We start from the raw sequence: 62,516 nt of genomic DNA on the forward strand, positions 1-62,516 counted from the left end.
TATGTATATATATATATTGCTGTTCTAAGAATGATCATGATGCCCTCATGTTCGTATTTTATTTTATCGACACCTCTATCTCTAAACATGTGGACATATTTTTTCGATTTCGGCTTTCGCTTGAGGACAAGCGGGGTCTAAGCTCGGGGGAGTTGATACGTCCATTTTGCATCATGCTTTTATATCGATATTTATTGTATTATGGGTTGTTATTACACATTATGTCACAATACTTATGCCTATTCTCTCTTATTTTACAAGGTTTACATGAAGAGGGGGAATGCCAGCAGCTGGAATTCTGGGCTAGAAAAGAAGCAAATATTAGAGATTTATTCTGCACAGCTCCGACAGTCCTGAAACTTCACGGAAGTCATTTTTGGAATTAATAAAAAGTACTGGAGAAAGAATCCACCAGAGGGGGCCCACACCCTGGCCACGAGGGTGGGGGGCCTGCCCTACCCCCTGGGCCCTCCCCCTGCCTCGTGGGCCCCTAGGTGGCCCTCTGGTGCCCATCTTCTGCTATATGAGGTCTTTCGTCCGAGAAAAGAATCATAAGCAAGCTTACGAGATGAAACTTCGCCGCCACGAGGCGGAACCAATCTAGGGCTCCGGCAGAGCTGTTTTGCCGGGGAAACTTCCCTCCGGGAGGGGAAAATCATCACCATCGTCATCACCAACGATCCTCTCAGTAGGAGGGGGTCAATCTCCATCAACATCTTCACCAGCACCATCTCATCGCAAACCCTAGTTCATCTCTTGTATCCAATCTTTGTATCCAAACCTCAGATTGGTACCTGTGGGTTGCTAGTAGTGTTGATTACTCTTTATAGTTGATGCTAGTTGGTTTACTTGGTGGAAGATCATATGTTCAGATCCATTATGCATATTAATTCCCCTCTAATTATGAACATGAATATGATTTGTGAGTAGTTACGTTTGTTCCCGAGGACATGGGAGAAGTCTTGCTATAAGTAGTCATGTGAATTTGGTATTCGTTCGATAATTTAATGAGATGTATGTTGTCATCCCTCTAGTGGTGTCATGTGAACGTCGACTACATGACACCTCACCATTGTTTGGGCCTAGAGGGAGGCATTGGGAAGTAATAAGTAGATGATGGGTTGCTAGAGTGACAGAAGCTTAAACCCTAGTTTATGCGTTGCTTCATAAGAGGCTGATTTGGATCCATATGTTTCATGTTATGGTTAGTTTTACCTTAATACTTCTGTTGTAGTTGCGGATGCTTGCAATAGGGGTTAATTATAAGTGGGATGCTTGTCCAAGTAAGGGCAGTACCCAAGCATCGGTCCACCCACATATCAAATTATCAAAATATCGAACGCGAATCATATGAGCGTGATGAATACTAGCTTGACGATAATTCCCATGTGTCCTCGGGAGCACTTTCCTTCATATAAGAGTTTGTCCAGGCTTGTCCTTTTCTACAAAAAGGATTGGGCCATCTTGCTGCACCTTATTTACTTTTATTACTTGCTACTCGTTACAAATTACCTTATCACGAAATAATCTGTTACCGACAATTTCAGTGCTTGTAGAGAATACCTTACTAAAAACTGCTTATCATTTCCTTCTGCTCCTCGTTGGGTTCGACACTCTTACTTATCGAAAATGCTACGATGGATCCCCTACACTTGTGGGTCATCAATCATCATACCTAGTTCAATCTCGTTACCGACAAGTCTCTTTAATCGTTCCATAATGCATCATCCCGCAACTAACTCATTAGTCATATTGCTTGCAAGGCTCATAGTGATGTACATTACCAAGAGGGCCTAGAGATACCTCTCTGATAGACAAAGTGAAAAATCCTAATCTTGATCTATGCCAACTCAACAAACACCATCGGAGACACCTGTACAGCATCTTTATAATCACCCAGTTACGTCGTGACGTTTGATAGCACACAAGGTGTTCCTCTGGTATTCGGGAGTTGCATAATATCATAGTCAGAGGAACATGTAGAAGTAATGAAGAAAACAGTAGCAATAAAACTGAACAATTATTATGCTAAGCTAACGGATGGGTCTTGTCCATCACATAGTCAGATGCTCTACAGATTCTCTAATGATGTGATCATGTTCATCAAATGACAACGCATGTCCATGTCTAAGAAACTTAACAATCTTTGATTAACGAGCTAGTCAAGTGGAGGCATACTAGGGACACTCTGTTTGTCTATGTATTCACACATGTACTAAGTTTCCGGTTAATACAATTCTAGCATGAATAATAAAAATTTATCATGATATAATGAAATATAAATAATAATTTTATTATTGCCTCTAGGGCATATTTCCTTCAGTATCATGCCTACTTCAGCACTCCCATCCGCCATCAGGAAGGACGTAAGACACTGTCGCCTACACTGCTTTCGGCAGGCGAAGAAAGGATGTAAAACACTGATGCCTACACTGCAGATGAAGATTTAGACTAGATAAAAAATGTGATATGTTTTTCGTTTAGTTGAAATATGTTAAAAATGTAATGAATCTCGTCTTGTTTAGATAAAAATCATTAGATTTGCATAAAAGTTGTTCTGTTTGTAATTATTGACGTATAATGTGTTGTCTAGTCTCTTACATCAGATCGGTCTTTTGGTTGCATTGGCTAGAGCATGCACTTCTACATGGTATCAGAGCCAAGAGGTCTTGTGTTCAAGACCCGGCTGGCGCAATTATATTGCAGCCCAGTTTTGGTCCACGTTTAGGCCTGAGGAAGCCACACGTGAAGGAAAGTGTTGACGTATAATGTGTTGCCTAGTCTTTTCCATGATTAGTCTTTTGGTTGCATTGGCTAGAGCTTGCACTGGCTAGAGCATGCACTTCTACAGTAATTTCATTTGAAATATATGAGGACGTTCACGCTCGTTCTCTTTGTAATTTTATTTGAGAGATTTGAAGTAATTTCATTTGAAATGTATGCGCACGTTTGAGGCACACTCGTTTTGTTTGTAATTTTATTCGAGAGATTTGAGGTAATTAGAGATGAGGTAATTTCATTTGAAATGTATGCGCACGTCTGAGGTATGCAGTTGCATGATCAGTATCAATGTGCACAACTGCACATATACGACGCCTACATGACCGGCGAAGATTTAGACTAGATATAAATGTGTCATCTGCTTTTTTCAAATTTGAAATATGTCAAATATAATAAATTTGATCCGATTTAAATAAAAATCATCTGGTTGGCAAGAGTTGTCCTGTTTATTCAAATTTCATATAAAATGTACAGAATTGCGCGATCAGCTATTGGATGACTCATGTGAAACACAGACAGCCTGCAAAGATTCAGATTTCGACCAGGTTAAAAATGTCATATGCTTTTTAGTTGAAATATGTTAAAAATATAATGAATTTTTCTGGTTTAGATAAAAATCATCTGGTTTGCGTGAAATTCATCTTGTTTGTTCAATCAGATGACGATGTATGCTTTAGAGGGTCGCGGTGGAGATGCCATAATAAACACGACGCATGCTAGAATGGCATCTTAGGGCGTGTTTGATTGCCCGCATGCAGCCCAACCAGGCCCGCGCAGGATGTGCGCGGCCTGTTTGGTTGTCTGGGCTGCATGCGGTTTGTGGCCCACACGGACCTTAAAGCAGCCCGCAGCCTGGCCCAGCGAAAACTGCCGAATCGGCAGTTTCTCGCGAGCCTGGCTAGGCGCGCCCACGCCTGCGAGGCAGTTGCACGCCTCGAGCAGCACGGGAGACGGAGGGGATGTCTCATAACTCGCCCCCACTCTTCTGTCACCGCCCAGTCGCACTGTTCCCACTGCTCCCTCTCTCCCTCACCGCCTCTTCCTCTCCTCTCTTCCGATGGCTCCTCCTCGCCCATCGTCGCTCCACCCTCTGCCCCCCGTGACCAGCGCATCGCCAGCATCCAGGAGCGCTGCCTGGCCAGGCTCCAGAACTCGGGGTGGGACCTGGTGTCGGCGCTGCGAGCGCCGTCCCCCATCTGCTGCAGCCGCCACCACCGCCGGCCAATGCGGTGCCGGCCGTTCCTGCTCCGCCGCTGATTCCTGACCTCGTGGTCCTCGGCTCGGCGTCGGCGCCGTTGAGGGAGCTGCTGCTTGTTGGGACCCCATTAGGCAAGGGGTTTTTTTTGACCCCCATCCAAGGGTTTTCTTTTGTCGGCGGCCCGTTCTCCTCGACCTCCGGCGTGGCGATGAGCACGGGGCCGATGCCGCAAGCCGTCGCCAGGGCCGGCTCCTCCTCTGCTCCACCACCTCTCTCCTTCCCGCAGGTGTTTTCACCCCGGCCGCGGTTCGCTGCGACTGCGCGTGCTCCGGTGAGTCAAACCCCCTCAATGCTTGCTCGTAGATTACGTGTTTCATTCTTAGGCATGTGATAGTAGTTAGTGGATTCGATACGATTAGATGGGATTGGAGTAGATCCAATTGGATCCAATCGGACTGATCTATTCTTATTTCGTACAGTGTGTGTCCTAGGATCTGCTACTGCTACTGCTAGTGTGTCCTAGAATCTGTGTTCATGCTAGTAGCTGTGTTCATGCTAGAATCCCAATGATAGTGTACTTTGCTAGGATATGTGTTCATGGTAGGGTCTTGCTAGGATGTATATTCATGAAAATGGCATGTTCATGTTCAAGCTATGATCATGTTCATGTTGTTGTTCATGTTGCTAACATACATGTTCAAGCTAGGGTTTGTGTTGATTGTTATACGTGCATGTAATAGTACCATTTTAGGATGCTGCAAAACGTGCATGGCTGCACATGGGTGCTATTGGCACTTGTTGTTGTTATTTTTAGATGTCGCCATGCTTAGGATAGTACACTGATGAGTGGCAGTTGCGGAAAAGCAAATGGCACTGATCATTGGCACTTGCTGTTGGGCAAGTCCGCTGATCAGTGCCACTAATCAGTGACATTGCCACTTGCTGTTGGGCAAAATGTCATTTATAAATGGCACTTGTTGTTGGACAAGTCCACTGATCAGTGCCATTTGCCTAACAACAAGTGGCATTTGCTCTTGGGTAAATGTCTCTGATCAGTGCTATTTTGCAAAGAGTTTGTGCACTAATACTTGTTATCTTACCTAACAAGATATTGAAGACTTGTCTGAAATGTGGCGGGTGGAGGAGCTCAGACGGTGGCCGGAGCTGAGGGCATCGAGGATTTCATCCCCACGAACATGTGGCTCAGGATGGTGGACCCGCCTGACAGGATCGCCTTCATGAGCCTGCCTTGTTCAAGGGGACGATCTTCGAGGCAGGGCCACAAGGAGGGGGCCTGGGAGCCACTGCGCTTCTACCAGCAGATCAAGGACAATGAGGACCTCACCATGCTCATCATCCCTCGCAAGTTCGTGGAGGTGATGAACACCTGGCTGGTCATTAAGCAGCTCCCGCGCGTGGTTAGGCTATCGGCGAACAAGCGGTGCGTATTTTGGGTGTAGGTTCAGAACTTCGAGGGGCACATGATGCTTGGCCGGGGCTGGAACTACTTCTGCCGCCGTCACCGGATCGTCCCCGACGACCTTATCATTGTGCGCATCTCAAAACTCGGACTGAAGGTTCAGATCTACTTGAATTCAAGGGTCATCTACAGGAGGTATGTCTCCATGTGTGCCGAAAAAGCATCTATCATTATACGTTGTTTATCCAATCAAAAACTTCTTCGTTTAATGTTTATTCAATCAAAAACTTCTTCGTTTAGTTGGTAGAACCCACGCCAATATCATATTGACTCTCTCCAATAAGAATATTGACTCTCTCCAATAAGACAACCACGACTTCTTGGTCATGTGCTGATTTCGTTGTAGCAGGCATAACTGCGTTGGTGACATCGAGCATGCTATATAGTTAAGTTAAGTAAAATGTTAATGTTGAACTTTTATGATGTGTGACGAGACTTATGGGTACTTGTGCTAGGAACTTGTTCATATTTTGATCAGGAGCATCACCCTGGCGTGGTGCAGGGAAGGAGGATGCTCCTGCTGTTAATCTAGTTAAAGTAGTTTGCTGTCATTTGCTCAGCTCAAGCTTAACTCAAGAGGGCTAGTCGGCAGCGGACAGCCAGTCGGGGCCGGCAGCTCAGTGCTGTCCGGGCAGCTTCTCCTTGATCTTGTCCATGAGTCCCTTCTTCTCGCCGGCGCCAGCACCGGCCATTCCTGGGTGCCCTTGCTGCCCGTAATCTCCGCCGGTCCCAGTTCCCGCGGCCGTGTGCTGCCCGTAGGCCCCGCCAGCTCCGGTTCCCGCAGCCATGTGCTGCTGACTGTCTTTGTGGCCACCGGGGAGCTTCTCCTTGATCTTCTCCTTCACGCCCTTCTTCCTCCTCCCGCCCATGCCGTCATCCTCAGAAGACTGCAAACACGTACACACAACAGCGACGGAAATCAGCAGATGCACATGTGTCTGAAAGACTGAAACATACTACCAAAGAAAACGTTTTCTGAAATGGAAGTATGGAACACGCAGAGGTAGAAACCACACCGAGCTGGAGCTGGAGCTGCCGGAGCGGTGCAGTATCCCGCCGGTCTTGTGCTCCTCCCTGCCGTGCTGGAGCTGCCCGCCGGCGCCCGTGAACGCGCCGGCGGCGGAGCGTGCCACAGGGTTGCCGTGCCCGGCCACGGGGTCGCCGTGCTCGTCGACGGCGTGACCGTGCTGTCCCTGGTACTCCTCCATCTTTGTTACTACTACCGTTGTTGGACTTGCTGCTGTATCTATCCCCTGAACCGGTCCCAAAATGGACTCCAAAGCCTAGTTTTGTAGAGCTACACGGTGGGTGTTTATACTGCGGCGCGAGCCAGACCCACGGCAGCGAGGTGCGTGCGCAACCCATACGTGGTGGGTTGGGACTTGGGAGGTTGACGTGGCTAGCTGTCCTCGGCGACAGACCGGCAAGTGCGTGTATGCGCCGTGGCGCCCGGAGCGCGGCAGGTGCGCCTTGGGTTGTTCTGGAGGCCGGTGACTCGACAGATCGGCTCGTTCTGGTGTTCTTCTCTTCATCTGATGACAAACGACGGTGCGTTTCGTTTTTTTTTTTTTGGAACGGAGGCTCCAGAGGAGCCCGACTTTAAATTAACAAAGCCATCAACCGGCCAGGAGTACAAGAGCAGACCATGAACAAAGCAACGGCTAAAGGATACAAGGGAGAAAGCAGAACAGCTTACAACGCTACACCGACAACCAGCGAACGGAAAATTACATTGAAGTGCAGCTAATTGAGGGTAAGCCCACTACACAAAGGCCCTGAAACGACTACGGAAGAAGCCACGAGGATCTGCAGCCGCTAGAATAGGTCGGGTACATGACTGAAACCAGGAACTGGAGAAGGCATAACACATGCTTTCTCTAACACCGAAGAGGAACCCTTCCCCTCGCCTAGGCTCGAAGGCGCCGAACAGTCAAAGTGTAGAGACGCTCACCCGAGAGCTAAAGCAAGGGTGGCCTCAAGTCCGGGCCAGCCATGGATCACAACCATCATCACGCCGGAGCACACACACGGAGGCTGCGACGCAGACGCCGTAGGGAACCGATGGAAGAGGGTAAGCCGCCGGGAGAGACGCCGAAAGGAAGAAGCTGCCAAGCCCCATGGCGAAGATTAGGTTCGAGAAATTCAAGAACAGGCTAAATCAGCACCAACGGCGCTGCTGTTGCCAGGAAGGGGAACCCGATCCCCTTCCGCCCTGTCTCGAGGGCGCAGACCCGCCGGGGCATTGCAAAACACCGCCGCTGAGCAACTTGTGGCCGGATCTGAAACCTGCACCGAATATATACGCCATCGACTCTACAGACGCCAGGCGCCCAACTGCAGCTGCTACACGCCCCCAAAGCACCAACCTTCCCCAGACGGCGCCTCCAAGGAGGACACGACGCACCAGGCGCCGCCGCCGCCCATCCCACGCCGGGATTTGAGCTTTCGCCCGGGAGGCATGGCCGGGGTGTGGATGGGAGCCCACGGCTGCGACTCCAACAAGCAGACCGACGCAAAAGGGGCGCCGTCGCCGCCGTGTTGGGAATACCAACAGGAGTTTTCCCCGGGCTCGTCCAGCACCACCAGCTCAGGGAGCACCCCGACGTCACCGGATCCGGGGATCAGAGGCCCGGAATCAGGCGAATCCAGCAAGGAAGAGCAGAGAGAGGGAGAACCTGTCCTTCAGATCTGGAGCAGAGGAGGTAGAACCTCGCCACGCCGCGACCACTGCCCGCCAGGACCTCGCTGCCCGAGCAGCCGAGGGATCCGGCCCGCGCCTCCCGCGCGTGCCGCCCGCCGAAGGACGACGCCGCTTCACCAACCGGGCCGCCGCCCGGCTTCCGGGGCCCAACGCAAGCGAGCGAAGCGACGAAGCCCCGCCACCACCGTCATCAGCAGTCGCCCAGGCGAAGCCCGACGACTCCCTCGGGTGACGGCAGGGGAGGAGGGGTGGAGGGAGCGGCGCCTAGGGAAACCCTAGGGGCCCTCGGGTCGCCCCGGGGAGGACGACGCGAGGGGAGGGGAGTCACCTGCGTTTCGTTGTTGCTCTGCCCGCTAGACGAAGCCCTGGTGTCGCCGCGTGATCGATTGCAATTGTAAGCAGAACGGAAAAGGGTCTAACTATATCACATCTAGATGTGAGATAATATCTCACATCTACCTACATGGCAGCCTCTTTTGTTGACAACTACGATTAGTTCCTCCTTCCCTCCCGTTTCCAACTTCATTCCCCAGGCCTGTTTGTTTGTCCTGGATTGTTTGTGTGTCGCTGCCCAACCCACCCCCATCACCCGCTGAAGCATTGGACACACATTTGTTATTGACATGTGCACGTACAGCTGAACGCTTGTCTCAAAAAAACACACACACACACACAGCTGAACGCACACTTAACACCACCATACATGTGGGAAACAATACGTAGAACCATGCACTTTTGTTTTCACTCTACATGCCACGTGCGTACATGCAAGAGTGAGATTATTTTATTTATTTAGTATCGAGAAATGTTCCCTGCTCACTGAAAAAATGTTCATGAAAAGTAGCATTGTTCGCATGTATTTTTAAAATTCATGCAGTGTAAAAAAATCGTGCAGCTTTACAAAAATGTTCATGAAATTTAGAGAATATTCACATAGTTTAAAAAAGTTTCATATAATGCAAGACAAATGTTCCAATGTGCATTTTTTAACATATACTCCTATAATAGAAAGTTAAAAACATGTGCTTGAAAAAATGTTAATCATGCATTTGAAAAAAATATTAAACATATATAAAATTTGGTTGGGCTTGTAAGTGAGACAAAAAAAGGTTGGGCCCTAGTTGCGAGTCGTGAGTGGACTTGCAACTGGGACAAAAATGTTTGGGCCTAGTTGCGAGTCGAGGGTGAATTTGCAATTGAGACAAAAAAAGGTCGGGCCCCGGTTGCGAGTCAACAGTGGACTTGCAATTAGGACAAAAAAATATCGAGGCCAAGTTGCGAGTCAAGAGTGGGATTGCAACTGGGAAAAAAAGGTCAGACTCCAGTTGCGAGTCGAGGGTGGACTTGCAACTGGGACAAAAATAGGTCGGGCGCGCAGTTGCGAGTTAAGGGTGGGCTTGCAACTGGGACAAGAAAGGTCTGGCCCCAGTTGCGAGTCGAGAGTGGACTTGCAATTAGGACAAAAAAATGTCAGGGCCCAGTTGCGAGTCAAGAGTGGGATTGCAACTGGGGAAAAAGGTTGGGCCCCAACTGCGAGTCAAAGGTGGACTTGTAACTCTGACAAAAAAATGTTAGACCCCCAGTTGTGAGTTAAGGGTGGAATTGCAATTGGGAAAAAAGGTCGAGCCCTAGTTGCGAGTCGAGAGTGGACTTGCATCTCGGACAAAAAAAGGTCAGACCCCCAGTCCATGGTGGACTTGCAACTGGGATAACTACGAGCCTAGTTGCAAGTCGAGGGTAGACTTGCATCTGGGACGAAAACCAAACTACAGTCCCAGCTGCGAGTCGAGGGTAGACTTACAAAAACACATGCTCCATTTGCAAGTCGAGGGTAGACTTACAACTGAGACAACTACAAAACTGCGAGCCCAGTTGCGAGTCAAGGGGTGACTTGCAACTAGGATTAAACAAATTACGGGCTCAGTTGCAAGTCAAGGGTGGACCTACAAAAAAGCGATGAAAAGTAAAACATAGGTCGAGTTTCAAGTCAAGGGTGGGCTTGCAACTAGGATAAAACAAACTACAGACCTAGTTGCGATTCGAGGGTGGACTTGCAATTGGAACAACTAAAAAAAATTATGATGCGAGTTGCGAGCCGAGGGTGGACTTGCAGCTCGGACAACTAAACAAAACTACAATACGAGTTGCAAGTGCAAGATGGACTTGTAGCCGTGACAACCACAAGCTATGGGTCTAGTTGCGAGTCAAGGGTGAACTTGCAACTGGGACAACTACGAAACTAGGAGCCAAGTTGTGAGTTAAGGGTGAACTTGCAACTAGGATGAAAACAAACTACATGCCTAATTGCGAGCAAAGGGTTGACTTGCAACTTGGACGCTAACAAACTACGAACCCAGATGCGAATCGGGAGTGAACTTGCAACTAGGATGACAAAGAAAACACATGCATAGTTGTGAGTCGGGGGTGAACTTGCATCAGTGACAACTACGAATCTATTTGTGAGTCGAGGATGGGCTCTACAAATTCTCCACCATGCCACAAAAAACGCACAACGAAAACAAATAGAAAATAAACAGGCCGTGCCTCCCAAACGACAACATATATGGTTCATATCTAACGGTATATAAGTTAGGTGAGACATTGTTCACTCTCATGTACATGATAATTAGCAAAACTAATGAGAAACAGAACCCCTAGATCACGCCGTAAAAATGGTTGAACAAAAAACGGACGCACAAGACGATCGACAAATAGACACCAGACATACGACACGATATGAGATGCGCGACAAAATAATCCGCAATCAAGATTTACATGACATTTAAAGCAAATAGATGGCAGTGTGATTTTATTACGGATTTAAAAAAATAAACAAAGAATAAAAAAAGAAAAAGAAAAAGAAAAAGAAAAAAGAAATGGAAAAGAGGAAAATATAAAATACAAAAACATGAAACTACAATAGTTCATAATTTAAAACAAATAATGAAAACAGAAAAGAAAGAAATGACAGAAAAAGAAATAAAACGCCACAGCTCATATATAGACTAGAACCCATAAGGTACGAGCCAAGCACAGCTAGCTAACGTAGCAGCCGAGCGCAGCTACCTGACGTAAGCTTCTGAAACGGAACAACCGGACAAAGAAACGTAACGCTACACGAGTGCATGTTTTAAAAGAACACGGATCTTAAAGTTTTCAATCAAACGGCTTAAGAGTTAGACGTGAGATAAGTATTTTCACATCTAGATGTGAAATAGCAAACCTGAACGGAAAAAGGCTCGATCGGCCGTATGACTAGGACCGTGGCAGACGTACAACTTACAAGCAGCTATGCATATAAGCTTGGGTGTGGCTAGATCCAACTCAAGACTTAATTAAATCTCAGTCAAATGACACAACATATGAAAAAAGAAAAAAAGTAAACATAATTTTTTTTGCATGAATCTCTATATAAGATTTCATGACTGTAGCATCGACGAAGTCTTCGTCCCAGTTGACTGAGATTTAACAATTTCATATAAGCTTTGTACGCCCACCCTTACACGATTTGATCCCAGAGCATATCTCGTTTTGATTTCCGGTTGGTTCATTCGTTTCGTCGATTTTAAGCCACTGGTCCAATCGTATAAATGGTAGGTTTAACGGGGGCAACAAACGTCATATATCTCTGATGTATTTGGGAGAAACCATATTGGAAAAAAAGACTACCGTGAGCAATATCTACATTTTTAATAAAGAGTGGATTTTGTTGACTCAAAATGAAACATCAACGTGATACAAACACAAGGAGCACATATCCGATCTTTATGGTGAGACCTAAAGGAAAAGGTGGAATGGGGTTTAAAGACCTTCGGACGTTCGACACACGTACACAAAAACGCGCCGGCAAGAAGTCATACAAGACCAAAACTATGCTCGGCAAACTATAACAATGACCATATCCACACCAACCATCTCATGACACCACGCATACGACGATGTCCTTCAATAGCAACGTCTTCAGAAAGAAAACGCCGCTCAAACGCTACCGTCACCGAATCAAACCACTCAAGGTTAGAATCTAGGTTTTCACCCTGAAGAATCAGTCTGAGCAATGCCTTCAACAAAGTAACAACGTAAAAACATGCAGTAGCCAGGTATAACCAACTCGAATCAGATTTAAGCTTTCACTCCGGAGCTCAGTGTATCTACATAGAGATCTTAGACGATGGCTAGGACCACACTGTATTCCACAAGGAGCAGATACTTGGCAGTGGAAACAAGTTCAGGCACCTGGTGGTCAAGAGGTTTTCCTTTTTGAGACACTAGTCAAGAGGGGTAAGCTCGAGGGGGCGTCTTGCATCCACAATGATAACATCCCTATGAGGTGTGTATTCTGACATTTCTCGATGTGAAGAAGCAAAAGAGACCGCAACAGGCATCACATAGGGCCAAGTGGGCAAGTGGCGGTGCCAACTCAGAAAGCCTCAGAAAGTACTCCCTTCGTCTCATAATCTAAGAGCGTTTTAACTCTTGGAAGTAGCAACCAGCGCAAGTAGATTCAGACGATGGCACCAACTTAGCAAAAAGGTTGTCTGCAAATTTTGCAATAATAAAGAGTAACCCCAACCTCAAAAAGAGCTTCGAGATCAAGCCTAACTAGGTCGCAGTTGCCATGGTGAAGATGCTAGCGAGCCTTGAGGGCAAATCCATGTATCCAACGAGGCCCAGCTGCCACATGGTGGAATATAGGCTAATGAACTTCAAGACCAAGCCTGACGAGGTCCCAGCTGCCATGTTAGAGCATATGTGCATACGCCCCAAGCTTTGCAAATTTTCATGTATTTTTATTCAAGTTCTTGTGCGGTCCATCAAATGGAAGCAAATTTGTACGGTGATACAATCAACTACTCCCTCCGTCCCAATGCTCTTATATTATGTTATGGGACAGAGGGAGTAGCTCGCACTCTTAGAACTTGCGCTCCTAGACAGTAGATTTAATTGGTCAAACAATCAAGCATAACCAACTTTGTAGTCTTGACGGGGCCTTCTTCAACCTAGCTTGGAATGACTCTTTTTCAAACACAACCCAAAAGGCTAGCTAGTCATTATTATTGGAAGTCTCTGCCGAGTGAAATATAACATAAATTACACCATTGAAATAAGAGAGAGAGAGAGAAAGCTGGTCTCATGCGCTATAGCTGCACCCATGCTTATCAGTTCTGGTACTTGTTCTTGTGCACATTAAATTTTGAAATACTAGTTTTTTTTTTCTAGTGATCAACGAAATTGAACAACAAGGATGATAAAAACAAGAAGAAAAAAAAATACTTATTTCAGAACTGTAATCCATAGGCCATAACATATGAGTCGAGTCAAGTAGAAAAACATACTCATTTTATAACTGTAATCCATAGGCCATAACATATGAGTTGAGTCAAGAAGAAAACAATACTTATTTTACAACTATAATCCATGGGCCATAACATATGTGTTGAGTCATGGATCGTCGGTGCTATCTATATCAGGAGGTGTCATAAAAGAATTGAATGGCCGCACTAGCATATCTCTCTTGTGAAAGAATTCTTTTTCGTGATCTTGTTTTCCACAGAAAAAATCTGCACTGCTTGGGTGCAAGATATTGGATTCATCTGGACAAAATGCACACGAGGCTCTAAAGCGGCACAACGGCTTTTCTGTTGACATTACAGAGAAAGATAAAGACAGAATTAGCTGCAAGTTACATTAATGATATGGATATACTCAAGTGGCTAGCAAACACAGTATGGCCGAATGTAAAGATAAATTTAGGTAGTACCTAAGATAGTGCATGTTTCAACGGCTATTTGGCACCAGCGTCTATCAAAATATAGCTCGGCAAAGAAGTGTTGCGTCTCGGCGGTGGCATCCACTGGGCGAGCCGAAAAGCCGAGGTGGTACCAGAAAGTTCCCCTAAAACCGACGCAGACGGCGTTCATCTCCGTGGTGGGAGGATACTCAGGATACTCGAACTCGGCACCCTGCATCTCAGCGATCGATCTCAAACTCTCAATCATAAGTATTAAGTACTCGCCTAGATGTATGAGAGGGAGAGACGGATAGAGTATCATACCGGGTTGTTGGAGTTGTAATGTTCAAGGGCGACGTCGACAAGCTGAGAAATTCGGAAGGCGACGATATCTCTGTCTCCAAATAAACAAGGGTACACCAAATAAATAAACATAATGGATGGATCTTTCGTTCGATGGTTGGTTATTCAGGGCAATCAGACGTTCATCGAGTGAAACTCATAATAAGTACTCCTATAAGAATAGATACATGCAAGCGATTGAGGAAATTTACAGAAATAATATATCCAGTAGCTGCGAATTACATACTCTTTTGACATACGGCTGCCTGGGGGAGGGTTGGCGTAATCAAAGGCAGCGGCGCCGCCGTCGCCGCCGGCAGTGGAAGAGAATAAGGAACCCATCGATGGATCAATGTCCCGGTGCCTCTTGGCGGCTGGCCAAAGTAAATAGAAGGATTTCCCCGTATACGTCAGTATGTGGTTAAGCCGATCGGGATCGGAGACTATGAGTCCCTTTGCGTTACGGAAGATAAATAGCCTACGTTTGTTTATGCTCCACAACAAATAGCGTGTAGGCAGGCCGGCTGGTTGGATCTGGGCCGCAGGAGGGCCGTGTGTCCACTGTCCAGCGGGGGTTACGCCCCAATAGCCTACGTTTTTTGTGTGCCTCTTGTCTTTGTTTCTCAAATCTCTGGTGATTACAATCCGTAGACTGCCGCTGCTTGCACGCAGGTACGAGTTACAAAACCGACTCGTGCTAGACCAAGCAAGCTAGCACAAGGAAACTCCAAACCGACTTAAGCTAAGCTTTCCTATTGTACTTGCACACGTAGCCTACTAAGCACAAAGACATCTTCCTAACCCTAATGATAAATGCCACACGTGGGATGTAACACACTCCAGCCCTGGCGTTTTTCGATGACAAGACACGCAAGGATGGCAAATTCTAGTGACACGCGGCAAGTTTCTTTCAAAAACAAACAAAAGCACTAAAGTTGCCAGGCTTGCCTGAAATCATTTTGACCGGCATAACCCTACTTCCCATTCATCTCGCGACGAACCACATTCCACGGTTGTTGGTGAGAGCGGCAGTGGCGGCGGGGTACATAGGGGGCTGAGAGCCGTAGTCGTGGCAAGGACGATGGCGATGTTGGGATGGACACGTGTTGCGCAGTGGATGTCTCTTTTTCAGCCGTTGATGCTGAGCGATTCCCTTTTTCTTTTTTCTCTTTCTTTTCTTCTTCTTTACTTTTTTTTTCAGTTTTTTGAATTTTCTTTTTCCAAGTGCCAAACATTTTTTCATTCATCAAATTCAATTTTTTGTTCATTGGATTTTAAAAAATCCATCAAATTAAAAATGTTCATCAATTTCGAAACTTGTTCATAGTTTTCAAAAAGATATCATCAAATTCAAAATTTGTTCATTGAATTCAATATTTGTTCATCCATTTTTCAAAAAATGGTTCTTGAATAAAACTTTTGTTCATCAAGTTCAATTTTATTTATCAAAAAAATTATTCTAAAATAAAAAAATGCTCAATTTTTTTCATCAAAATAAAAAATTCATTCTTTTGATATTGCGAACATTTTTTAATTCAAGAACTATTTTGAACAATTCATAATTTTATGAAATTTAAGAACCTATCCAGAATAAAACAAAAAGAGAAAATAGGAGGAAAAGTAAAAAAACGGAAAACAAAATGAGGGCATCCGCCCTGCGCGGAGGTGTGTGTTCCCGCATCCTGGGGTGCACAGGCCGCTAAATAGGACCTCCCTTCGTGAAGGGAAGTCCCTTCGTGGACATATTCCACGTCTCACGCCCGCTCTAATTCTTGCAAACGCTTGTGAAAATGTGAAGCATGGTATAGTACATTGTTACAGGGCCTCGGCAAGGTGTGCATGCATGGTTTCAAGTTCTGAATATGGTTTTTGATGGTGAAAGAAGCCTGTGAAAGTACAAAGGTGCACAAGAAATGTTGCAGCCTTAAGGTTGGATTCAGCCAGCGATCAGCGCGTACGTACGTGACTCTTGCGCTTTGTACTGCAGGGTACGGAGCAGAAGGAGATCATAGGCATTCGAGAAGGTTTCTGACTAGCATTACAATGGAGCAATTTACCTGTTGATGTTGAGTCAGACAGCCTTGAAGCAGTGAAGATGATTCATACTGAAGAGATGGATAGATCAAAATATGCTTTTCTGATAGAGGAGATCAAAACTAGTTTGATTGAGCATAATTCTTGTACTTCCTCCGTTTCGAATTACTCGTCGTAGAAATGGATGTATCTAGATGTATTTTAGTTCTAGATACATCCATTTCTGCGACGAATAATTTGAAACGGAGAGAGTATTACTCAAAATTATCCAGGGTTACAATCATGACTGGCAATGTTAAGGAGTTCATCAGGACCGATCCAAGCCACACAACAGTTCGGCATTGTGATCGTCCAAAATTTGTTATCCCGCAAAAAAAAAAGGTACGGGGCAGAAGAAGAAGGCGAATGTACGCGGGGCACTTCTTGATTCTTGTGCTATGCGCAGCGATATAAATACGGGAGGGCAGCACCCCGAACCAACGGCCCAACCGCCTCCCCAACCAATTCTTCTTCAAACTCCCGCCACTCCCAACGGCCGCCTCCATGCCCTCCACCGCCGCCTCCTCCTCGCGGCCCCCCGCCGACGCAGCGCTCGCGCCGAGCCTCGACTACGACACGGCCTTTCCGGTTCTGGGGAGTTTGCCACCGCGTCCTCCCAGGGGCGGGAGAGCAGCGCCGCCGCCGCGTCCTCCGAGGAGGAGCGAGGACCGTCGGAGAGGAGGGAAGACGCCCAGCTACACGTTCGACGGGGACACCGTCGGCATGTCGCTTGGTTCGCTCTACGGGCGCGCGGACAATGCCGCAGCGGAGACGACTGCGGCCACGGCCGAGGCGGACGCCGCAGCGGGGACGACCTCGGCGACTCCTCCGACCTCTGTAGATCCCGCCACGACGACCAAGGCGGGGACGATCTCCGCGCGTCCACCGACCTGCGCCGCCCCGGCCGAGTTCTCTCAGGTGCGATCAGTCCCCTCCCGGCCGAGTTCTCCTGTTGCTTTCTTGTTCTTGCTTTCTTGCAAACTAATCGGAGGAATTCGTTCAGGGCTTCCCGCCCTGTTGCCTGCTGTGCAGGTGTTCGGCGACTACCGCTTCGGGCACACGATGGGCGACCTCTTCCAGGACCTCGAGAAGCTCCAGCTCGGGTCGCCGAACGTCAACGAGCCGATGCATCCGCCGCCGCTCCAGTTTCAGGTCCAGCCGCCGCTCCGATCCCAGCGGCTTCAGGCCCCCCGCTACTTCAACGCGCCGATGGCTCAGGTTCAGCTCCAGGGGCCTCCGCCCCAGTTCGCGCCGCCACGCTTCGGCGGGCAGCAGCCCCAGGTCCCAGCTCGCCCGCTACACGCCATGGAAGTTCCACGGCTACCCGTTGGCGTCGAGCCCTCCGGTGTTCATACGGGTTCAGTTCGAGCATCAGCAGGGATCTTTCACGGGTTTCGTCAGGGTACAGGGCAGGTACACTACGATTTTGCACAGGAATTTGTCATGAACTGCAACTGGTGGTGTTCACATTTTGGTGTAGATGCTATTAGCTGCATTGCAATGATCTCTTGGGGTATATTTTTGTGCTAATCTGCTTGTGCTTGATACAGTTTACTGAAACTGTTTTAGTCCAAGAAACAGTTAACTGAAACTGTTGTAGTCTGAAAAAACAGTTAACTGAAACTCTTGTAGTCTGAAAAAACAGTTTTCTGACACTCTTGTGGTCTAAAACTCATAGGTGTTAGGAATTGTCTGCAACTGTTGCAAACTTGTTGATAAGTAGATTAAGATATGTTATTGGGGGAATAAATCATTATGGAACTTAAAACTCCAAATCATTTGAATTAGCCCATTTGTCAGGACAGGTACACCACGATTTTGCACAGGAATTTGTCATGAACTGCAACTGAAGGTCTTTGATTAAATTGTCATGCACAACGTTCAGATTCTGGTGTAGATGCTGTTTGCTGCAATACAATGATCTTTTGGGGTTTATTATTGCGCTAATCTGCTACTGCTTGATACGATTTACTGAAACTATTTTACTCCCAGAAACAGTTTACTGAAACTGTTGTATGAAAAAACAGTTAACTGAAACTCTTGTAGTCTAAAACTGATAGGTTTTGGGAATTGTCTGCATGCAACTTTTTTTTTGGGAATTGTCTGCATGCAACTGTTGTAATCTTGTAGATAAGTAAAATAAGATCTGTTATTGGGGGAATAAATCATTATGGAACTTAAAACACCCACTCAGTTGATTAATCTCCTTTTGTCCTTAGCGTAGAAGATGCTGTGGTATCCATTTGAATTAGCGTCGAATAACTATGTGAAAAAAGTTCAGGTTCTAACAATACTAAATTAAATGAATCTGATTTCTGCACATAAGCTATATTCAGGTTTTGTACATTAGCTGTAATCTTAGTTGTTTCTTTTTATTCTACAAAATTCTGAGATTTAGATTGTTCATCTGCCTCCTTCTGATCTTCTTTGGCGAGAATGTACTCTGATCTTGAATCTATTATGCAGAATCTACAGATGTTGGTGTAGATACTATTTTACTACATGAAAATGTTTAGAATCTTACTTTAGTTGAGTGCTAATCTGATCGTGCTTGGAAAAAGGTTACTATAGAAGAGTAAAAGTAGTTCATTTAGGATTTGGTAGTTGTCTGAAACTGTTGCAGTCTTATGGAAGAGTAAAAGTAGTTCATTTAGGATTTGGTAGTTGCCTGAAACTGTTGCAGTCTAATAGAAGAGTAAAGGTAGTTTGATTTTCCTTGTGAATTTTTTCACTCCTTGATTCATATAATTCAGTTCCATTCTGGAACATTTGCCTATAGATAAATAGGCAAATCAAGTTCAGTCATCTGATTTCACCTTTGCATAGTAATATACTAATTTTCTAACCTCTGAATTAATTCCTCAAAAAACAAACCTCTGGACATAATTCAATTAGTATTTTTGCAATATCACATTTATAATCATCACAAGGATGGCACATTACATTGTTTGAAGGTACAGGACAGGTACACTAACATTTTGCACGCGAATTTGTCATGCACAGTAACTGAAGGTCTTTGATTTAATTTGTCATCCACAACGTTCAGATTCTAGTGTAGATGCTTTTTGCTGCATTACAATGATCTTTTGGGGTTTATTATTGTGCTAATCTTCTTGTGCTTGATACGGTTTACTGAAACTTTTTTACTCCCAGAAACAGTTTACTGAAACTGTTGTAGGATAAAACAGTTAACTGAACTCTTGTAGTCTAAAAGACTAAAACTGGTAGGTTTTGGGAATTGTCTGCATGCAACTGTTGTAATCTTGTAGACAAGTAAAAGAAGATGCGTTATTGGGGGAATAAATTATTATGAAACTTAAAACTCCAAATCAGTTGATTCATCTCCTTTTGGCCTTAACATAGAAGATGGTGATATCCATTTGATTTAGCCCATTTTACTTGCGTCGAATCAGTCTGTGAACAAAATTCAGGTTCCAACAATTCTAATTAAATGAATCATATTTCTGCCCAGGAGCTGTAATCTTGGTCTTGTTTTTCTTTATCTGCAAAATTCTGAGATTTAGAGCAATTCTTGTCCCGTTCTTTCTGAATCTGCGGTTTCTAAACGATTCTTTGCGACCAAATGCAGGGGAGGCAGTACTTGGTGCAGCCCCGCCGCGGCGACTCCGGCAGCTGCGGGGTCATTCTCCTCCGCACGGGGGCGCTGGACTGGGAGGTTCGCTGTGTCCGGTCGGCAGGCGATGGCGGTGACGCCATGCCAAGCACGAGTGGTAACGCCATCACGTCGGGCACCGCTCGTGAGATGCTCCCTGCATGTCTCTAGCTAACTGCACCGTACCTTGGTTGTTATGCAAGAATTTTTAGTCTTGATCCATCACTGAGATTGTTCATCTGTGTTTTGTAGATAGGTTACAAGAAATTTATTTACCCTAAATAAAGGTTAAAAGAAACACCTTAGCATGTCTGTTTTGACACTACTTTGGCCACACCAAATTTTGACACTGCTTGGCCACTGTTCAACTGCTTTGCTCTTGATGACTTCAGCTAAAGTCGGGGGCCCGAAGGCGGCGAGGGACGTGTTGTTGGCGCGTGGGAGGTTCGGGGGCGGGGTGGCGATCCGACTCAGGGTGGCCACCAACATTGGGGCCACGTACTGGTTCCTGGGGCTCAAGGACTGGGTCGGTGAGCTCATGGGTGCACCGCCACGGTATCGCCCCACGGAGTCGTGGAGCTGGCTAGATATTATGGGATGTCCAATCCCCCAGGACATAAAGGGTGAGTCAGGCTTGCACTCAAGGAATTAAGAGGTTGCATCATCAACATCATGATTATTATTCCTTCTTGAGCTAGCTAGCTCGGCCGGCTGGGCCTGGGCTGACCTTGTTGTGTTGTGATTTCAGACACGTGCAGTCAGAGCTCCTGCCTGATGTGCTTGGAGGCCCAGCACCGGCTGGCGTTCGAGAGGAGGCACGGCAGCGATACGTTCCCGTATTACATCCCTGATTCCACGGCCACGGACTTGGTGAAGAGATGCAAAGCTGCCCGCGTCTGGAACCGCAAGGACGGCGCCACCATTGACAACGTGCTGAAGCAAATCCAGCGGGCCGGCGGGGCGGAGGCTTGGCCAGACCAGGACGGCTGGGGGCGGCGGTGCAACCTCCAGGTCAAGTCATGGGAAACCTGGTCGTTCAAGCGGCTGCCCTCGGCCTCCAGCCTCGCGCGTATGATCCGCACTGAGGGGCCACTCATCGGTGGTTTGGTCGTCGGAGAGGATTACTACGCGGATGGCTGGGAGAAGCGAGTATACAGGGGAGGCTCGGGAAAGAAGGCAGGGCCTCACGCCGTGGTTTGCACGGGATACCGTACGAGCAGGGCGAGGAGAAGATACAGGTGGTGGAGAACCACGATTGGGATGGGCCAGCCCGGTGGATTTACAGGACGGCCTTCACGGACTTTACCCAGATCAAGGTTGAGCCTCTGGACGCCTCCCCTCTCTTTATCGGGAAGGAGGTGAGCTGGTGGCGCCGCCTTGAGCGCAGGCTTTGGAGGGAAGAGACGTGCTGGTGGCTCCGCCGCCATGGTATTAGCGAGCAATGGAACAAGACCATGGCTCTTGACATGAAGCACTAGGTTTCACCTGTAGGACACTCGGAAAAAGGACACTGGTACATGAGTGACTATTATTGATTCCTTACATGCAATGCAAGACCCTTCGCTTTTTCTTTTCTTTTTGAAATGTGCAACACCCTTCGCTTGACAGGCACACTTAGGACTAGCTAGCTAGGCAGTTTAGATTCTAATCAAGCAATGGTATGATGTATTCATGTACAAGTGATCATTTACAATTTTAATAATAACTAGCACAAATGCCCGCGCGTTGCAATGCGAGAAAAAGAATAGGAAAACACTACGACATGACGGGCATATGTCCCGACAGGCATACACATTGGCGTCTCACCCATGATGTCATCATCACATAAGCAATGGGTTGTACATCTCCACTCCTTGACGAGATCAGACGGCACTAGTATGGTTGGCTGGTTGCACACCGCGATGAACGCTTGCACCGTATCTTTTTCAAAAAAAGAAGAAGTATAGAACATCCTTACCCTAATTAATAAGAAAGGCTCAAGGACCCTCTCCACCGGTCCACGCCCTCAATATCAAAACGGAATACCACATTGACACCGCTTATCCTCCATCCCACCCCTTGCCAACGATAGCTTACGGATGTTAAATAACAACTATGCTAAAATTATTTAGTGATTTGTATTTATAACCCATCTCACATCATATAATGATATAAGAAGATGTAAAGAAACATCATTTGGAAAATAATTTCTAGATTATTATGCTGTTTAGAATTATTACTATAGAGTTTAAAATAAGTAAATTTGAATTAGCAAGTTGGAAGGAAATTGCACACTGTAATTTCAAGTGCAACAGTCCAACTTAGAAGGCTCCATCAAATATATATGCTGTTTAGAATTAGTACTATAGAGTTTAAAATAAGTAAATTTGAATTAGCAAGTTGGAAGGAAATTGCACACTGTAATTTCAAGTCCAACAGTCCAACTTAGAAGGCTCCATCAAATATATATGTTGTTTAGAATTATTACTATAGAGTTTAAAATAAGTAAATTTGAATTAGCAAGTTGGAAGGAAATTGTACACTGTAATTTCAAGTCCAACAGTCCAACTTAGAAGGCTCCATCAAATATATATGTTTTTTAGAATTATTACTATAGAGTTTAAAATAAGAAAATTTGAATTAGCAAGTTGGAAGGAAATTGTACACTATAATTTCAAGTATAGGTTAGACGGATCCATCAAATATAATGTACATTTATGGTCTGAATTCTTCCCTTTTTAAGACATCCATGAACATTCAGTTACATTTTAGTTCCATAGTCCAAGATCAATTGTGAATCATGAACCCTAAGAAACGGGATCAAGGAGTCAATATTGAACTTCAAAATCGAAAGATGAAACATTATGGTGCATACATGTTCCTGTGGGGAACCTCTGTACCTCTCCGTAGCGCACTGTAGCATCACATGAAGCCACCTTGTCAAAAGTATATCCCAAAAAAAACCTAGCATCAACTGTAAATCAAACCAGGAGCTTCTTCCACAGAGTGTAGATGTCATAGCACCGCAACAGCACACACTCCACAATGTTAGTAGCAGAATCTTGTGCATACATATTTTGTGAAGGCGGCGAGGCGCTCGTCCAAGACTAGCCGTTGATGGCATCCACTGCGTGACCACGCCCACGACAAGTCATCCCGTTGATGGTATCCTAGGCTAGGGGGTACCAACCTAGCCGGTCCATGCACTTCGGGCTGGGCCAAAGGGCTCTCATTCTTCACAAGATGGACTCCGGGGATCGTACGCCGGGGAGAAGATCAAGACCGCATCTACCAAAGACTTGCCATATACTCCAAGACCTCTTTCGCCGCCTCCAAGCCATGATACCAACCTTGTAACCCTAGATGCCCTACTCGGCGTGTATATAAGCCGAGGGGTTTAGCCCATAGAGGGGACATAAACGCAATCTCATTCTCCTAGCCCTAGAGTTAGAACACATTTGAAGATCTCGAGGTAGATCAACTCTGTACTTGTAACATCTCCATCAATTTAAACAAGAGCAGTCCATAGGGTTTTACCTGCATTAAGAGGGCCCGAACCTAGGAAAACATCATCTCCCTGTTCCTGTTAGCATCTGCCCAAGATCTACAACTCGGGAACCCCTACCCCAAGATTTGCCGGTTTCTACACTGACACTGGTGCTTTCATTAAGATTTCCGCTGTGAGATCGATAGAAGGACCAATGGCTCATCTGCAAATAACTTGTGACAACGGTTGCGGGAACGTTTACGTCCCCGCCCAACTCTTTGTGTTCGACGTCATGACCTTCTGCGCTGACTCGGCTGGCCATCTGGCTTCCGAGCAGAACTATGCCCCAGGTCAGATCGTGACCTTTGAAGGCTTGGATTACACCACGGATTCCCGTGGAGAGCTCATCCTGACAAGCTGGACTCCCAGCTAGGGGTGGAGTCTCCTGACAATGGAATCCCAACTCCGGGACCGATCTTCGTTGAGAATGTCGGGCTGCGATCTTTGGCATTGCCGGAGAGTCCTGACGTAATGACCCCGGATGATCTCTCCTCGACCCCTGCTCCCGATTCAAATCCGGCCCCTATCTCTAAATCTACATCAAATTCAGAGCAGACCCCGACGCCGGACCTAGAACCTTCCACGGGTCCTCTCCGCGCTGAGACCACACCGAGCTTATGCCGGCCATACTTCAAGTCAGCCCTGCCTATAGGTAGGCCGTGACTATCGAAGAGCTGTCTCGCTTAAACGAGATGCTTGCCCGCATCCAGAGCATGTCAATCATGGACGGCAAGACTTCGGTTTGCGACAAAATCGGACTTAAAATCAATGATTGGGAAATTTACATCCCACCACCACCCACCTAGTCGCCACCGTCAATGATTTAACCGATATACTCGACTACGATGAAGCAACCGACATGGATGAAGATGTTGAGGGCCTCTCTGGAAACACCTCGCCGTTGAGAAAAACCGGTAAATGGATAGCAACATCAACCTGCGATGTCTACATGGTCGACACCCCAAAATCCCCTCTAAGATGTCGGTGCAGACACAGAAGGGGTACCAATGGGGAACCCAACGGGAACAACGCTACTGCCGACACAGTGGCCAAAGAGGCAGAGCGTTCAGGGGAGGACTTTCAAGCCTCCCCAGATCGCCATGTCGACCCTGAATGAATCCCAGGAACTCGGATCCCGACGACCTCTTTGAAGGGGCCGATGATATCTACATGCCGGAATCCGAGGAGGATGTGAGCCTCGGAACTGAAGACCTCATAGTTCCAGAAAACCCCGTTGAGCAGGAACGCTTCCGGCGTCGCCTAGTCGCTACTGCTCGAAGCATGAAGCGGAAACAACAACAACAACTGCAGGCCAATGAAGATGCATTAAACAACAAGTGGGTCAAAATACTTTCGGCCAAACGAGACCTTGAAGAGCGGCACCATACCGCGCCTAAATCTTACCCACGTAGACGCTTACTGCCTGAATTCGACGACGAACTAACCGTTGATGTACCTGACCGTCCCCCTTGAGGACGAGACAGACTAGCGTGGGAGGATTTCCACACTCAACCCACTCATTGTCGTTATGGCAAGGACCTAGTGGATTATTTAGAACCTCACGACATTCAACGACATATCGAGGCAAACCGAGCGCCTCCTCAGTCCATCTATGGATCACGAGGACGTGCGCCTATCGGGCCGGACGGTTACAATGCCTGGTTAGACAGGAACAGTCGGGCCCGAGACCAAGCCTACACACGGCTTTCTCCCGACCTCCGATGGGATACCACTCAGTACCGAGGTCTAGCACACCCGAGTTGTTTTACATACAGGGTAATGGAACATCAATTCCCAGAAGGGTTTAAGCCTATCAATATAGAATCATACGATGGCACTACAGACCCATCAGTACGGATTGAAGATTTTCTTCTCCATATTCATATAGCTAATGGATATGACCTCCACGCCATCAAATACTTGTCGCTCAAGTTAAAAGGGACGACAAGGCATTGGCTTAACAGCCTGCCTCCGCAATATGATCGGAAAGTTTGCCCACTGGTTGAAGTTCACGTCATAAGTGATGTCCACATCAATGGCTCAATCAGACCACGATCTTAAATCACTCACTTTCAATGTGGAGAGATATTGATTTGAGCGGGAGCGCACTTTATATTAAAATTTGTTTAAACATTAGTGCATCTTAATTATAAACAATGCCTAAGTTTAGGTTGCATTATAGTTGTAGAATTACGGATCACAGTTCCACCTTTTATGTTGAAATTGATTGAGATGTTTTATTTGGTTATATCTTTATGATTGCTAAACATAATTAGAGGATCGCCCTATAGAGTGCCGAGATTACACACTTACAATACTGATGACCCACAAGTATAGGGGATCTATCGTAGTCCTTTCGATAAGTAAGAGTGTTGAACCCAACAAGGAGCAGAAGGAAATGATAAGCGGTTTTCAGTAAGGTATTCTCTGCAAGCACTGAAATAATAGGTAATAGATAGTTTTGTGATAGGATAATTTGTAACGAGAAACAAATAACAAAAGTAAACAAAGTGCATCAAGGTGGCCCAATCCTTTTTGTAGCAAAGGGCAAGCCTGGACAAACTCTTATATAGAGAAAAGCGCTCCCGCGGACACATGGGAATTATCGTCAAGCTAGTTTTTATCACGTTCATATGATTCGCGTTTGGTACTTTGATAATTTGATATGTGGGTGGACCGGTGCTTGGGTGTTGTTCTTACTTGAACAAGCATCCCACTTATGATTAACCTCTATTGCAAGCATCCGCAACTACAACAAAAGTATTAAGGTAAACCTAACCATAGCATGAAACATATGGATCCAAATCAGCCCCTTACGAAGCAACGCATGAACCAGGGTTTAAGCTTCTGTCACTCTAGCAACCCATTATCTACTTATTACTTCCCAATTCCTTCCTCTAGGCCCAAATAATGGTGAAGTGTCATGTAGTCGACGTTCACATAATACCACCAGAGGAGAGACAACATACATCTCATCAAAATATCGAACGAATACCAAATTCACATGACTACTAATAGCAAGAATTCTCCCATGTCCTCAGGAACAAACGTAACTACTCACAAATCATATTCATGTTCATAATCAGAGGGGTATTAATATGCATAAAGGATTTGAACATATGATCTTCCACCAAATAAACCAACTAGCATCAACTACAAGGAGTAATCAACACTACTAGCAACCTACAGGCACCAATCCCGGACTTGGAGACAAGAATTGGATACAAGAGATGAACTAGGGTTTTGAGAGGAGATGGTGCTGGTGAAGATGTTGATGGAGATTGCCCTCTCCCGATGAGAGGAGCGTTGGTGATGACGATGGCGATGATTTCCCCTCCCGGAGGGAAGTGTCCCCGGCAGAACAGCTCTGCCAGAGCCCTAGATTGGTTCCGCCAAGGTTCCGCCTCGTGGCGGCGGAGTCTCGTCCCGAAAGGTTGCTTATGATTTTTCTTCGGACGAAAGACTTCATATAGCAGAAGATGGCCACCGGAGAGCCAACAGGGGGCCCACGAGGCAGGGGGCGCGCCCAGGGGGGTAGGGCGCGCCCCCACCCTCATGGACAGGTGGTGGCCCCCTGCCGTATTTCTTCCGCTCAATATTTTTATTATTTCCAAAAATAACTTTCATGGAGTTTCAGGACTTTTGGAGTTGTGCAGAATAGGTCTCCAATATTTGCTCCTTTTCCAGCCCAGAATTCCAGCTGCCGGCATTCTCCCTTCTTATGTAAACCTTGTAAAATGAGAGAGAATATGCATAAGTATTGTGACATAACATGTAATAACATCCCATAATGCAATAAATATCGATATAAAAGCATGATGCAAAATGGGCGTATCAACTCCCACAAGCTTAGACCTCGCTTGTCCTCAAACGGAAGCCGATAACGATAAATATGTCCACATGTTTAGAGGTAGAGGTGTCGATAAAATAAAATACGGACATGTGGGCATCATGATTATTCTCATAACAACAACATATGTGGATATTGTCATATGATTTCTTATGCTCAAGTAATAATCTATTCACAATGCAAAGTATGAATCAGAAACTTTACTGAGAACTAGCAAACTATAATCTCAGTCATTGAAGCAATTGCAATTTATCATAACATCAGAAAGAGTCTATGTCAGAGCTTTCTAGCAAGTCCACATACTCAACTATCATTTAGTCTTTCATAATTGCTAACACTCACACAATACTTGTGGTTACGGAGCTTTAATCAGACACAGAGAAAGATAGGGGCTTATAGTTTCGCCTCCCAACCTTTTACCTCAAGGGTAATGTCAACAATAATAACTCATGCTAACTTACATACAATTAGATATATCTATTAGGATCTTTCCAACACCCTGTGCTTGCCAAAGGATAAAATGTAAAAAGGAAAGGTGAAGATCACCATGACTCTTGCATAAGGTAGAAGATAATAATAAAAGATAGGCCCTTCGCAGAGGGAAGTAGAGGTTGCCATGCGCTTTCAGGGTTGGATGCACAAAATCTTAATGCAAAAGAACGTCACTTTATATTGCCACTTGTGATATGGACCTTTATTATGCAGTCCGTCGCTTTTATTTCTTCCACATCACAAGATCGTATAAAGCTTGTTTTCTCCACACCAATCAATCATACATATTTAGAGAGCAATTTTTATTGCTTGCACCGATGACAACTTACTTGAAGGATCTTACTCAATCCATAGGTAGATATGGTGGACTCTCATGGCAAAACTGGTTTAAGGATATTCGGAAGCACAAGTAGTATCTCTACTTAGTGTAAATAATTGGGCTAGCATGAGGGGGAAAGACAAGCTCAACATGTTGGATGATCCATGACAATATACTTTATCTCAGATATAAGAAAACATAACCCGTTACATTGTCTTCCTTGTCCAACATCAACTCTTTAGCATGTCATATTTTAATGAGTGCTCACAATCATAAAACATGTCCAAGATAGTATATTTATATGTGAAACCTTTCTTTCTTTATTACTTCCTATTAATTGCAACGATGACCAAAGCTATGTCTGTCAACTCTCAACAAATTTTAATCATCATACTCTTTCTATGTGAAGTCATTACTCTCAATAAGATCAATATGATCTCTTTATTTCTTTTTATTCTTTTCTCTATATTTTTTCTTTTATTCACTCAAGAGCATGGCAAAATAATCAAGCCCTTGACTCAACACTAATCTTTATTATATAGCTCACGGACTCGATTACATAGAGAGATCATAAAGCAAAACTCAAAACTAGATCATACCAAAACTTTATTCTACTAGATCAAGATACTACTAAAAGGATCGAACTTAGAAAAACGGTAAAGATAGGAGTGTGATGGTGATACGATACCGGGGCATCTCCCCCAAGCTTGGCAGTTGTCAAGGGGAGTGCCCATACCCATGTGATTATGTCTCCTTCGGGGATGGTGATGTGATTGTTGATGATGTAGGCTTGTCGTCCATCTTTCAAGGCATAGGCTCACCATCATAGAAGGATGATCGAGTCTCCGGGATCCTTAAATCTGCAGCCAAACTCATCCTCTTGAATCTATATTCATACTCACAGTTTTGGTTTTGCAAGTCATAGATTTGGGCTTGGAGGTGCTCGATTTTCTCGTGAAGCTTGAAGATGGCCTCCCCAGTGTCCTTGGCATCCAGCTTGTGGTTGTTGGTGAACTCTGTGATCATTATGTGATTGGAGTCAAGTCCACGCTCCACCATCTCCTGGCACTTGAAAACTTGTTGCTCCATTGCTTCAAGCCTTGTCTCCACGCTTCCGGTCCTCCGTGGTCCCTCAACATCGCGGATGTGCAGCACCCCCTCACGCATCTCAATGGTTTGAGGGTGTTGCAGCACCTCCGCGAGGTAGGGGTTCATGACCTTCTCGAAGAACTTGTCCTTGGGGGTACTTGGAGACGTCATGATGATCTAGATCTGTTAGAAAAACAGCTCGAAACAAGAACAAAGGATATTTGCATGATACAGGATTCAAAACCTTCAGGAGATTATATAATGAATTTTTACCGACCAAAATATGTAACGTGCAAGAAAACGGAGTCCGGAGAGCACACGAGGTGCCCACGAGGTAGGGGGCGCGCCCAGGGGGTAGAGCGCGCCCTCCACCCTCGTGGAGCCCTCATGTCCTTCCCGGACTGCATCTTATTTTTCTATTTTTCTAAATATTCCAAAACAGGGAAATATTACCATTAGAATTGTTTTGGAGTCGGTTTACTTACCGTACCACATACCTATTCCTTTTCGGAGTCTGAAATGTTCCGGAAAGTGTCCCTTATGTATTCCTCTGGGGTTACGGTTTCAATAACATTGGTTTCAACATTTATGGGATTACCTGAGATATAATGTTTGATTCTTTGACCGTTCACCACCTTCGGATTTCTGCCTTCGAAGTTGTTGATTTTTATGGCACCGGAACGATAGACCTCCTCGATAACGTAAGGGCCTTCCCATTTAGAGAGAAGTTTTCCTGCAAAAAATCTTAAACGAGAGTTGTATAGCAATACATAATCACCTACATTAAACTCACGCTTTTGTATCCTTTTGTCATGCCATCTTTTAACTTTTTCTTTAAACAACTTGGCATTCTCATAAGTTTGGGTTCTCCATTCATCAAGTGAGCTAATGTCAAACAACCTCTTCTCACCGGCAAGTTTGAAATCATAATTGAGCTCTTTAATAGCCCAATATGCCTTATGTTCTAGTTCGAGAGGTAAGTGACATGCTTTTCCATAAACCATTTTATACAGAGACATACCCATAGGATTTTTATATGCAGTTCTATAGGCACATAATGCATCATCAAGTTTCTTGGACCAATTCTTTCTAGATCTATTAACAGTCTTCTGCAAAATTAATTTGAGTTCTCTATTACTCAATTCTACTTGACCACTAGACTGCGGATGATAAGGAGATGCAATTCTATGATTAACATCATATTTAGCAAGCATTTTACAAAAAGCACCATGAATAAAATGTGAACCACCATCAGTCATTAAATATCTAGGGACTCCAAACCTCGGAAAAATAACTTCCTTAAGCATCTTAATAGAAGTGTTATGATTAGCACTACTAGTTGGAATAGCTTCTACCCACTTAGTAACGTAATCAACAGCAACTAAAATATGTGTATAGCCATTAGAGACAGGAAAGGGTCCCATATAATCAAAGCCCCAAACATCAAATGATTCAATAATGAGTGAATAATTCATAGACATTTCTTGACGTCTACTAATATTACCAATTCTTTGACATTCATCACAAGACAAGACAAACTTACGGGCATCCTTGAAGAGAGTAGGCCAATAAAAACCGGATTGCGATACCTTATGTGCAGTTCTGTCTCCAGCGTGGTGTCCTCCATAAGCCTTGGAGTGACACTTGCGTAGGATCTGTTCATGTTCATGCTCAGGTACACAACGTCTAATAACACCATCTACTCCTTCTTTATAAAGATGTGGGTCATCCCAGAAGTAATGTCTCAAATCATAGAAAAACTTTTTCTTTTGTTGGTATGTGAAACTAGGTGGTATAAATTTAGCAACGATGTAATTAGCATAATCAGCATACCATGGAGTAGTACGAGAAGCATTTATGACATTTAATTGCTCATCAGGAAAGCTATCATTAATAGGTAGTGGGTCATCAAGAACATTTTCTAACCTAGACAAGTTGTCTGCGACGGGGTTCTCAGCTCCTTTTCTATCAACAATATGCAAATCAAATTCTTGTAGCAAGAGAACCCATCTAATGAGCCTAGGTTTAGCATCTTTCTTTTCCATAAGATATTTAATAGCGGCATGATCCATGTGAATAGTTACTTTAGAATCAACAATATAAGGCCTGAACTTATCACAAGCAAATACAACTGCTAAGAATTCTTTTTCAGTAGTAGCATAATTTCTTTGAGCATTGTCTAGAGTTTTACTAGCATATTGAATAACATTTAATTTCTTATCAACTCTTTGCCCTAGAATAGCACCTACAACATAATCACTAGCATCACACATAATTTCAAAGGGTAAATTCCAATCAGGTGGCTGAACAATCGATGCAGAAATCAATGCTTTCTTAAGTATTTCAAATGCTTCGACACAATCATCATCAAAGACAAATGGTATATCTTTTTGTAATAAATTAGTCAGAGGCCGAGAAATTTTTGAAAAGTCCTTAATGAACCTCCTATAGAATCCGGTGTGACCAAGGAAACTTCTTATACCTTTGATGTCCTTGGGACATGGCATCTTTTCAATAGCATCAACCTTGGCTTTATCAACCTCAATACCTCTTTCAGAAACTTTATGCCCCAAAACAATACCTTCATTAACCATAAAGTGGCACTTTTCCCAATTCAAGGCAAGATTAGTTTCTTCACATCTCTGCAAAACTCGATCAAGGTTGCTCAAGCAATCATCAAAAGAGGACCCATAGACGGAGAAGTCGTCCATGAAAACCTCACAAATCTTTTCACGAAAGTCAGAGAATATAGCCATCATGCATCTTTGAAAGGTAGCAAGTGCATTACATAAACCAAAAGGCATACGTCTATAAGCAAAAGTACCAAAAGGGGCTGGAACCTGATTTCAGCCCACGCGGTCAACTAGAATCGCATAATCTGTAAGCGAAGCGAAGCGCACCCCCGCCTAGCGGTGCGCGTCCCCGCCGGCGGCCACTCCGGCCCCGGCATCCACCTTCCCCTCCCTCGCCGGTGGCCACCCAGGCCTCGGCGCCCACCTTCCTCGCCGGCGGCCACCCGGGCCCTGGCGCCTCCCTTCCGCCTGCTTCGTTTCCGTGCGGGATTCGCCATGGCCTCCGGCTCCGCTAGCCCGGCCTCGGTTTCTTCTAGACTCCAGCCCATCGTCTCCGGCCTGGGGTTGTCTGCGTCGTCCGACTCGGGGGAGCGCTCGACTGGGGCTGGAGGCGCGCCGGCTGGGGCCTACCCTGGGCCTGCCGCGGGCTCCGCCATGCCGTGGCGCAAGCCTGGGCCTTCGCGCAAGGCGCTGTGGCGCAAAAGAAAGGCCTTTCGTAAGCAGCAGGCGGCGGCAGGTGGAGTCCGGTCACGTTCGTCGCGTTCCCCGGCTCCGTCGCCGGAGCGGAGGGAGATCCCGTCGGACCTGTTCGGTCTCTGCTTCAGTTGCTTTCGCGAGGGCCATCGTCGGGAAGATTGTTGGTTCCCTCCGCTCTGCATCCGGTGCGGCCTGGAGGGTCACATATCCACGGATTGCAAGCGGCCTCGGAGCCCCAGGTCGGAGGAAGATCTCCGGCGAGATGCGATGGCTAAGGTAGCGCGTGCGTCGCAGCCGCTGATGCAGGCCGGACCTGCGAACAGGCTGTCGCCGGCGACTAGGCAGGCCACTCCCTTGGAGAGGCCCTCGTCAGTCCCGGCCAACACCGCACCTTTGGGGTCTGGGCAGGCTTCGGCTGCCGCTGCTGCTACCGGGAGTATCTGCGTGCTTCGCCGGACGCAGGAGACGGAGGATCTCGAGCAACGTTTGAGGTTGGCGGTGGTTGCCTATGTGGGAGGAACACGGCCTGTGGTGTCTTGCCAGGAGGCGGCGGAGGCCTTGTCGGAGGAGTTGCGCATACCTCGCCATCGTTTCTCCGTTCATAAATACCACCCAGAGGATTTCTTGGTTGTTTTTGCGGCGCCGGAGTTGCGCAACAGAGCTTTGGCGCCGGGCACCGTAGAGCACGGGTTCTTCAAACTGTTCGTCAAACCGTGGCTCAAGCAAGCTCAAGCTGTTACGAGAGTGATGCGCACTCAAGTGGACATTATGATTGAGGGGATTCCTTCTCATACGTGGACGACTGAGATGGCGGCGGAGATTCTTGGCACGTCATGTCTGGTGGAGAGCTTAGCGCCAGAGACAGAGAATAGAGAGGACTTGTCCCTCTTCAAGCTTCGGGCATGGTGCATCGACCCGGACGAGGTGCCGGTGGCCAAGCGTATCTGGGTGCCGGAGCCGGAGGTGTTTGGAGGACCGGCGGCGCGGCGGCCCACGTCGCGTGCCTTGCTGGAGTACAAGACGCTCATTCACATAGGGCGGATGCGAGATCATGAGGGGCCGGAGCGCGGGCTGCGGCCGCCGAGTTCTGATGGGAGTGGCCAAAGCGGGATGCCGGACGACTCTGAGGACTTCTCCGGCCAGGGTGAGTGGCGTGTTTTGCCGTGGACAAGGGGAGTTCGTGATCACCGCGGTGGGGCGCCGGCAAGCGGAGTGCATGGAGGTTCCTATCTCCATGCGCTGACGGGGCGCATCGGGCCGTCTGAATGGAGAATCCCGCCGATGGCGCGCGGCTCGGCGGTGACGGTGCGCGCACCGGCGATCGCCACCGGGACTACGGCGTCGGGAGCGAGACGGGAGGTTGAGGAAATTGCTGCGTGTGTGCCGCCAGCAGCGCAGCGGGAGATTGAAGATACAACCATTCGTATGCCTCCAGCGACGAGGCTGGCCACAGAAGATCCGGGTCGGAGCTGTGGGGCCATGCCTACGTCCGAGGCTGCGGTGGCTGATTTGGTGCAGCGGGTTCCGATTGGGTCGTTTGAAACGGCTTTTGACCAAGGAGAGTCTGGGGGTCGCGCAGCCACTAATGGAGGATTGCAGCTAATGATTGATTTTGGGCCCTCTGCGGATCCCGGAGGAATAGATAAGGCTCTGGAGGATACAACATTGGTGGATCCAAATCAGGCTTGCTCTGGCGCGGCGCGTGTGGACGCGGGTTTGCTGGACCGGCCGGTGGGGCCGCCTCAGACCAGCAGGCAACGGAACCCGAGGTGGAATCTGTGAACTGTTCCCATGTGGCGTTGCTGGCCGACAAAGCAGCAGACGGGTGGGCCCCGGTGATAGATTTGTTGCGGCCAACGACATAGGAAGGGGAGGTAGTTAGGAGGTGGTTCGTCGGACTGCGGACCCACACCACAGGAGATGGGGTGCGCTGATGTGATTACGCCTAGCGCGTGCATGCAGGAGCCGCTGCATGGCGCTAACGACGCGCTGGCTATGGCTTGTGTGGTGGCAACGCAACACCAAGAGGGACACCTCTCCGCCAAGGAAATTGTGGCGTTGGGTAACATCAAAGCCTTCTGTGCGGGCCTTCTCAAGAAACTTGCACCACCTCTTCTCAAGGAGTTCGAGGGACTAAGAGGAGTCAAAGCGGGCTAGGACCCATTCACACCGCGCCGCACTACCCGGTCCGTTTGCTCTGGTGGAGCCTGGAAGACGAAGGCATCGGCTGCGGAAACGGTGTTGCTGAAAACCCTGGGGTTTGACTGCGACGATCTGGCGGTATCCGAGGACGCGCTAGGTCAGCTACGTACGGTCTTTGACTCGCCGTTACAGGAGCCGCAGTTGAGGGCTATAGCGGCCATCTTCGGGAAGGCAATACCACTAAACCTAGCGGGGAAGACTGGGAGGGCTGAACCCCTTTTGGCGCAGTAAGGCGTCGGCAGCCGTGGTGTTGGAGTCATCATTGCCTGATGTCGTGCAACGCCTTGGAGTTAGTGTGCTGGAATGTTACAGGTCTTAACAATCCAGCCAAGAGGAAGGCTCTTAGAGGGTTCGTGGAGTCTGTCCATGCGGCGATCGTTTGTATTTTAGAAACTAAGTTAGAAGTGGTGGACAAGTATGTAATCTTGCAATGCATGGGACCTAATTATGATGGTTTCACTTACTTACCGGCGTCGGAGACTAGAGGAGGTATTTTCGTGGCTTGGGACACCACGAGGGTTCGGTTGACGAACTACGTCAATGACTCTCATTGCATTACTGTGTATGTCTCGCCTATTGAGGGGACACCATGGTGGTTAACAGTAGTATATGGGCCACAGGAGGACGATCAAAAGATTAGCTTCCTGAATGAGCTATCGGAGAGGAGATCGCTTAGTCCCGGGCCGTGGCTTGTCATTGGTGACTTCAACCTTATTCTCTACGCAACTGACAAGAACAATTCCAACTTGGATCGCAGAATGATGGGGAAGTTCAAACGTTTTGTCGACATGAACGCGCTTAAGGAGCTTTTCTTGCATGGGCGTAATTCACTTGGAGCAATGAAAGGGAGACACCCACCCTCACTAAGATCGATCGTGCGTTCGTATCCGAAGACTGGGAGATCGAGCACCCGGAGTGCCTGCTTCAAGCTTTATCCACTGAGTACTCGGATCATTGCCCTTTACACCTCACGCTTCAAGAGTCCATGCACATTAGGAGGAGGTTCCGCTTTGAGAAGTTTTGGGTCAAAATGGAGGGTTTTCTTGATGTAGTCAAAGAGGCGTGGACATGTGATCCGAATATCATCGATCCTTTCTTGCGGCTTGATATCTTGCTTCGTAACACGGCTAGAGCTCTTGCCACATGGGGTCAAAAGGAGATAGGAAATATCAAGCTGCAAATAGCCATCGCAAATATTGTCATCATGTGGTTCGACCGTGCTCAGGAGAATCGGAGGCTTACGGAGGAGGAGCGATGGCTTAGAAGAACCCTTAAGCAGCTTGTGCTAGGGTTGGCCTCCCTAGAAAGGACCATTGCTAGGCAAAGGTCGAGGATAACATGGCTACAAGAGGGGGATGCGAACATGCAGTTGTTTCACTTGGTGGCGAATGGGAGACGTATGAAGAATTACATCCCCTCTCTGCATATGGACGGTCGTATTATCACAGATCAGAAAGGAAAGGAGGAAGCCTTCTACAATGCTTTCAAAGAGCTATTGGGCAAGGATGTGGCACGAGATTTCACCCTGGACTTGGAGGGATTAGGAGTCGATCACATAGATCTCTCTGAGCAGGACAGAGTGTTTACTGAGGACGATATTTGGGCTGTTATTAAGGACATGCCCTCGGACAAGGCACCTGGACCGGACGGGTTCATTGGATTGTTCTTTCAGAAAGCTTGGGACGTAATCAAGGTGGATCTCATTGCCGCGATTCACAAGCTTTTTGTTGGTAACGGAAGGGGTTTTGGGAGGTTAAACCAAGCTTTGATCACTCTTCTGCCAAAGTCTCCAGAAGCTTCCACGGTATTCGACTTCAGACCTATATGCCTTGTGCATAGCATGCCCAAGATTGCATCCAAACTTCTGACAGCAAGGCTCAGACCGCGCATGGGAGAGCTGGTCCAGGCGAACCAGTCCGCCTTCATCAAGGGGAGATGCTTGCATGATAATTTTCTGCTAGTGAGGCAAATGGCGCGCTCGATGCACCGAAGGAAAGCGAAAGGAGTACTGCTCAAGCTTGACATTACAAAAGCTTTTGACTCCCTGGCTTGGCCGTTTTTGTTTGAAGTACTAAGAGCGAAAGGTTTCTCGGAACGTTGGATTTCATGGATCGCAATTCTGCTTACCACTGCCAGCTCAAGAGTGCTAGTAAACGGATGCGCTGGCAACAAGTTCATGCACTCTAAGGGTTTGAGGCAAGGGGACTCAATTTCCCCTCTGCTTTTCGTTATTGCCATGGATGTTCTTACGACAATTATCATCAAGGCGCATGAGGCTCGAGTGATGAGCACGATCAATGGATGTAGCCCGATGCAGCACCTGTCACTGTACGCGGATGACGTAGTACTATTCATCAAACCAACATGGCTAGATCTCCTGTTCGTTAAGGAAACCCTCACAATCTTTGGAGTGGCATCGGGGCTTAAAGTAAACTTCGCCAAATCAGCGGCAATCATGATCCGAGATGACACGAAGGATGAAGAGCTTGTCAAGTCGGTACTACCTTGGAAGATCACCACATTTCCATGCAAGTACCTGGGTCTCCAATTAAGCATCAAACAACTTAAGAGATCCGAGTGGCAGCCGATTGTGGATGCGGCCCTTCGCATATTGCCAAGATGGCAAAGGGGCTTGGTGACTAGACCTGGGAGGCTTATCCTCGTCAACCAAGTCATGAGGGCGTGGGCCACACACCACCTTATGGTTGCGGAGGTGCCAAAATGGGCTTTGGAAAGGGTGGACAGAGGTTGCCGGGCTTTTTTCTGGGCCGGGACGGAGGAGGTGAATGGTGGCAAGTGTGTGATATCCTGGGCAAGGGTATGCAGGCCAAAACACTTGGGTGGATTGGGTGTTATTGACTTATCTAAGCACGACATTGCTTTAAGATTATGATGGGAATGGCTTAGACGCACAGATGCTTCCAGGCCTTGGCAAGGGCTCAACTTGACCGCGGATAAGAAGGTGGCCCAAGCTTTTGGGAGCCTAGTTAAATGGAAGGTCGGAGCGGGAGACAAAATCTGGTTTTGGAAAGATCGGTGGCTTCATGGCGCAACCATCGCTGAGCTAGCCCCCTTGGTTGTGGCCACAGTCCGTACGCAGGTAGCAAACAAGAGGCTGGTACGTGATGCGGTGCACATGCATGCTTGGATGAACGACGTGGTGGGTGACCTATGCACGGAGGGTCTTACCCAGTTCATCGGGCTTTGGGAGATCATATCGGAGGTTCAATTGGATGCTCAAACTGAGGATAGCCCCATTTGGGCTTGGAATGTGTCAGGAGTCTACACCGCATCTTCCGCATACAAGATGCTTTGTGAGGGAGGAGTTAGATTCCACTCTTTCGGAGCAATCTGGAAATGTTGGACGCCACTTGCATGTAAAATCTTCATGTGGTTGGCGGTGCAATACCGATTGTGGACGTCGGATAGAAGGGCGAGACACGGTTTTCAAGACCAAACATCAAAATGCTACTTCTGCGACCAAGAGGAAGACACGGTCGACCACATCTTGCAGCAATGTGTGTTCTCAAGGCAAGTGTGGTACAGATGCATGACCAGGATGGGATTGAGGATGGAGCTTTGCCCAACATACGAGTCTCGCTTGGTGCAATGGTGGACGGAAGCTAGGAAACGCATACATAAGCAAACGCGGAAAGGATTTGACACATTCGTGATGCTCATCTGCTGGACACTTTGGAAGCAGAGGAACGCGAGAGTATTCGGATCGAGCCAAATCAAGAACGAATGGGAGACCGTGGACTTGATCTTCGATGATTTGAGGACCTGGGCTACGGCAGGAGCATTTGGAGGACGATCGATACCTGAGTAGTAGAGTAGCATTAGGAGTGGGGTGGAGGCTTGGTTGGGGTCGGTTTGTGATCTCCAACTAGCGCATTTGTAAAACTCTTGTAAATATTTTTCTCCCTTCTATAAAGCTATGGTACGCCTTTGGCGTACCCTCAAAAAAAAGTACCAAAAGGGCAAGTAAACGTAGTCTTTGATTGATCATTGGCTGACACAGGTATTTGAGAGAAACCAGAATAACCATCTAGAAAGCAAAAATGTGTATGTTTGGACAATCTTTCTAGCATTTGATCGATAAAAGGTAAGGGGTAATGATCCTTTTTAGTAGCCTTATTTAATTTGCGGAAATCAATTACCATCCTATAACCTGTAATAATTCTTTGCGGAATCAATTCATCTTTATCATTAGGAACTACGGTAATACCTCCCTTCTTAGGGACACAATGGACAAGACTTACCCACTGACTATCAGCAACGAGATAAATTATACCTGCCTCAAGAAGCTTTAGTATTTATTTTCTTACCACTTCTTTATCTTAGGATTCAGCCGTCGTTGATGATCACGAACTAGTTTTGCATCTTCTTCCAAATTTATTTTATGTTGACATAGAGTGGGACTAATGCCCTTAAGATCATCAAGAGTATATCCAATAGCAGCACGATGCTTCTTCAGAGTTTTCAATAATCTCTCTTCTTCATGCTCTGAAAGGTTAGCACTAATAATAATAGGATATATCTTTTTCTCATCAAGATAAGCATATTTGAGTGTATCAGGCAATGGTTTAAGCTCAAACACGGGATCAACCTTGGGTGGAGGAGGATCCCCTAGGATTTCAACTGGCAAATTGTGTTTCAGGATGGGTTCCTATTTAAAGAATACTTCATCTATTTCCCTTCTTTCATTCATAAACATATCATTTTCATGGTCTAGCAAATATTGTTCTAAAGGATCACTAGGAGGTACGGTAATAGAAGCAAGACCAATAATTTCATCCTTACTAGGTAATTCTTCTTCACGGTGTTGTCTACAAAATTTAGAGAAATTGAATTCATGAGACATATCACCTAGACTAATAGTAACAACATCCTTTTCGAAGTCTATTCTAGCATTAACAATGTTCAAGAAGGGTCTACCAAATATAATGGGACAAAAGCTATCTTGTGGGGAACCAAGAACAAGAAAATCAGCAGGATATTTAGTTTTCCCACATGTCGGTGTCAAAACCGGCGGATCCTGGGTAGGGGGTCCCGAACTATGCGTCTAGGCGGATGGTAACAGGAGACAAGGGACACGATGTTTTTACCCAGGTTCGGGCCCTCTCGATGGAGGTAAAACCCTACTCCTACTTGATTAATATTGATGATATGGGTAGTACAAGAGTTGATCTACCACGAGATCAGAGAGGCTAAACCCTAGAAGCTAGCCTATGGTATGATTGTTGTTATCGTCCTACGGACTAAACCCTCCGGTTTATATAGACACCGGAGGGGGCTAGGGTTACACAGAGTTGGTTACAATGAAGGAGATCTACATATCCGTATTGCCAAGCTTGCCTTCCACGCCAAGGAGAGTCCCATCCGGACACGGGACAAAGTCTTCAATCTTGTATCTTCATAGTCCAACAGTCCGGCCAAAGGTTATAGTCCGGCTGTCTGGATACCCCCTAATCGAGGACTTCCTCACCACACAATACTTCAACATCTCTAACAATTCCCATTGGTGAAATAGTATCTCTATTGGCAAGTTTAATTGTGACATCAATATCTTCTAACTCAGTAGGTGCAATATCATGCTTAATTTCTTTGTATAAGTCAATAGGTATTGCACTAGCACTAGCACCCATATCACATAAGCCATGATAACAATGATCTCCTATTTTAACAGAAATAACATGCATGCCTACCACAGGTCTATGTTTATCTTTAGCACAAGGTTTGGCAATTCTAGCAGTTTCATCTCGGAAATGAATAACATGCCCATCAATATTATCAGACAAGAGATCTTTAACAATAGCAATATTAGGTTCAACTTTAATTTGCTCAGGAGGTGTATAAGTTCTAATTTTGCTTTTACGAACCACAGTTGAAGCTTTAGCATGATCCTTTATTCTAATAGGGAAGGGTGGTTTCTCAACATAAGTAGTAGGAACAATAGGATCATTATAAGTGATAGTCTTTTCTTCAACTTTAATAGGTGCAACTATTTTTACTTCTATGGGAGGATGATATTTAAACCACTTCTCCTTGGGGAGATCAACATAAGTAGCAGAAGATTCACAGAAAGAAGCTACTATCTCAGAGTCAAGTCCATATTTAGTGCTAAATTTACGAAAAACATCGGTATCCATAAAAGATTTAACACAATCAAACTTAGGTGTCATACCTGACTCCTTACCTTCGTCGAGATCCCAATCTTTAGAGTTGCGTTTAATTCTATCCAATAAATCCCATTCAAATTCAATAGCCTTCATCATAAAAGAGCCAGCACAAGAAGTATCGAGCATGGTGTGATTGTTATCAGAAAGCCGAGCATAAAAACTTTGAATAATTATTTCTCTTGGGAGCTCATGATTGGGGCATGAATATAACATTGATTTAAGCCTCCCCCAAGCTTGAGCGATGCTTTCTCCTTCGCGAGGCCAAAAATTATATATATAATTGCGATCACGATGAACAAGATGCATAGGATAAAATTTCTAATGAAATTCCAGTTTCAATCGTTTGTAGTTCCATGACCCCGTATCATCACATAGCCTATACAATGTCGATGCATCTCCCTTCAAAGATAGAGGGAAGACCTTCCTCTTAATAACATCACCGGGTATACCTGCAAGCTTAAATAATCCACAAACTTCATCCACATATATCAGGTGCTCATCAGGATGCTTTGTTCCATCTCCTGCAAAAGGATTAGCTAGCAATTTTTCTAAGATACCCGAAGGAATCTCAAAGTAAATATTTTCATTTTCATTTTCAGTAGGTTCAGTAGGTTGAGGAGCAACTCTTTGCTCTACTGGTCGGGGCGAAGATACCCCGAACAAGCCCCTCAGAGGATTACTTTCCATAGTAACAAGTCATAGTAAATTTCAGCACACTATATAAATTTTTCATTACCAAATTCCACCTACCAAAGACGCTTCACTCCCCGGCAACGGTGCCAGGAAAGAGTCTTGATGACCCACAATATAGGGGATCTATCATAGTTCTTTCGATAAGTAAGAGTGTCGAACCCAACGAGGAGCAGAAGGAAATGATAAGCGGTTTTCAGCAAGGTATTCTCTGCAAGCACTGAAATAATAAGTAATAGATAGTTTTGTGATAGGATAATTTGTAACGAGCAACAAGTAACAAAAGTAAACAAAGTGCAGCAAGGTGGCCCAATCCTTTTTGTAGCAAAGGACAAGCCTGGACAAACTCTTATATATAGAAAAGTGCTCCCGAGGACACATGGGAATTATCGTCAAGCTAGTTTTCATCACGTTCATATGATTCGCGTTCGGTACTTTGATAATTTGATATGTGGGTGGACCGGTGCTTGGGTGCTGTTCTTACTTGAACAAGCATCCCACTTATGATTAACCTCTATTGCAAGCATCCGCAACTACAACAAAAGTATTAAGGTAAACCTAACCATAGCATGGAACATATGGATCCAAATCAGCCCCTTACGAAGCAACACATAAAGTAGGGTTTAAGCTTCTGTCACTCTAGCAACCCATCATCTACTTATTACTTCCCAATGCCTTCCTCTAGGCCCACATAGTGGTGAAGTGTCATGTAGTCGACGTTCACATAACACCACTAGAGGAGAGATAACATACATCTCATCAAAATATCGAACGAATACCAAATTCACATGACTACTAATAGCAAGACTTCTCCCATGTCCTCAGGAACAAACGTAACTACTCACAAATCATATTCATGTTCATAATCAGAGGGGTATTAATATGCATAAAGGATTTGAACATATGATCTTCCACCAAATAAACCAACTAGCATCAACTACAAGGAGTAATCAACACTACTAGCAACCTACAGGCACCAATCCCGGACTTGGAGACAAGAATTGGATACAAGAGATGAACTAGGGTTTTGAGAGGAGATGGTGCTGGTGAAGATGTTGATGGAGATTGCCCCCCACCCTCGTGGACAGGTGGTGGCCCCCCGACATATTTCTTCCGCTCAGTATTTTTTATTATTTCCAAAAATAACTTTCGTGGAGTTTCAGAACTTTTGGAGTTGTGCAGAATAGGTCTCCAATATTTGCTCCTTTTCCAACCTAGAATTCCAGCTGCCCGCATTCTCCCTCCTTATGTAAACCTTGTAAAATGAGAGAATATGCATAAGTATTGTGACATAACGTGTAATAACATCCCATAATGCAATAAATATCGATATAAAAGCATGATGCAAAATGGACGTTTCAAATACTTTCCTGCTGATGGTATGGATGAGGTGACTCATGTCCCTCGATCCAAAAGGCTAGAATCCTATCACAGTATACTTCTAAAAGGCCCGAACTTCAAAATGTTTGGGATAGTCATGTGATAATCTTGGAACTATTTTTTTCCAGAAACAAACAACGGCTAAAAGAGATGCGATATCTAAAGAAGTGTTTGCTTGCAAGTTCTAATGAATCATTCAACTATGTGTAATACTGAAATATATAGGATCCGGGAGAATACCAGTCATGTGCCGATGGTCAGAACTTAAAGAGAAAGAACAAATCCAAAAGGATGTAATGAGACTTACATGCCTAGGGAAGTTCGAGGCCTATGCAACTCTTCAAGTTGGATGCTTCTTCTATGAGTAGGAGAAATATTAGAAGTAAATCTATAAGAACTAAAAAGGCAGAAAAAAGAAGGCTGGAATGTCCAGTTCATGTATGAATGTCACAAGCTATAAGATGTTGGTCAAATAAAATGTAATTCTTGGGAAATGTGATTAAATTGTTAATCATTAATTCTTCGACATTGTGGTTAACAGTTTATCGCAAGGACATCAACTCGATTACATGTTGTTGCGAATCATTGCAAGAAACTACAATGGCCTAAATGACCAACAAATAATGATGTTAAAATATTTAATGGATACTTTGTAAAAGTTACAGTATTCCCATCATTTTATTTCCTCTGTACTTATCATAATTCATTTTAGATTTTTGTACACTCTACCACACTGCATAGAAGTTGCAAGGAGGTTATTCATGAGAGAACAACAGTTGTTTGATGTTCTGAACAAAAGGCCATACTCCTATTGTGAATAAGAGGTATGCTATAAATATTGATGATAAAATTTATCATCCATAACACTGACGCTAAATGCCGCAAGACTAAAAGAATACCATACTGTATGGCACTGCATTTAGTCACATTGGGGAAACCAACATGGAGAAATTCCATGGTAATGGATTTTGAGGTCATTTGATTATGAATCATATGACACTTGCAACTTTCGTCTAATTAGTGAAGTGCACTAAAATGCCGTTCATGGGACATAAAAAAATGAGCAACAAAAAAATTGGAAATATGCATGTTGATGTGTATAGTCCAATAGGTGTTGTTGCAAGTAGTGGATTTATTTATCTTCAAGGATGACTCAAGTAGATATTTATTTACTTATTGAGACATAACTATAGATCCTTTGAAATGTTTTTGGAAGGTCTTCAGGATGAAGTAGAACTTATTGTAACAAGATAATTATGTTTGTTCAATTAGATTGTGGAAAGGAATATTTGAGTTACAAATTTAGCGGATGTATGATGAGTTGTGAAAAGTATTTTATAGCTTGCACCTCCCAGATCACTGCTAAGAGTAGAGTATTTTGAGTAGATGTAATCAAACTATGTATGATATGGTGAGATCAAAGATGACATTAATTATTTCACCGATATAATTTTTAGTGTGATGCTTTAGTGACAGTGGCTTTTACAATGAAAAGAGCGCCATCAAATTTGTTGAAATAAGTACTACTTTGTAGGTCATCCCAAATGGTTGTGTATTCCTCTATCATTACGCCAAGGCAAAGTATTTTGCCATAGAGTGCAGAAATTTTGAAGTTCTCTGCAAAAGAGTGAGTGGGAGGACAGTGCAACTCGACAACATTGCAGAATCTTCATGATTAGGTCAAAGAAAAGAAACACCCGAAGTAATTCTATAATTTCCTACCGTGACTAATATGAAAGTATTTACATGAGATATAAAGACTTTGGTCAAACTTGCAGTTGAACTACATAGGTTGGGCAAATTCGTACAGACATTTGTGGTGTGCAGATGAAATATAGTTGAACAAACAATAACTTGTAATACACAAAGAAGTATTGATGGGCCCTAACTCCAAAAATTGGCTATATGCCAAAGTTATCTGAGATAGTATCCATTTACATAATTCAAGTTTAGAACATGATAAACCCTCTGGAAGACTTGGAGTCTGACGAAAAGTAATGGATCTATAAACTCACAAAGATAAAAAAATGTTTTATAAAGCTTGAATTGTTACTACTAGCTTATGACAAGATCAAGAATTTAACTATAACAAAATTGTCTCATCATAGAAAAACTTAAAGTTAGTTCGGGTTAAACTAGAATGTTAAATATTTCAATTTTGAGATATAATAATGGGTGTCAAAATGATTTCCATGAGATCAAAATAGAACAAAGGTTGTATATGTGAGACGGTCCAAGATAATTTTTTGGTCTAGAAGATGAGTAAGTGTGCAAACTTCAAGAGATCCTATAATGGACTGAAGCAAGCACAATGGAGTTGGAATCTTTGTTCTAATGGAATGATCAAATAATTTGATTTCATCGAGGAAAGCCAAGATGTTTGTATTTACATGAAAGTAAGTGGGAGCATGATAATATTTCTAAACACTGTGTGTGCATGACTCATTCTTAATTGGAAATTATATAAATTTCTTGACAGGAATTAAAACTTTATTGGGACTAGTTTTTCAGTAAAGTACTTAGGCAATAGAGCCTTGGAATTAGGTACAATGATCTATGGAGATAGTAGTGTCTAATCGGGCTTAGCCAAAATATGTATTGACAAGATACTAAAACAGCTTAGTATGAAAAAACATCAAGAAGAGTTTCTTGTGATAGTCACGTGGAAGAAGTTTTAGCAAGAATCGGTATCCTGAAATACTGATTAGTAGAACATGATTTTAATCACACTTGTATTCCAAGGTATGTAAATATATAATCAGATATGTCCAATACTCCAAGTTAGTTGTGGGTAAGTTACCAGAATGATCAAATTGTGGATAATAGCAACTGTAGAAATGTCGTTAAGTACTGATGACATGTTTCTCGCATATGGAGAAAATGAAGAAATTATTGTAAGGAGTTACATCAATACATACTCGTTGTAAGTACGTAGTACATTGATAAAATCTTCATCGGTGCTCCAAGCGATTTTTGATTTCAAATCAAATGATTTATGGTTGTGCGATAAGTTGGAATTTATCCAAGAAAGTTATTGTAGTGAATCTTATAACAAAAGACTAAGTATATTCTCGCTTTAAAAGCACCAAATGGAGGGTGATGAATCAAAAGTTCATTTATGAATTTGCTACGATTTCTAGATGATTGTGCTATTGGAACACTGTTCTTAATAGTGGTTCCACAGCTCAGTCTAAGGAATCAATGGTCCTACTATTCCATACATAGAAAGTCAGTTTCACACAAATTATGAATTCTTGTGAAAGCATAATAGATGCAAAGAAATGTAAATAATACACATGGATCTAAAGTTGTAAAGATCTAATAGGATGAAGGCTATACAACAAGCAAAGCATGGACAAACACAGGATTACCATTAGTGTTAAAGAAAATGTGCTAACTAGATTATTGACTCTAGTGTAAGTGGGAGACTGTTGGAAATATGCCCTAGAGGCAATAATATTGTATTATTATATTTCCATGTTTATAATTAAGAGTTTATATTCCGTGCTATAACTACTACGATCCTGGAATATGCGTAGCCGTGGAAAAATATACACGTGTGGAATGATAAACAGTAAAATTTAATTCCTAGCCCCGCCTCTAAGACTAGCTCAAGTGTTGTTTATGATCATTTTGTCCAGATCTTGATATATCGTTAAGTGTAATGATAGTCTTAAAACAACATTGAGGATATGATGTTAGATGAATGATCACATTGAATTGACCCAACATTGTTTGTTACACTTTGAGAAGGTATCATCACAAGTCAATTATTATAACACAAAGAGTTAATATATGCTTTAGTTCCTAGACCATGAGAGTGTTTTAGTCACTTCTTACCGTACGATGAACTTTGGGATTGCTCAAACATCATATGTAACACTGTGATCATAACAACAACTTACAGGTGCATCGAAAAGTTTGGCAAGGGACTAGATAGCTCAACAGTGGGATTTTCTCCTCCGACGATGGAGAGATACTCTTAAGGGCCCTCTCGGTATGACGGCATCTGCCATCGTCTGGCCAAACACAGGTGACTATGTCACGGGGCTGCCAGAACATGTTAACGAGAAAGAAGAACAAAACCGGTAATAGGGAGACCGGTATAGTGAACATGATAATGACTCAAGAGGATACTGATACATATCATGAAGCAAAGGAAATAGCTCATGATAACCGAAGGTTCACTCAAATGTCATTCGTGTACTCATAGGGATTGATATGGACGTCCATGGTTTTGTTATAGGTCATTGAACGAAAGGGGTTTTATTCATATCTATGTTTTACCGAACCTATTAGGTCACAAGTTTAAGGTAATGACGATGTGCTGAGTGTTAGTAGGACGAGAATAATGAGAACATATTAGTGAAATAGTTTCACTAATATTCGAAATAGTTTCGAGATAAACCGGAAGCGTTTAGGGGTCACTGGAAGGGTTTCCGAGTTTATCGGGCAATACCGGGTATTCTCGATAAATAATATAGCTATGGAAAATGTTTCTGTGATGTTAAATTAGTAATAAAAGTCTTTAATAATAATTAGGAAGCTTTTATATTAATTTAATATCAACGGGTCTTAAAAGGCCAAGTGATGGAAGGCTACTTGGGCCGCTTGGGCCCATAAGGGGTGGCGCCCCCTTCTCCCCATGGAGAGGGGAGAGGAGGCCGAATTGGAGGGGGAATCCCCCTCCTCTTGGCCAACGCAAAGGGGCAGTTCCTTCCCACCTTATGACGCTCCCTCCCCTCTCCTCCGACCTATATATACTAGAGGTTTTAGACACTTTTGAATACACAAGTTTTGAAGCCTCCTCTAGTTCTCTAGTTTTATTTCTAGTTGGTCCTATTTGCTCTAATTAGAGCTAGACCTAGATTCATTAATCCTCATAATTAGAAATCCAGTGTGGTTCTAATATCTTCCTTCTAATTCTCTGGCGGTGATTAGCTCTCGACGGTGAAGCGTTGTCGGATCATCAAGACCGTACACTTGCAATTTATGAAGAGGTCGTGCTTTTGATCTTCTGTTCGAGTGACTGTTCGTGGGCGATTCGCAGGATCGACCGGGCATCTATGGTTCGAGGGACTCCAAGTACGATATACACCGACGCATCTTTTCCGCTGCAACTCGGAGCTGGTAACGATCTGATCGAAACCCTTTATTGCATCTTCATAGTGTTACTAGGTGATCATAGGGCGATACTTTTTTGTTTTCTACTATGTTTCCCAACATCTCCATCGTCCTGGCCACGACTACGTCTCTCAGCCCCCTATGTACTCCGCCGCCACTGCCGCTCTCACCAACAACCGTGGAATGTGGTTCATCGCGAGATGAATGGAAAGTAGGGTTATGTCGGTCAAAATGATTACAGACAAGGAAAAATATTAATTACACCTCACAAAAAATATTAACAAAGCTGATGGATTACCTTTTTGCCCCTAACGTGTTGGTACTCCGTGTGTGTTTAAATCAGTACTCCGTGAGATTAGTGATGGAGTACCAAATCTTATGAAACAGCGGAATGGGAAAAATGGACGGGCTATATTAATTTCTGGATACTGTAAAAGTGCTCTTGGATTAGGGGATGATTGTTAGATTAATCCAATCATTTTGAGTTTAGCTTGGGGTGTGCTAGTTTATTATGCAAATGTAGCCGTGCGTTCTTGTGTTCGGTTAGGATTGGATTAGTACTGTTGTGGTCAGCATTGCCGGTTGATTAGTTTAGAAAAGAATCTTGATAAATGCCACACTCATGTATGGGCACATAGTAACTTCTAACTTTTTAGTGGCAAGTTTCGTTACGCGAGGATGACAACTTTAGTTGGCAAGCATGGCAACTTTTGTGCTTTTGTTTGTTTTTAAAAGAAACTTGCCGCGTGTCACTAGAATTTGCCAGCCTTGCTTGCCTTGCCATCGAAAAACGTCAGGGCTGGGGTGCCACACATCCCACGTGTGGCATTTATCATTAGGGTTAGGAAAATGTCTTTGTGCTTAGTAGGCTACGTGTGCAAGTACAATAGGAAAGCTTAGCTTAAGTCGGTTTGGAGTTTCCTTGTGCTAGCTTGCTTGGTCTAGCACGAGTCGGTTTTGTAACTCGTACCTGCGTGCAAGCAGCGGCAGTCTACGGATTGTAATCACCAGAGATTTGAGAAACAAAGACAAGAGGCACACAAAAAACGTAGGCTATTGGGGCGTAACCCCCGCTGGACAGTGGACACACGGCCCTCCTGCGGCCCAGATCCAACCAGCCGGCCTGCCTACACGCTATTTGTTGTGGAGCATAAACAAACGTAGGCTATTTATCTTCCGTAACGCAAAGGGACTCATAGTCTCCGATCCCGATCGGCTTAACCACATACTGACGTATACGGGGAAATCCTTCTATTTACTTTGGCCAGCCGCCAAGAGGCACCGGGACATTGATCCATCGATGGGTTCCTTATTCTCTTCCACTGCCGGCGGCGACGGCGGCGCCGCTGCCTTTGATTACGCCAACCCTCCCCCAGGCAGCCGTATGTCAAAAGAGTATGTAATTCGCAGCTACTGGATATATTATTTCTGTAAATTTCCTCAATCGCTTGCATGTATCTATTCTTATAGGAGTACTTATTATGAGTTTCACTCGATGAACGTCTGATTGCCCTGAATAACCAACCATCGAACGAAAGATCCATCCATTATGTTTATTTATTTGGTGTACCCTTGTTTATTTGGAGATAGAGATATCGTCGCCTTCCGAATTTCTCAGCTTGTCGACGTCGCCCTTGAACATTACAACTCCAACAACCCGGTATGATACTCTATCCGTCTCTCCCTCTCATACATCTAGGCGAGTACTTAATACTTATGATTGAGAGTTTGAGATCGATCGCTGAGATGTAGGGTGCCGAGTTCGAGTATCCTGAGTATCCTCCCACCACGGAGATGAACGCCGTCTGCGTCGGTTTTAGGGGAACTTTCTGGTACCACCTCAGCTTTTTGGCTCGCCCAGTGGACGCCACCGCCGAGACACAACACTTCTTTGCCGAGCTATATTTTGATAGACGCTGCCGCCAAATAGCTGTTGAAACATGCACTATCTTAGGTACTACCTAAATTTATCTTTACATTCTGCCATCCTGTGTTTGCTAGCCACTTGAGTATATCCATATCATTAATGTAACTTGCAGCTAATTCTGTCTTTATCTTTCTCTGCAATGTCAACAGAAAAGCCGTTGTGCCGCTTTAGAGCCTCGTGTGCATTTTGTCCAGATGAATCCAATATCTTGCACCCAAGCAGTGCAGATTTTTTCTGTGGAAAACAAGATCATGAAAAAGAATTCTTTCGCAAGAGAGATATGCTAGTGCGGCCATTCAATTCTTTTATGACACCTCCTGATATAGATAGCACCGACGATGCATGACTCAACTCATATGTTATGGCCTATGGATTACCGTTGTAAAATAAGTATGTTTTTCTTCTTGACTCGACTCTTATATTATGGCCTACGGATTACAGTTGTAAAATAAGTATGTTTTTCTTCTTGTTTATATCGTCCTTGTTGTTCAATTTCGTTGACCACTAGAAAATTAAAAACTAGTATTTCGAAATTTAATGTGCACAAGAACGAGAACCAGAACTGATAAGCATGGCTGCAGCTATAGCGCATAAGACCAGCCTTTCTCTCTCTTTCATTTCAGTGGTGTAATTTCTGTTATATTTCACTCGGCTGAGGCTTCCAATGATAATGATTAGCTAGCCTTTTGTGTTGTGGCAATGCGATGGAGACGTTAGGTTATCCTAATGTGTTTTTCCCATGATAGAACATATTGATCGAGCTTTTATAAATCTCTCATGGGATCAACAAAAAAGGAAAAGGGAACTCGACCTACCGTTCCCAAACTCGTCTGTCTCATCTCTAACATGATATATCTCCGATCACATACCTGTGTTAATTTCACCGTTGACAAAGCGATTCAACGTCCCACGCTTTTTGAATTTGAAACCTCCTGGGCTAAAATATCGGATTGTCGGCTCTTAATCTGTCTCATCCCTCCATGGGATCAATTCGTAAACCGGGTTTCCTATTGGGCGTGCAGGTCGTTCACGGCGTGCATCCCCCCCCTAACGCACTACGTTCATATGGGACAGCCCATTTGCTTGTTGTTTTTCCTTTCATTTTTTCTTTCTTTTTAATTTTTTAATTTTTCCTTTTTTCCTTTTTTCTTTCCCTTTTTCTTTTCTCTTTTCTCCTTCTTTACCTTTTCCATTTTTTTTAAATTTTCTTTTTTCAAGTTCCGAACATTTTTTTGTTCATCGAATTCAGAACATGTTCATAAATATAAAAATTGTTCACCTAATTCAATTTTTCGTTCAATGGAACTAAAATTGTTCATCAATTTCGAACTTTGTTCATGGTTTTCTAAAAATGTTCATTGAATTCAATATTTGTTCAGTAAACTAAAGAAAATTCATCCATTTTTCATAAAAAGGTTCTTGAATACAAATTTTGTTCATCAAGTGCAACTTTTTATGGAAAAAAATTGTTTATAAAATACAAAAAAATGTTCATCGTTATTAAAAAAATGCTCATAAAAATTGTTAATCAAAATAGAAAAATCAATAAAATTCAAAAAATGTTCATTCCTTTGAAATTGCGAACATTTTTGAATTCAAGAACTATTTTTCATAATTCACAATTTTCTTAAATTTAGAACATTTTTAATTCAAGAACTATTTTTCATAATTCACAATTTTCTTAAATTTAAGAACCTATCCCCAATTATTTCAATATAGAATAAAACAAGAACAGAAAATAAAATAAAAAGTAAAAAACAAAAAAAAGCTAGGAGCGTCCACTCCGCCCATTGTCCGACCTAACAAGGCACGCGCGGGGAAGGTCGTCACTTTGGTGATGGGAGGTCTTTTTTTTTTTACCATGCAATAACTAACAGATGAAGAAGGAAGATTTATTACGCCTAGTCCTTTTTCTTCTTTGTTTATTTCTTTCTTCCACACGGCTTCTGTTATTTATTCTCTCCGATTTTCTTCAATAGAGACCTAGATATGTGCGTCGTCCTTCAAAAAAGCAGTGTAAAAAAAGGCAGATTGTACATGGGCATGTAAAAGTTTTTTTCTTCCTTTTCAATCAAATTCTTGTACTTCGGGTAAAAATGTTCCTAATTTTTTGAAAAATGTTAATAAATCTGAAAATATGTTGACGAATTTTAAAAATATCCACGGACATAAAAAAATGTTCATGAATGTTTTTAATAAATATATAATTCGAAAAATAGCTAAGAATTTGAAAAACGATATCACGAATTTCATCAACTGAAATGAAATCATGATATAAACAGTGTTCATGAATTTGGAAAATGCGTGAGAACTTAAAAATGTTAATGAACTGAGAAATGTATGCGGATTTAAAAGATGGTCATGAAATTGCAAAATGCCCATGAATTTGAAAAAATGTTCATAAATATATACCTACTAATAATATCAATGTTATATTTATATTAATGTTAATTATTAGTTATTATTCTTAACTATATCTCTCTACCTTAATAATAAAGGGAGGAGTGCTTCCGCCCATCTGTCACAACTTTTGCATAAAACCCTCTGAACTTCTTTGAAATCAACCTGCGGTACTATGGTAATGTTAAGTGAGAAAAAATGATTCATTTTTCTTATTTTAGAAAACCCCTTGATCTTTTACTTAAGGACGTGACTAACGTCATATCATTCGGACGTTAAGCAACAGATCCGAACGATCGATGTTGGGGAACGTAGCAGAAATTTAAAATTTTCTACGCATCATCAAGATCAATCTATGGAGTCATCTAGCAACGAGGGAGAGAGGAGTGCATCTACATACTCTTGTAGATCGCGCGCGGAAGCGTTCAAGAGAACGGGGTTGATGGAGTCGTACTCGTCGTGATCCAAATCACCGATGACCAAGTGCCGAACGGACAGCACCTCCGCGTTCAACACACGTACGAAACGGAGACGTCTCCCACGCCTTGATCCAGCAAGGAGGAGGGAGAGGTTGAGGAAGAGACACTAGTAGAAAAAGGATCAAACGTGAAGCACATTAGTGCCGGTTTGTATTTGAGCCGGTACTAATGGTACCATTAGTGCCGGTTCGAACGGATTTGCATTAATGCCGGTTCGTGTTGAACCTTTAGTACCGGTTCGTGGCACGAACCGGCACTAAAGGGGTGGTGGCAGGCTGGCGTCAGGCCGGGGCCCCACGATCACCTTTAGTACCGGTTCGTGGCACAAACCGGTACTAAAGGTCTAACCTTTAGTACCGGTTCGTGCCATGAACCGGTACTAAAGGGGTCTAACCTATAGTACCGGTTCGTGCCACGAACCGGTACTAAAGGTCCCATTTTCAAACTCTACCCCCCTGGATCGCCTTTTCAGTTTAAAAAAAAATAAAAGAAAATAATGGAAATGTCAAAAAAATAAAAGAAAATAAGTTTCTCATGTGATATGTGGTCTAGTTGTTGGGAAAATTTGCAAATGTGAATTTTGACTTTATTTGCAAAATCTCTCTGAAATTTGTAAAAATGGGCATAACTTTTGCATATTAACTCGGATGAAAAAGTTTTTTATATCAAAAATCATCTACTCGAAAAGTTACATCCGAATTTAACATTTGAAAAATCCTCAAAAACCTAATAGAAAAAAGTTACGGGGCTTTTAAGATCTAGAGTGGAAAAAATTGAAAAATATTCAAACTGTGGTCAAACAATGGTCAAACTAATTATTCAAGAATATTAGTGTTACTAAATAATTATTTCAATTTTTTGAATTTTGGTCAAATATGGTCAAACAATGGTCAAACTGTGGTCAAACTATGGTCAAACTTATTCAAGAAATATTAGCGTTACTAAATAATTACTGTTTTTTAGAATAATAGTTTCAAACTCAAACGGTGAAATGTGTGACTTCATGCTCAAGCTAAACTCCTGAGGGTTAATAGGATTGACATCTTACTATTCTCAGGAAAACAACAAGTGCAGACTCGGAAATGAAGGAGAATAAAACCTGAAAGTTAAGCGTGCTCGGGCTGGAGTAGTGAGAGGGATGGGTGACCGGTCGGGAAGTTAGATGATTTGGAATGAGTGATCCACACTTGAGCAGTTAAGAGAGGTGATTAGAGACTAAATCATCAAATAATTCAGAAAAATTAAAAATCAAATTTTTTTCCAAAATTTTCAAAAGAAAATTCAAAAAAAAAAACCTTTAGTACCGGTTGGTAACACCAACTGGTACTAAAGGTCCCCCGTACCAGGGCGCGAGCTCACGCCACGTGGTGGCACTTTAGCGCCGGTTCGTGCCTTTAGTGCCGAAATGTTAGTGCCAGTTCCATAACCGGCACTAAAGGCCCTTACAAACCGGTACTAATGGCCCGTTTTCTACTAGTGAGAGTCCAACAGCAGCACGACGGCGTGGTGGTGATGGAGTGACAGTTCTCCGGCAGGGCTTCGCCAAGCTCATGCGGAGGAGGAGAGGTATTGGAGGGGAGGGGCTGCGCCAGGTTCAAGGGTGTGGCCGCCCCCCACCCCTCCACTATTTATAGGTGGGGAGAGAGGGGGCCGCCCCCCTAGATCCCATCTAGGGTTGGGGCGGCGGCCAAGGGGGGGAGGAGTGCCTCCCAAGTCAAGTGGAGGCCCTCCCCCTTAGGGTTTCCCCTCTCCCATGCGCATGGGCCTTCGGGGGGCTGGTGCCCTTGGCCCATTAAGGTTAGGGCGCCCCCTACAGCCCATGCTGCTGTATTGGACGTGGTGGAACATTTTCCAGACCTCCGGACCTCTCCGGAATCCTCCAGAACCTTCCGGAAGCTTCCCGGTACAATACCGGAAAAAACCAAACTTTTCCCGGAATCCGAACAACAACTTTCCATATATAAATCTTTACCTCCGGACCATTCCGGAACTCCTCGTGACATCCGGGATCTCATCTGGGACTCCGAACAACATTCGGTAATCACATACAAGTCTTCCTAATAACCCTAGCGTCATCGAACCTTAAGTGTGTAGACCCTACGGGTTCGGGAACCATGTAGACATGACTGAGACAACTCTCTGGCCAATAACCAACGGCGGGATCTGGATACCCATGTTGGCTCCCACATGTTCCATGATGATCTCATTGGATGAACCACGATGTCGAGGATTCAATCAATCCCGTATTCAATTCCCTTTGTCCAGCGGTATTGTACTTGCCCGAGATTCGATCGTCGGTATCCCGATACCTTGTTCAATCTCGTTACCAGCAAGTCTCTTTACTCGTTCCGTAACACATCATCCCGTGATCAACTCCTTGGTCACATTGTGCACATTATGATGATGTCCTACCGAGTGGGCCCAGAGATACCTCTCCGTTACACGGAGTGACAAATCCCAGTCTCGATTCGCGCCAACCCAATAGACACTTTCAGAGATACCTGTAGTGAACCTTTATAGCCACCCAGTTATGTTGTGACGTTTGGCACACCCAAAGCACTCCTACGGTATCCGGGAGTTGCACAATCTCATGGTCTAAGGAAATGATACTTGACATTAGAAAAGCTTTAGCATACGAACTACACGATCTTTGTGTAGGCTTAGGATTAGGTCTTGTCCATCACATCATTCTCCTAATGATGTGATCCCGTTATCAATGACATCCAATGTCCATGGTCAGGAAACTGTAACCATCTATTGATCAACGAGCTAGTCAACTAGGGGCTTACTAGGGACATGGTGTTGTCTATGTATCCACACATGTATCTGAGTTTCCTATCAATACAATTCTAGCATGGATAATAAACGATTATCATGAACAATGAAATATAATAATAACCAATTTATTATTGCCTCTAGGGCATATTTCCAACAGTCTCCCACTTGCACTAGAGTCAATAATCTAGTTCACATCGCCATGTGATTAACACTCACAGGTCATATCGCCATGTGACCAACATCCAAGAGTCTACTAGACTCAATGATCTAGTTCACATCACTATGTGATAAACACTCAAAGAGTTCTGGGTTTGATCATGTTATGCTTGTGAGAGAGGTTGTAGTCAACGGGTCTTGCCATATTCAGATCCCTATGTATTTCGCAAAACTTTATATCGTAGATGCTGCTACCACATTCCACTTGGAGCTATTCCAAATTATTGCTCCCTTATACGTATCCGGTATCTCTACTCAGAGCTATCCGGATAGGTGCTAAGCTTGCATCGACGTAACTCTTTATGTCGAACTCTTTATCACCTCCATAACCGGGAAACATTTCCTTATTCCTCTAAGGACAATTTTGACCGCTATCTGGTGATCCAGTCCTAGATCACCTTTGTACCCTCTTGCCAGACATGTGGCAAGGCACACATCAGGTGCGGTACTCAGCATGGCATACCGTATAGAGCCTATGACAAGAGCATAGGGGACGACCTTCGTCCTTCCTCTTTCTTCTGCCGTGGTCAAGCTTTGAGTCTTACTCAACTTCACACCTTACAACTCAGGTAAGAACCCCTTCTTTGACTGATCTATTTTGAACTCTTTCAAAAACATGTCAAGGTGTGCGTTCTTTGAAAGTATCATCAGGCGTCTTGATCTATTTCTATAGATCCTGATGCCCAATATGTAAGCAGCTTTATCCAGGTCTTCCTTTGAAAATCACTCTTCAAACAACCGTTTACGCTTTCCAGAAATTCTACATCATTTCGAATCAACAATATGTCATCCACATATACTTATCAGAAATGTTGTAGTGCTCCCACTCACTTTCTTGTAAATACAAGTTTCTAGCAAACATTGTATAAACCTAAAAGCTTTGATCACTCCACCAAAGCATATATTCCGATTCCGAGATGCTTGCTCTAGTCCATAGAAGGATCGCTGGAGCCAGCATACCTTTTAGCATCCTTAGGATCGACAAAACCTTTTATTGTATCACATACAACTTTTCTTATGAAAACTGGTAAGAAAACTTGTTTTGACATCCATCTGTAAGATTTCATAATCGAAAAATACAGCTAATGCTAACATGATTCCGACGGACTTAAGCATCGCTACGGGTGAGAAATTCTCATCGTAGTCAACTCCTTGAACTTGTGAAAAGACTCTTTCCCACAAGTCGAGCTTCATAGACGGTAACATTACCGCCCACATCCGTTTCTTCTTAAAGATCCATTTATCTCAATGGCTTGCCGATCATCGGGCAAGTCCACCAAAGTCCATACTTTGTTCTGATATATGGATCCTATCTCGGATTTCATGGCTTCTAACCATTTGTCGGAATACGGGCCCACCATCGCTTCTCCATAGCTCGTAGGTTCATTGTTGTCTAACAACACAATATCTAAGACAGGATTACCGCACCACTTAGGAGTAGTACATATCCTTGTCGACCTACGAGGTTAGATAGCAACTTGATCCGAAGCTTCATGATCACTATCATTAACTTCCTATTCAACAGACGTAGGCGCCACAGAAAACATCTTTCCGTGTTGCATCATTCTCTGGTTGAAGTAAAGGTTCAACAACCTCATCAAGTTCTATCTTCCTCCCACTCAATTCTTTTGAGAGAAACTCCTTCTCGAGAAAGGACCCGTTCTTAGTGACAAACAATTTGCCCTCAGATCTGAGATAGAAGGTATACCCTACTGTCACCTTTGGGTATCCTATGAAGATGTGTTTGTCCGCTTTGGGTTCGAGCTTCTCTGGCTGAAGCCTTAAGCATCGCAGCCCCAAACATTAAGAAACGACAACTTTGGTTTCTTGCCAAACCAATGTTCATACGACGTTGTCTCAACGGACTTAAATGGTGTCCTATCTAAAGTGAATGCAGATGTCTCTAACGCATAACCTCAAAATGAAAACGATAGATTGGTAAGAGACATCATAGATCGCACCATATCTCATAGCGTTCGATTACGACGTCCGGACACACCATTACCTTGTGGTGTTCCAGGTGGCTTCAACTGTGAAACAATTCCACAATGTCTTAAGTGATTGCCAAAACTCATAACTCAGAAAATCCCCTTTTGATCAGATTGTAGGAACATGATCTTATTGTTATGATGATTCTTAACTTCACTCTGGAATCGCTTGAACTTTTCAAACATTTCAGACTTGTGCTTCATTAAGTAGATATACCTATATCTACCCAAATCGTCAGTGAAGATGAGAAAATAGCGATATCCACCGCACGCTTCAATTCTCATTGGATCACACGCATCAACATGCATGATTTCCAACAAGTCACTTGCCCGTTTCATTGTACCTGAAAATGGGGTCTTAGTCATCCTGCCCATGAGGCATGGCTCGCATGTGTCAAGTGATTCAAAATCAAGTGACTCCAAACATCCATCGACATGGAGTTTCTTCATGCATCTTACGCCAATATGACCTAAGCGGCAGTGCCACGAGAAAGTGGTACTATCATTATTAACTCTACATCTTTTGGCGTGAACATGTGTATTACCACGACCAAGATTCAATGAACCATTCACATAGGGTGCATGACCATGAAAGGTATCATTCATGTAAACAGAATAACCATTATTCTCTAACTTAAATGAATGACCGTATTGCAATGAACATGATCTAATCATATTCATGCTCAACGTAGACACCTGATAACATTTATCTAGGTTCAATACTAATCCCGAAGGCAGATGGAGCGTGCGATGGTGATCACATCAACTTTGGAAACACTTCCAACACACATCGTCACCTCGCCCTTAGCCAGTCTCCGTTTAGTCCGTAGCTTTTGCTTCAAGTCACCAATAATAGTAACTGAACCGGTATCCAATACCCAGGTGCTACCAGGAGTACTAGTGAGGTACACATTAATAACACGTATATACTTTGTTGAAGTTGCCAGCCTTCTTATCTACCATGCATTTGGGGTAATTCCGCTACCAGTGATCGTTCCCCTTACAATAGAAGCACTTAGTCTCGGGTTTGGGTTCAACCTTGGGTTCATTCACTGGAGCGGCAATTGGTTTGCCATCCATGAAGTTTCCCTTCTAGCCCTTGCCCTTCTTGAAACCTGTGGTCTTGTTAAACCATCAACACTTGATGCTCCTTCTTGATTTCTACCTTTTGTGGTCTTAAGCACCGCGAAGAGCTTCGGGATGAACTCCATCCCTTGCATGTCATAGTTCATCACGAAGATCTAGTAGCTTAGTGATAGTGGCTAGAGAACTCTATCAATCACTATCTTATCTGGAAGTTTAACTCCCACTTGATTTAAGTGATTGTAGCACCCAGACATTCTGAGCACATGCTCACTAGCTGAGCTATTCTCCTCCATCTTGTTGGCAAAAGAACTTGTCAGAGGTCTCACACCTCTCAACACGGGCATGAGCCTGAAATCCCAATTTTAGCTCTTGGAACATCTCATATGTCTTATGGCGTTCAAAACGTCATTGGAATCCCGATTCTAAGCCGTAAAGTATGGTGCACTAAACTATCAAGTAGTCATCAGGATGTGTCTGTCAGGTGTTTACAACATCCACAGACGATGTTGTAGGGGTTTGCACATCGAGCGGTGCATCAAAGACGTAAGCCTTCTGTGTAGCAGTGAGGACACTCCTCGGACTACGGAAGACCGATAGGTCGAACATGAGTCGTATAGAAGATACGATCAACATGAGATGTTCACCGTTGATGACTAGTCCGTCTCACGTGATGATCGGACACGGCCTAGTCGATTCGGATCATGTTTCACTTAGATGACTAGAGGGATGTCTATCTGAGTGGGAGTTCATTAAATAATTTGATTAGATGAACTCAATTATCATGAACATAGTCTAAATTGTCTTTGCAAATATGTTGTAGATAAATAGCTCACGTCAACATATGAGCATCGAAGAAAGGTAACGGTGGGGGTACTATTTTCTTCGAAGATGCTTCTTACACTTCGCGGTAATATAGCATAAGTTCCCTGAGCGCGCTTTGTCTGTTACAGCCTTATGACCTGATTGCCTGGTTATTGGAAACACCGTCGATACTCTCGACAGATGGAGTACATAACACTTTTCGGTCCTTGACCGAAGAGGGAGAAGCCGACGGTCGGTTAAGACGCATTTAAAGTTCGGTTGAACATAGATGTGATATAAGTACTTCGGCACATGCAATCATTCTTCTACCCAAGTCACTTGGGGGCTCTTAAGTTTATACTACGCCATTTTATAATAAGTGTTCTTCTTCTTAGTCGTTGCAAAGTTTTATTATTATTATTTATCACTCCTTTTTTCGACGCGAGCGTGCGGTCACTAGCCGGGGAGCCTAATTTCTCTCTCAAAGACACTAGAGTTTAGTTTGCTAAACTGGCCTAATGAGAAGTACTCCGCCCTCGGGATAGGAGGTTGAAGCCGTAGGCTGACCCGCTCGAAGTCTTGAGATAGGATGTATCATGTTAAAGCACGACAGAAGCACTTCTTTTTTTTAAGACCAATTTTCGGATTGGCACCGAACACTTGATCTTGTTTGGACGTCATGCTTTTACTGACGTTTCTTGGTTTTCCAAGCTTTTTGGCACTTTTAAACTATTTGTGCTTTTCCAGCATTAGTCTCGCAGTGCAATGCCGGACACCTTTAGGGATTCGGCAAAAACATTCTCAGATATTGCTATATATGCATCGGTTTCGAATTGTGTCTTCGGTCAATAGTTGGGTTGCCCGGCTCCTGCACTTGCTTCCTACGTTCCGTTTTGTTCGGCTAGGCATGCAAAGGGATAACCACTGCGATTGTGCTTCCAGCTCACATGGTTAAGCACCTCAGTGGAGAAAGCCAAAAACTGACTGTCACAATAAGCGTAAACTGGTCAGCGGTCCGATGACTATGTTAAAAGATGGGCCGTTCATAACATTGGCCGAAGTGTTTACGGCTTGACCCCGACTGTCGCCGAACACTACCGGGGGCTATTAACTGGCCTCCCAAACTAAATCCTCGATATTTTGCTCTTACATTAGAGCTGAGGTTTAATGATCATGCTTAGCATGACAACCCAAAGAAAGGAACCGATAGCGGGACTATTTTCTTTGGAAGACATTTCTTCTGTTAAACAGTAATATAACATATCTCTCTGCGTATCTTTGTTTATAAAACCGTATGGCCAAATTACCTTATTTGTTGTAAATCTTTGCCCTCATAAAGGCTTTATAAAGTAGGACAAACACTCCTCGGCTACTGGCCGAGGAGGTGGAAGCCGATGGTCGGTCAACAAAGTTTTGTACAATGCGGATCCGAGCATTAATGACGTAAAGTACTTGGATACATAGAGTCATTACACATAATTTGTGATTTTACTATGGGTATTGATCCTTAATTCGGCCACCCGTGCCTGCATTAAGGCTCGGGGGCTACTGGGCTTCGGGCTTATTATTTACAAATATTAAAGGGGCACATCGATCCCCTGATCTGGTGTTGCCACCCGACCAGTGTCTCGGGGGCTACTGCATTGCTTGTTCAATGCAGAAAATTTTATGTGCAATATAGTTTCCGAGGAGATTTTGATCCTCAGGTTGGTCGGCCGCACCCAACCTGAGTCTCGAGGACTCCCGAAGTATTCTACCGAGCTAGGACTTGATCCTCAGGCCGATTGTGCAAATCAACCCGAGTCTCAGCGGCTACTGGGATCAGCGGTCTTACGTCATCCTTCATGTGCATCTCGGGTTTTAGACCGATACACACCTTGAGGGCTACTGGCTATATATCTCGGCAGAGAATAAATTGCACCAATCACTAGTAGAAAACAGAGCTTTAAAACCGGTTCGTAAGGGCCTTTAGTGCCGGTTCCATAACCGGCACTAATTGGTGGGCACTAAAGGCCCCCCCTTTAGTATCGGTTCGGCACGAACCGGCGCTAAAGTGCCACCACATGGAGTGAGCTCGCGCCCTGGTTTAGTCTCCACCACCTGCCCTGGTTTTTTTTTGAATTTTTTTTTGAAAATTTTGGATTTTTTTTATTTTTAATTTTTCTGAATTATTTGGTGATTTAGTCTCTAATCACCTCTCTTAACTGCTCAAGTGTGGATCACTCATTCCAAATCATCTATCTTCCCGACCGGTCACCCATCCCTCTCACTACTCCAGCCCAAGCACGCTTAACTTTCGGATTCTATTCTCCTTCGTTTCCAATTCTGCACTTGTTGTTTTCCTGACAATAGTAAGATGTCAATTCTATTAACCCTCAGGAGTTTAGCTTGAGCATGAAGTCACACATTTCACTGTTTGAGTTTGAAACTATTATTCTAAAAAACAGTAATTATTTAGTAACACTAATATTCTTGAATAATTATGTAGTAACATTAATACTTCTTGAATAAGTAGTTTGACCAGATTTAACAATTTTTTTTAAAAAACTTAAATTTGACCATATCTTTTTTTCCTTTTGGAATTTGAGGATTCTAAAAAATTGCAAACAGGCCGTAGGCGGTCTCCATCGGATGCGGATTTTCGTGCTGAATTTTTTTATATATTATATGTTTTTTTTCCGACATCATATGCAAAAGTTATAGCCGTTTTACATTTTCCCTACACTTTTTGCAAAACATGTCCAAATTTAAGTTTTCAAATTTTCCTAACGTGTAGATGTAGTAATATAACTACCTCTCGAA

The 62,516-nt window shown here is 44.2% G+C and overlaps 3 protein-coding genes across 3 annotated transcripts; 1 reads left to right on the forward strand and 2 right to left on the reverse strand.

Moving 5' to 3' along the window:
* Positions 1–6,015: 6,015 nt before the first annotated feature.
* LOC119318984 (dehydrin Rab15-like) lies at positions 6,016–6,728 on the reverse strand. The gene is made up of 2 exons (XM_037593516.1): positions 6,476–6,728; positions 6,016–6,346 (listed from the first exon to the last, which is right to left on the reverse strand). Exons 1-2 carry the CDS (start codon positions 6,665–6,667, stop codon positions 6,077–6,079), a joined length of 462 nt encoding a protein of 153 aa, XP_037449413.1. The 5' UTR covers positions 6,668–6,728; the 3' UTR covers positions 6,016–6,076.
* Positions 6,729–13,480: 6,752 nt separating this feature from the next.
* On the reverse strand, positions 13,481–14,652 carry LOC119314936. The gene is made up of 4 exons (XM_037589618.1): positions 14,478–14,652; positions 14,213–14,282; positions 13,919–14,120; positions 13,481–13,796 (listed from the first exon to the last, which is right to left on the reverse strand). The coding sequence occupies exons 1-4, from the start codon at positions 14,570–14,572 to the stop codon at positions 13,600–13,602; spliced, it is 564 nt and encodes a 187-aa protein (XP_037445515.1). The 5' UTR covers positions 14,573–14,652; the 3' UTR covers positions 13,481–13,599.
* A 34,607-nt stretch (positions 14,653–49,259) lies between these two features.
* LOC119314976 lies at positions 49,260–50,394 on the forward strand. Its single transcript, XM_037589655.1, has 4 exons — positions 49,260–49,434; positions 49,630–49,699; positions 49,792–49,993; positions 50,116–50,394. The coding sequence occupies exons 1-4, from the start codon at positions 49,340–49,342 to the stop codon at positions 50,310–50,312; spliced, it is 564 nt and encodes a 187-aa protein (XP_037445552.1). The 5' UTR covers positions 49,260–49,339; the 3' UTR covers positions 50,313–50,394.
* Positions 50,395–62,516: the final 12,122 nt, after the last annotated feature.

Source organism: Triticum dicoccoides, chromosome 6A (genome assembly GCF_002162155.2).
Source record: "Triticum dicoccoides isolate Atlit2015 ecotype Zavitan chromosome 6A, WEW_v2.0, whole genome shotgun sequence".
Lineage (NCBI taxonomy): Eukaryota > Viridiplantae > Streptophyta > Magnoliopsida > Poales > Poaceae > Triticum > Triticum dicoccoides.

What these genes read in the sequence shown, in the direction of transcription:
- LOC119318984 (XM_037593516.1), bottom strand. Translation starts at nt 6,667, where the DNA reads ATGGAGGAGTACCAGGGACAGCACGGTCACGCCGTCGACGAGCACGGC. An exon ending in GCAGCTCCAGCTCCAGCTCG is followed by an intron (nt 6,347 to 6,475) that starts GTGTGGTTTCTA and finishes ACGTGTTTGCAG; the next exon opens with TCTTCTGAGGATGACGGCAT.
- LOC119314936 (XM_037589618.1), bottom strand. Translation starts at nt 14,572, where the DNA reads ATGGGTTCCTTATTCTCTTCCACTGCCGGCGGCGACGGCGGCGCCGCT. An exon ending in GGCAGCCGTATGTCAAAAGA is followed by an intron (nt 14,283 to 14,477) that starts GTATGTAATTCG and finishes ATTTGGAGACAG; the next exon opens with AGATATCGTCGCCTTCCGAA. An exon ending in ATTACAACTCCAACAACCCG is followed by an intron (nt 14,121 to 14,212) that starts GTATGATACTCT and finishes GCTGAGATGCAG; the next exon opens with GGTGCCGAGTTCGAGTATCC.
- LOC119314976 (XM_037589655.1), top strand. Translation starts at nt 49,340, where the DNA reads ATGGGTTCCTTATTCTCTTCCACTGCCGGCGGCGACGGCGGCGCCGCT. An exon ending in GGCAGCCGTATGTCAAAAGA is followed by an intron (nt 49,435 to 49,629) that starts GTATGTAATTCG and finishes ATTTGGAGATAG; the next exon opens with AGATATCGTCGCCTTCCGAA. An exon ending in ATTACAACTCCAACAACCCG is followed by an intron (nt 49,700 to 49,791) that starts GTATGATACTCT and finishes GCTGAGATGTAG; the next exon opens with GGTGCCGAGTTCGAGTATCC.